This window comes from Mercenaria mercenaria, chromosome 15, assembly GCF_021730395.1.
Source record: "Mercenaria mercenaria strain notata chromosome 15, MADL_Memer_1, whole genome shotgun sequence".
Lineage (NCBI taxonomy): Eukaryota > Metazoa > Mollusca > Bivalvia > Venerida > Veneridae > Mercenaria > Mercenaria mercenaria.
Window position 1 is genome coordinate 5,563,989 of NC_069375.1, and position 63,477 is coordinate 5,627,465.

General features: G+C 35.7%; 1 protein-coding gene across 1 annotated transcript; it reads left to right on the forward strand.

The window, feature by feature from the left end:
- Positions 1-27,680: 27,680 nt before the first annotated feature.
- LOC123541366 (LIM domain transcription factor LMO4.1-like) lies at positions 27,681-60,633 on the forward strand. Its single transcript, XM_045326844.2, has 3 exons — positions 27,681-28,171; positions 33,440-33,707; positions 57,224-60,633. The coding sequence occupies exons 1-3, from the start codon at positions 28,132-28,134 to the stop codon at positions 57,492-57,494; spliced, it is 579 nt and encodes a 192-aa protein (XP_045182779.1). The 5' UTR covers positions 27,681-28,131; the 3' UTR covers positions 57,495-60,633.
- Positions 60,634-63,477: the final 2,844 nt, after the last annotated feature.

Here is a 63,477-nt window from a genome sequence, read left to right on the forward strand (position 1 = left end):
GTCTTGTATTTGTCTCAGATTATAGCCGATAAATCTATTTTTTATATATCCTTGTTGGTCAGTGTTTATTATTTTATAAATAATTTTTGAAGCCTATTTGCTAATACCCTTGCTGCAATTTTGTAATCGTTATTCAATAATGTTATCGGTCGCCAATTCTCTAGGTTTCTTGGGTCACCTTTCTTATATATTAATGATAAAATTCCTAGTCTTTGTGTATTTGAAAGTTCTGTTTTTGCAAATCCTTCATTTAGGGAGTCAGTAACTAAAGAGCATTATCTTAGTCCAGAATTTTTTATAAAATTCACAAGTAAGGCCATCTAAACCAGGGCTTTTATTTACTTTCATATCTTTTACTGCTTGCTCACATTCTTTGCATGTAATCAAACCTTCGCACAGATCAGCATCAGACTCTGTCAATTTATTTTCTAAAGATGTTTCTTCAATATATTTCGAAATACTTGCTATATTTGTTCCTTCAGATTTATATAGTGTTTTATAAAATTTTACTTCCTCTTTCAGTATGTTTGAGATACCTGTAATATTTTTATCATCTACTTTAATCCTGTTTAAAAGTTTTCGTGTTTGTCCTGATTTTTCAAGATTCAAAAAATATTTTGTATTTTGTTCGCCTTCTTCTATGTATTCTACTCTTGACCTTATTGCGCTCCCTTTGCTTTAATTTCATATAACTTTTGGATCTCCTGTTCTAGACTTTCGATTTCACATTCTGGCATTGAATTTTCATAAAAACTTTGTAGTTTATTCTCCAGTGTATTTATTTTCTCTTTTCTTTGTTTACATTTCTTTTTTGCGAACATTATGGATTCATCTTTAATTTCTAATTTACAAAGTTCCCATGATAGTTGTCGAGGTATATTACTTACATCATATTTTTCTATCACATTAGAAATAATGTTAACATACTCTTCATCATTTAAGTACATGTTATTTAATTTCCAATATCCGTTACCTCTTCTTTCGGGTTTCATTATCTTTATCGATATTGCTAGGTGGTCCGTAAACTTAATACTAGCTGGCCTTATATCTGTATGATGTACTAATGGAATTAAATTGTTTTCAATTAACCAAAAGTCTATTCTGCTTTTCTCAGTACCATTTTTCCTCCGCCATGTATATTGTCGTTTGTCTATATTTAATTCGCGCCATATGTCACTTAATTTGTGTGCTTTTATAAGTGATAAAAGGCCTTTTACTGGTGTTTTATTTATATTACTATTTCGATTTACCCTATCGATTAGCTGAAGAGTATCGTTCATGTCTCCTCCAATAATTTTCATACCCTGAGATTTTTCATTTATAAGTTTATCTATAGTTTTAAAGAAAATATTCCTACTATTTTTGTCATTATTTGCGTAAATATTTATCAAAGTATAAGTATTACCTTCTATCATCACGTTAATGAAAACAAATCTACCATTTACATCTAGTTCAAAATCAATTATGTCATACACTTGCCTATTATTAAAAAACACTGAACTCCCACTGCTGTGACTTGTCCCATATGAATTAAATACCTCCCAATCATTAAATTCAATTTGTACTTGATTTATAATATCAGGCGTGAACTGGGTTTCCTGCAAAAGCAAGATATCGACCTTTTGATTTATAACATATTGCTTTAAACGTTCACGTTTTTCACGATCTCTCAAACCTTGTGCATTCAATGACAATACATGAAAGTAATCAACCATTTACAAAACAGGTTACTAAGTAATAAATAGTAGAAAAAATAACCGTTATCTGAATGTACATATACATAAACAGTAATCAGTGTTCAATTCACACTAACAGGTATTTTCCATATAATCGCAATGTTAATTCTCTTTACAAATTGCTTAAATATTATTGTTAAGACGAGGATAAGAAAATATCAGTCATCTTTGAAATAAATCTGCACATATTCTTGATAAAAGATGAAACAGTTCATATGTTGTCTATATATTTTTTTTTGTCTTTACACTTCACTATATATTTTGCATGTATAATACATACACTCTATATATTTTGCTTGTATAATATATGTATAGTTTTATCATTTATATGTTATATTTTTTTAAAACCGTATATTATATTCTACATTAGGTACATTTTTCCTAATGAGAAAACCTAAATCGCAGTCCATTGTTCGTTTCGAGTGAATGGCCATTTTAACAAAGTATGACACTGAAAGGTCAGTCTTTATCACGATTTCTCGATTTCTTCGTGGCGTCATTCATTTCTTCGGCAGGCGTTGGGGGCGACATAGCTATTGACCCAGATTTGAACTTGTTTGGTGTGCTTTCTCCGTGCATCACGTATTTGTCCATTTGTGTTTGTCCGCTAATTTGGGCATGTTGTGATTTATTTTTATGTTTACGTCTAGGTTTCTTTTGTTGTCTATGATCATGAGGCTCCGTTAGGATTATTTCGAGTTTACCACTGTCTGTAGCCTTGTTTGACCCTTTTACTGTTTGATTTTGGTCCCCATCGGCGCCCTTCATCTCGACCGACTGTATATCGTCATCGTCGTCTGAAGTATCTGAGGAGCTCGACGGGGTATCTGACGACACTTTATCGACAGGACATTGACCTTGTTTATGTCCTGATTTTTGACAAGAAAGACATTTCCATTCGTTTTTACATTCATTGATTAGATGTCCTTCTTGGAGACATTTTGTGCATTTCAATACTTTTTTAGCCTGGCCCCTATGTATTACGCGTGCATTAAATTGTCCAAAATTCATAAACTTGTTCAGCGGGGCTTTCAGTGATGATGTTTTAATTATCACGAGACGGTCTCCAGTTTCACAGTTAGTCAATTTACCTTTTATGCGAAGTTTTTCTCTAGCAATAGAAATATGTGACTTCAAGTCCTTTCAAAATTAGAGTTCTAGAAATAACTCCGTCATCAGCAGATAAAGGGATATTTTGTATTCTTACCATTGTAGTGTTCTCATAATCAGGTCTTAATGGGTTTGTCATTAAGATTGGTAATGTTTTTCCCCTGATGGTTACCCCTTCAGATATCAATGTAGCTTTGTCCTCCAGGTTATCCAGGTAAATTCTCCACATGCCCCGAACCCGCTGAAGGCCTGTGATATGTGTTTCATCAATCACTTCAGATATACTCATGAATATTTCTTCATGCTTCAACCAATGTTCAAAATCCGGTTTCTTGTTCCCATACAGACTTTTCTCTTGGACAAAATACTAATGGGACGCCATGTTGTTTATTCAACACTTCACTGTCACTTACATTTTGGAACAAATTATCCCTTTCTGCGCTCATGGTGTCTATATATTGTCCTTTTATATGTATTTATATATACTCCAATTTATTTTCGTATGGTTTAATTGCCTAATATCACTTTTGAAATTAATGATATAGCCCAATTTATTTGTGAGTAAGAAACCACTGCCTTAGCTTATGTCGCTTACACCAAAGGACATTGATATTTACAATATACAATCTTGACCTTTCACTGTGTCATTACGGAGAACATTAATGTTCTACCACTTCCTCATTAATGTGCATAACACATGTGCATTTTATAGTAAATCACACTGCACCCTTTTTCAGTAAGATCAAATTAAAATTTTGAGCCGACACTTCGCTATTTTAATGAGTCGTGCCATTAACTTGTCGTAATTAGAAGTGTAAGACTTCTTTAAAAAACATAAATGATTGTTACTTATAATAATTAAATATCATTAACTTCGTTTTTGCGGCTTTTATCTACAATTAGTGAGTCACATTACTGGAGACAATCACATATGACAACATCATAGATTTCAACATATTATTTATTACATAGGTTTCAATAATTACGCGGCAATATATGTTTTTGAGAAAAACTTACTACCATAAGGAATTGATCATATTTCGCCAGATTAATATAAATATTGTCTTTGTATCAAATATGATTGTATTTTAGCTCGACTATTCGAAGAATAGGAAGAGCCATTGGACTCAGCCGTGCGTTGGCGTCGGCGTCCCTATTTAGTTAAGTTTTTATATGTTAGCTGGTACCTCAGTATCCACAGATTGGAATGAATTGAAACTTCACACACGTATTTACAGTGATACACTGATTTTGTGTGTAAAGTTTCAATCAATTCCCATTAGTGGGTACTTAGATACCAGCTTACATACAAACATTTAATAAAAAACTGCTAAGTCGAAAAGGGGCATAATTTTGTTAATCTGCAAAATAGAGTTATGGAATTTGTGCACTGCATGTCAGATCATCACAGTATACAAGTGTGTGAAGTTTCAATCCATTCCCTTTAGAGTGTACTGAGATATCTTAACCAAAAGAGTTTAAGTCGAAAAAGAACGGAGGGCAGTTAACCTAAGAACAGGGCGCTTCGCAAGGTTCTATTTTATTTGTTACACTTTTTAGCATCAAAATTAATAATATTGTGAAATGTTTGTTCACAGGGACATATTGCCTATGACGATTTTTTGGTATGTTTTTGTTAATAAAATATGCGTATCGAACGCCAGTTACAGCAGTGTTTGAATAAAGTTCAAACTTTGGCCATGAAAAATAGTTTTGAATTTCCCAAATCGAAAACTCAGTGTGTCCACATTTGTCAATTTCGGAAAAAACTACTGTGGCCCTGAGCTTTCGCTAAGTGGTACAAAATACCCGTTGTAGACGGAGCATATGTTTTTGGTCTTATCTTTGATAAAAAGCTTTCTTTTATACCATGATAAAATATCTGAAATCCAAATGTTTGAAGTCATTGAATCTTTTAAGGTAATTTCAAGTACTGGTTTGTGAGCCGATCGCAAGATTTTATTAAGACTTTATAGAGCTTTGATTAGATCCAAACTAGATAATGGTTGTGTTGTTTATGGTTCAGCAAGAAAATTTTATTTACAAATGTTAGATACCATCCATTATTGCTCTTGATGTATTTAGAACATCGCCTGTTGAAAGCTTGTTTGTTGAAGCAAACGAACCCTCTCTTTACACACGCCGAGAAGAACTTTCATTGCAGTATGCTTTGAGAGTGGCTGCAAACAAATCTAATCCTGCTTATAAAATCACTTTTAAACCCAAGTACTTCGATTCATATGAGAAAAAACAAAACAAATCAACCATTTGGCTTTCGCATAAAATCTTCTATGAATGATACTGACTTTGAGTTCGATGATATAATTGGAAATCTATTCCGGATACACCACCATGGAACCTTACTTCCCCTACACTTCTTTTGATAGGAAAACTGTCTTCATAATGTCTAAAACTAACTGAAATATTCAAGTCCAAATATAATAAAATCAAGCCAACTTATAAGGACTATTTCCCAGTTTACACTTATGGTTCGAAAGATGAGTTAAAGGTTGGCTGTGCTGCCGGCAGCCACCTTCATCGAACAAAATTACATTTGTCAAATAACGGAACAATATTTTCAGACGAGGCAAAAGCCATTGATTTAGTCCTAAATGTTAAATCAAAATATAGTGAAGAAAAATTTTATATGTTAAATGTTTTCAGACTTACTTTCTGTTTTACAGTCAATTCGTAACCGAAATAACAAAAATCCTTCTCAGTCAAAATATTCTTCTCAGGGTTCATGCGCTATCTCGTAGTTTGGTCGATTCCAAGTCCTGTTGGTATTTATGGAAACGAGGATGCTGATACTGCAGCAAAGAAATCCCTTTCATTGTCACGATCTAATTTGAAATTGTTATATACTGATTTTAAACCAAATATAGATAAATTCTTTTTTCTAAATTTTATTTATATGGCAATCGTCATGAAACAAAGCTTCATTTAATAAACATCATGATATAAAACCTACTTTAGGTGAGTGGCACCAAGGGAACAGGTCTGTTTGCAGGTATGAAGTTCTTTTTATTTTATGCTCTTCTGTGAAATACTGAAATTTAGCAGTGAAATAAAATTGATATTTTCACTGTTTCAAACAGTGAAAATATAGAGGATATTTGTTTGTTTTGAGTGAATATGGTGAGATATATTCCATATTCACGAAAAACAAACAAATTTTCTTTTTATTTTATGCTCAATTACGTTGAGAAATGCATTTTGCAACTGTTTTAATCTCAGCGCGGGAAACAGACGCGCGTAAACAGACATGACGTCAGACGTGATGTGACGTTATAAAGACGCATGCAACAAAGTTCCATTTTGTTTTATATTTTGCTGCATAACGGTATGAAATTCTCTTTAAGTAAAATAATTTGAATCGAGAAATATACTATAAAGAACAAAACGCGACTATAATTTTCATCCTGTTTTAAGCAAATAATTTAAAATTCATACACAATGTATGAGGGGGCGGAGCTCATATCTCTCACAGTGTGAAAATATTGATTTAATATTTTCACAGTGTGAACGATGAGATATGAAAATATTTAACTGATAGAATACAGTATTTCATTAGTTAGCATAAAATAAATCATTTTTATTTTTTCACTGGTACGGAACTACATTTGAATGCGAAATGATATGAATTATAAATGATAGAAAATTCCTTGCAAAATATTCTTCAGTAAAGGTAAAGATGTATGAAAATAATAAAAGAATCATAAATCTTTACAGTTTATCATATTGAAATGTAAAAGAAATCAGGAAATGTAATAGAATTATTTATAGTTTTTCTACAATTTTAGACATCCTGACGTCACGACATTATGACGTTATGATGCGATGCACGTGACGTTGCGCGGACAAACTGAATATAATTTGGTTAAAACCTTTTAAAATGCATAAAATAAATAGAAAACTTGTTTGTTTCAGTGTAAGATCGAAATATATTTCACTCGTGAACACCATAATTTACATTTTCACTCGTGGCTGCGCCCCTCGTGAAAATATTGCATTATAGTGTTCACTCGGTGAAATATGTTTCGATCTTACACTGAAGCAAACAAATATCCTGTATTTTATCGTTGTCGAATAGGTCATACACTTTTAACTCATTCTTATCTCCTGAAGAAGACCAACCTGAACGTGTATCATGTCAAACACCGCTTACTATGAAACATGTGTTAGTCAACTCGCTCCTCAGTGTTGTACATACTATGACGTTCGATCTTTGAAAGAGTTTCAAACAGCAATATTTTATCCGACAGAGTGATTAAAACGAAATATGGGCACAACTGTGGCGTTACAATACTTCCTTATTTTTTAATGTTGCAGTTTGAATGACTCCCCTGTATGTAATGCTGTTATTACGAATATATGAATACGATACGAGTTTTTGGAAAAATATAAAACCTCATTACTTCTAAATATCAGAAATTATTGACCGTGTTTTCCCAGCTGTTAATCTCCATACTCATTGAAACTGAAGTAACAATTATAGGCAGTTTATTACGACAACATCTTTGTTTTTTCGTCCAACTAAACATACGATGAAAGTATAGGTAGCAGGGTACACTTAGATTCGAAACTTTTGGGCACGGACAGTCTTACATGTAGCGAGTCGCAATATTGCACTTCCCTTATGAGCAGAATCATGGGGGATCCGGACATTTGCCCCCCCCCCCCCCCTCCCAATAAAAAAGTGGACTGCTGGACATTTGCCTCCTCCCCCCCCCCCCCCCCCACCCCCCCAGTTGAAATGGTAGATAGGACATTTGCCCCCCAGTGCTTATTTCTGACACGGACATTTACCCCCCAATATTCCCCTAGTGATTTTTTAGGAACTTGGTAGAAGATAATTATCATATTGTAGATAACAATGTCTTTGTTTCTTACATCTTTCTAGTAGATAATTGCCAAATTAACAAGTTTGAGTGTTAAAAACATCGCACAAATTAAAAAAATTATACCATTGTTATGAGCACTTTTATAACTCAATAATAGGCTATTATTTACCTTAACACATGAATGTAATTAACATATTCATCAAATTTGTATCAATAAAATAGATTTTTTTTACTAAAAAATTGCCTTTTAGAGTAATTTTGATAATAAAACAACATAAAACACAGTGTATCTACTGGCACATAGGACAAAAAAATTGGGGGGCAAATGTCCATTCTAAAAATAAGAAGTGGGGGCAAATGTCCTATCTGCCATTTCAACTGTGGGGCAAATGTCCGGTAGAATATTTTTTCATTGGGGGGCAAATGTCCTGGGGGACAAATGTCCTACAATCGAATCAGGGTGGCCATTTTATAAATTGCGTGCATGTTTTATGCTTTTAATTAATGGCAAGATCAGGATTCTCATACAAGAGTAAAGAAAGTTATCAAAACGAAAGTTTTCCACCATCCACGAAAAATAGCATGCCAAAATCATCAATTTTGCACTTTTTGAACAGCCTGCAATGATACCGCTGCAAGAACAATGCCCAATTTTATTGCATTTCTCAATTTAATAGTCCTGACTGAACTTCAGGATATAAACGGAGTGGGGGCCCATCCAGCTCGTTTTTTTCACAAAATAGCGTAAATGTTCCTGAGTATCAATCAACAAGCACACCTTCTTCCTAAATATGCTTCTTCCTCTTCTGTTTTTCTGTATACATTGTCTTATTTGTCTTATGTATATAACTCCTGTCCCATGTTTTCTTACCTTTGTCTCATTCGGGATTGTAAACTATAAAAGTTATCCTGATTTTAACCACATTTCAATGACGGCTTTTCTTGAATTCATACTATCCACCCTTTCAATCACATGACCACGAAATCATGGCAAAAACACGCAGTCATGTACACGTATCGATATCACGGGTTCCTACCAATTTTATCACACTTTCTTCTATTCTTAAGTATTTATAGTTGTCCGGACTACGTCTTGTCACTGCACAACTCTTTGTTAGAGAATACTCTTTTCTGTAATAAAATAAGATATCCTCGGAGAATCACCCAGCAGAATATGGATCGACTGTGTGATAATCGCCTGTTCATTTTTGCGTCTTTTGAGTTCTTTATTTGTTGTCACATTCTCATTATGGCTTGCATCCCTCTTACTTACTGCTGGAGATGTTCACAAGAATCCAGGTCCAGAATCAACTAGAGCTACTTCTTCTATATCTTCTCAGACAACCACATCACAGTATGCAGAAGCGATCTCAAATCAGCTTTCCTTTGTTCATCTAAACGTTCAGAGTATACAACACAAACTCGATATTCTGTACGCAGAACTTTCAGAATTTGATATTTTGGCCTTTTCTGAAACATGGTTAAATCGCTCAATTACTTCTGAAGACTTAGTGTTGCATTCATATCACAAACCCGAACGAAAAGATCGTATTGGTGATTCTCACGGAGGGGTTATTCTGTATGTTAGAGATAATATACATTACTTGCGCAGATCAGACCTTGAGGTCAATCGTCTTGAATGTCTATGGGTGGAAACAGTTCTTCATAACAACAAACACATTCTATTTGGAGTCTTCTATCGACCTCCTAGTTCTGACAACATATACAATAACCTAATTGAGGACTCTATTGGTCTTGCAATTGACACAAACATCTCGGACATAATTATCACTGGAGATTTCAACTACAATGCTCTATAGAAACATTCTTTCCATCACACAACAATTTAATCTAGAACAGCTTATCGGAGAACCAACCCATTTCACAGAACACTCAACATCCACATTAGATCTCATTTTCGTCTCAAATAGAAATAACATTCTTCTTTCTGGTGTTGGGGAACACTTCCTTGAACAAGACCAACGTTACCACATTCCTAGTTTTGGGCTTCTCAAATTTAGTAAATTGAAACAAAAATGCTTTGACAGACTTGTATGAGAATACGATAGAGGAGATTATAACAGCCTAAGGGCTAAAATCGACAATTTCAACTGGAATAGCTGTATTGATCCAGATATCAATATATATGCTTCCAATATAACCATAATATTCCTACTAAAAATGTCACAATTAGACCCTCAGACGTCCCTTGGATGAATAGTAATATAAGGAAGAACATACGAAAGCGTAAACGTATTTACAGAAAGGCTAAGAGAACTAACTCTCCCCAGCAATGGCAAAAATTTCGACAAGTACGAAATGAAACTGTCTTGCTCATTCGTGAAGCCAAATCACAAAACTTCATCAAACTTTCAGACAAACTTAAAAACGGATCATTCTCTTCCAAAGACTGGTGGACTACTTTAAAATCCTTCATCTCTAAAACGAACAACGATGTTATTCCTCCACTATATAATTCTAATACCCGTCAAACAACATCTTCTGATTTTGAAAAGGCTAACCTTTTGAATGATTACTTCCAAGAGCAGACATACATTGATGACGAAAATATAGAGATACCCAATCTTGGCCAATCGAATGCTACCACTCTTTTAAATGAAATTCATCTATCTCCAGCAGAAACTGAAGATGTCTTAAAGTCTCTACCAGTTCACAAGGCCGCGGGTCCTGATGGCATAAGCAACAGAATTCTACTTGAGGCTTCTCATGAACTATCTTTTCCTCTTTGTGACCTTTTCAATGCTTCATTTCAACATTCTACTGTGTCAGCCACATGGAAGGAAGCCCATGTTAGTGCAATCTTCAAGAAAGATGATGCCACTCTTCCGAAAAACTATCGTCCAATATCTCTCTTAAACACTATTGAAAAGGTTCTTGAACGCCTCATTTTCAAGCATGTTTTAACCATCTTCATGATTCCCGCTTTTTAACTCCTGTACAGTCTGGTTTCATTCCGGGTGACTCCACTGTATTTCAACTTGTCTTCATATACGATACTCTCTGTAAAGCGCTCGATAACGGTCTAGAAGTTCGTGCAGTCTTTTTCGACATAAGCAAGGCCTTTGACAAAGTCTGGCACAAAGGTTTACTACGTAAACTAGAATATGCAGGAATCACAGGTTCTCTTCACATGTGGTTTCAAGATTATCTCTCACACAGACGTCAACGTGTTGTACTGTCAGGAGTCAAATCTAACTGGGCATTTCTCAAAGCTGGTGTTTCCACAGGGCTCGATTCTCGGGCCTCTTCTTTTTCTTATCTTTATCAATGATATCATGGATGATATCAGATCATGCATCAACTTGTTTGCTGATGATACAAAAAGCAAAGAAAAATATCAAACAGGGAGTGCCACGCACCAAAAGCGCAGCCTCCTCAAAACGAACCCCCCAGCACGCAAACGCGTGCACCACACACACACTCGAAACTTACACATCAGGACAAAACGAACAACACACACACACACACTCAAAGCCAACACATAAGGACAAGACGAACAATAAGCATACAAACACGCGCGCACAAAAAGTCAACACACAAGGACAAAACGAACAAACAAAGGAACACAGTGGGGCACCGCCTTGGAACGGTCAGTGGCAAAAACACCACTGGGGAGCTTAAACCGGTTTATGGTGCGCACCCAACCTCACTCTTACCCGCACCATGTTCCAAAGACATGGGACAGTGTAAATAAAAGTAATCCCCTCCAGGTGAATCTCTAACACACGTAATGGAAACAAAAAGGCATGGAATGTAAAACACAAAAATGCTCGTGTATAAATATATAAAAAGCAAACCTTAAGAACCAAAACGTATGTACTCAATGCCTTTTCAGAAGACAGAGCAACAAGAGAAACACCCTTACAAGTCTATATATAATAGATCAGCAACCGGATATTGCGGCAAATCTTCTCCAATCTGATATACAAACAATATCATCCTGGACAGAAAAATGGCTTGTTACATTCAATCCCTCCAAATCAGAAGCTCTTTTAATTTCAAGAAAACGAAACTTTCATCAACATCCTCCTCTTCGAATGTTTAACCAGATTATTCCTGAGGTACTTGAACATAAACATCTTTGTGTTTTCCTGTCAAATGATTGTTGCTGGCATTCTTATATCAACTACATTGTAGAAAAGGCATGGAAAAGGGTATATATAATGCGGAAATTGAAATTCTCACTTGACCGTCGCTCCCTTGAAACCATATATATTTCGTTTATAAGGCCAATACTCGAATATGCAGACGTAGTGTGGGGCAATTGTACCAAGTATGAATTGGATCAACTTGACAAAATTCAAAATGAATGTGCTCGCATTGTCTCTGGAGCTACCAAACTTGTTTCCTTGGAAAACCTAAAGAGAGAAGTACCCTGGGAGTCACTTTCCGACAGACGTTACAAACATCGACTTAACATGTTTTTCAAAATGAAATCACATCTGACCCCAGCATATCTATCCTCTCTAGTTCCTGATTCTGGTGATAACCGCTACAACCTAAGAAACTCTGAAAATATACATGGTGTATCCGCTAGAACAACATTATATTTCAATTCTTTTTTGCCTTCTGTTGTACGTGATTGGAACCTACTGAGACCAGATATCCGTAATTCTGAAACACTTTCATCATTTAAAAGTAACTTAAATAAAAACAAGCAGCGCACTCCGGCCTATTATTACACCGGAAACAGGAAACTCCAGGTGCTCCATACACGGCTACGAACAAAATGCAGTGCACTGAATCAACATCTTTACCTAAAAAATATTTCTCCCACACCATTTTGCCAGTGTGGACAGATTGAAACTAATTTCCACTTCTATTTGAGTGCAGAATTTTTACTCGTTGTTCTTGATAATCTGAGGAATTTTGTAATTGACTTGGATACTGTTCTATTTGGATACCAGGACCTTTCTGATCAGGATAACATGACTATACTATGTACAGACATATATATCCGAAAGTAAAAGATTCTCTTAGCAACCCTGAGACATGCCCATACCTTGCCTCTTTCTCGTTTCTCTCCTACGCTTGACTCCTACGTTTTACATGCCATGCCTTTTTGTTTCCATTACGTGTGTTAGAGATTCGCCTGGAGGGGATTACTTTTATTTACACTGTCCCATGTCTTTGGAACATGGTGGGGGTAAGAGTGAGGTTGGGTGCGCACCATAAACCGTTTTAAGCTCCCCAGTGGTGTTTTTGCCACTGACCGTTCCAAGGCGGTGCCCCACTGTGTTCCTTTGTTTGTTCGTTTTGTCCTCATATGTTGGTTTTGTGTGTGTGCGCGTGTAGGTGTGTGTGTGTTTGTGGTGTGTGCGTATGCGTGCTGTGGGTTTCGTTTTGGGGAGGCTGCGTTTTTGGTGCGTGGCATTCCCTGTTTGATATTTGTCTTTGTTTTTCATTCTGTCATTCAATATTCACTTCCACTTTAATGTAAATATTTCTCTTCACCATACTTTGTCCCCCCTTTTTTTTTCTTTTCATAATTTTCATAATGATTCATAATTCATAAATTTTTTTCTTACACATTTTAAGACTATATTCCTAGCCCCTTTACAGATTTTAGTTCGATATGCTCATACAGTTATATTTTATCCGCTGAGGAGAAGAATTCTATAAGACTTGTCTTTCATTCTTATCCTTTCCTGTTTTGCTTCCATCACAGTATGACATTTGTATCAATATATGCATTTCATTTTGGGAATAAATATGTTTAAACTAACAAGCACAGAACCCTTCCGTGATTTGAATTTTCCGCGAAAATGTGCCTCATTGATTCATACAAAGCTACCAGCAGTTAGTTTTACAACTGACATCAGAATTTTGAAATGTGTCGGCTGTATAAATTTTCTAAAGAATTAACAATCATTATCGCTCACCTTAATTTACAGACATCCAAAATCACGAAGTTCAAATTATAACAAATATTGACGGGGGCAAAAATTCGAAGTGTACCCTGCTACCTTAAGATTTCTCAGTTAATGAACAAAAGAGGGTTTTACTAGTTCTGAACTTTTATATATCTTTCGCAAATTAAACCAAATAAAAATGTTTTCAATAGCATGAAAAGAAGTCTGTATGAGGGAGTTTAAACTTGCCAACCCCTAATGCGCAAATTTAGCCAAAATTTACAAATTGACGCCACGAGACAAAGAACGTAAAATACATCCGTTTTACCATTTTCTGGCATGATTTAACGTATTTTGTCATTAGGAATGATATAAGGGCAATGTTGCATCATTTTGCGAAAATAAAATGTCCCCACCCCCTATTTTCCTATTTCACGGGGTCCCCACCGTCCGAACATCCCCCTGATTGACGAAATGCATAGCTGGTGGGCCAAATATGCGCTGTGTGGGTTAATAATGGTAAAAATGCTGTTTTTACTGTACCAGAAACCTGTTACTTGAGCTAGAATCTAAAAAAATCGTATGCGTTTATATTGACTTTTATGCTTTTATGTGTCCTCACCGTAACATTTTTGAGCTGCTGTGCCGTCAGGTAGCGTTTTAAGTCCCCAGAAAGTTTAGAATATCGAAGAAGAGGTTCTAAACTATGTGAAACCGCACAAATTTGAGAGTTCTTTTGAAGTTTAATTTTGGCAGATTTCCCTTAAGATTTTTCAGTTAATGAACAAAAGAGGGTTTTACTAGCTCTGAACTTTTATATGCCCTTCGCAAATTAAACCAAATAAAAATGTTTTCAATAGCATGAAAAGAAGTCTGTATGAGAGAGTCTAAACTTGCCCACCCCAAATGCGCAAATTTAGCCAAAATTTACAAATTGTCGCCACGAGACAAAGAACATAAAATACATCCGTTTTTACCATTTTCTGGCATGATTTAACATATTTTGTCATTAGGAATGATATAAGGGCAATGTTGCATCATTTTGCGAAAATAAAATGTCCCCACCCCCTATTTTCCTATTCATGGGGTCCCCACCGTCCGAACATCCCCCTGATTGACGAAATGCATAGCTGGTGGGCCAAATATGCGCTGTGTGGGTTAATAATGATAAAATGCTGTTTTTACTGTACCAGAAACCTGTTACTTGAGCTAGAATCTAAAAAAATCGTATGCGTGTATATTGACTTTTATGCTTTTATGTGTCCCCACCGTAACATTTTTGAGCTGCTGTGCCATCAGGTAGCGTTTTAAGTCCCCAGAAAGTTTAGAATATCGAAGAAGAGGTTTTAAACTATGTGAAACCGCATAAATTTGAGAGTTCTTTTAAAGTTTAATTTTGGCAGATTTCCCTTAAGATTTTTCAGTTAATGAACAAAAGAGGGTTTTACTAGTTCTGAACTTTTATATGTCTTTCGCAAATTAAACCAAATAAAAATGTTTTCAATAGCATGAAAAGAAGTCTGTATGAGAGAGTCTAAACTTGCCCACCCCTAATGCGCAAATTTAGCCAAAATTTACAAATTATCGCCACGAGACAAAGAACGTCAAATACATCCGTTTTTACCATTTCTGGCATGATTTAACATATTTTGTCATTAGGAATGATATAAGGGCAATATTGCATCATTTTGCGAAAATAAAATGTCCCCACCCCCTATTTTCCTATTTCACGGGGTCCCCACCGTCCGAACATCCCCCTGATTGACGAAATGCATAGCTGGTGGGCCAAATATGCGCTGTGTGGGTTAATAATGATAAAAATGCTGTTTTTACTGTACCAGAAACCTGTTACTTGAGCTAGAATCTAAAAAAATCGTATGCGTGTATATTGACTTTTATGCTTTTATGTGTCCTCACCGTAACATTTTTGAGCTGCTGTGCCGTCAGGTAGCGTTTTAAGTCCCCAGAAAGTTTAGAATATCGAAGAAGAGGTTCTAAACTATGTGAAACCGCACAAATTTGAGAGTTCTTTTGAAGTTTAATTTTGGCAGATTTCCCTTAAGGTAGCAGGGTTCACTTAGATTCGAAAATTTTGGGCACGGACAGTCTTACGTATAGCGAGTCGCAATGTTGCACTTCCCTTATGAGCAAAATCAGGGTGGCCATTTTATAAATTGCGTGCATGTTTTGTGCTTTTAATTAATGGCAAGGTCAGGATTCTCATACAAGAATAAAGAAAGTTATCAAAACGAAAGTTTTACACCATCCATGAAAATTTTTGGAACAGCCTGCAGTGATCCCGCTGCAAGAACAATGCCCAATTTTATTGCATTTCTCAATTTAATAGTCCTTACTGAACATCAGGATATAAACGGAGTGGGGGCCATCCAGCTCGTTTTTTCACAAAATAGCGAAAATGTTCCTGAGTATCAATCAACAAGCACAGAACCCTTCCATGATTTGAATTTTCCGCGAAAATGTGCCTCATTGATTCATACAAGGCAGATGAAAGCTACCAGTAGTTAGTTTTACAACTGACATCAGAATTTTACATGTGTCGGCTGTATAAATTTTCTAAAGAATTAACAATCATTATCTCTCACCTTACAGACATCCAAAATCACGAAGTTCTAATTATAACAAATATTGACGGGGGCCAAAATTCGAAGTGTACCCTGCTACCTTATAACCCTTTGAACATGCAGACACTTTGTTCAATTATGCCCAGTTTAAGCCTGAAGATGCTCACTAGTTTATCTGCTTTCAAAACGAATTAATGTCGAATCACTCAAGTAAGGTAGATAAGAAAAGCACTTGTGGGTTTGTCTTGTATTTTTTTCCCTCCTGATTAACTGAATCAATTGTACGACATGTGTCTCTACTAATTAGTGTTCCAGTGAGTATATCAATCAATGGATTTTTCAGAATTATTCGCGTACATAGCTAAAATAAGTTGTGCGATTGGTTTAGACTGAGCGAAAAGTAATTATAATTTGACTTCATGTTTTACTATAAGCTTTCAATATCATAATAGGTTTATTATAACAGTAGCTTGATCTGGGATGCAGTATATTCGGCTCGAGTAGATTTTGCCAGATCGGATCTCACGAGGCGCGCAAGCGCCGAGTGTGATCCAGCCTTGCAAAATCCACGAGAGCCGAATACAAAGTCCCAGATCCAGCTACTGTTATAATGACCCTTTTATTATATACTTTACCATTTTGATTCTTGTTTTGTTCTTGAACGAAATCTTCAATGTTTATCGATATTACATGGAACTTAGTAAAGTTTTTATGTGCGCTATTTATAGAACTGTGTCAAGTCATGCATGTTAACGAAAATAGTCCGGCAGCATACAATACGGAAGGTATAATACGGAATTTAAAAGGTACAATACGGAATTTTTGTCTGTCTGTTCATATTTAATTGTGAAATACAAGCCGATTTTTTACAGAATTTATACAGGTATATAATAAAAAGCTAAACTGCACCTGTTTCTCGTTTCACTTACCTTGTCACTAATCTGAATTCAGTGACCATTTCTCGAGCGTAAATCTTGTCACTTAGTCATACTATTTTACATCTCATTTACGTTGGATACTGACGTGAGTTTCAAAAAATTGCCATCATTCTTAAACAGAACCTCTTTTAGTTAATCCTGTAGGAAACATGATTTAAATGTTCTTTTTATTTGCAGATAAAGCAAATTAATAAAAGAACGTGACACTTGTGTCCGGGGGGAAAATTGCTTAAGGCACGCCATGATTTGGGTTTCAAGTGGTCCAAAATACTGCAGTGTACATCATGTATAATTGCTTTCTTTTGTTACTAACAAAATCAATTTATATAAGAGCTACTACTGATCCGCCAGTTAAGTACTGATTATTGACTATTTTGCACCGAGGCTTCATTCTGAACCAAAATTACATGACCACCTTGGAGATGGCTGAGTACAGAATGAGAACTGATGTATTGACTAAACAAAACATTAAAATTAACTGGATCACGGTGCAACTATCCAAGTATATATCGAATGTAACACGAAGTTTGTTTTTAAGAAAACAAGTCATTATTGGTACACATAAGGCTTTTTTCTTAACATAGAAGGTAAGCAGTCTCAGCTCCGATAGGACATATAGCTTTATCTCCAAATGTTTTGCTTCTGACTCAAAGACTTTGACAATACAACGGGTTTAATTATGGTGAGGTTTGACGACAATAGTACAGAAGCCTGTTATCACTTTTACAATAAAATTGCTGCATTAACGGAATCAAAATTTCAATTACTTTTAGGCCAGAACTTGATAAAACCTATGAAGTTGAACTCATGATCACGTTTAAAACACCGTCAAGTTTCTTTAGAATTTCTGTCCTTTTCTCCAGAGAAAGTATTCCTAGACTTGGTTCATTAGGGTCAAATGTTCGGGCTAAGGTAAGAATTGGAACTGGTTATTCATGGTTCATTGCATCATTGACCTGTATGCAACTGTTGTTCCGATATTTTTGTTTCTAAAGCATTGGCATAAACGATTTGAAAGGACCATTTTATCAAAACCTTCATCAAATTTTAAATTTGATAATTTTGGGTATTATCAGGTCATTAAAATCGTTTCTCTTTACTTAGAAGTTAACGCTTTGGTTAACTCTTGTCTTGCAAAAGTGCTTACCAAATAAGGCTTCAATTTCAATGGCTGGTTTCAACAGAGTTTTTTTTAGTTTGGTGTTTACAGAAGTGTATTGACTCTCTTGCCCTGTCTCTTTTTCTCTGTTTCTCTTACCATTGTGTTGAATTCGTGTTCCTTTTAACACTGGGGAAGTTCACATGGAAGCTCTAGGGTAGAGTAGAGACCGACTCTATACTCCATAACCCACTTGAACGGTATAAATTAGTACACCAATCGTACCTTCCCTGTTGAAGAGCTGAACTCTGCAAACACCACGGCGAGATAGGGCTTACTGGTTCCTTGCTTTTCATCATAGCGCTCAATGTGCCGGGGAAAAACAGTTTTAGATATTTCCAGTGCCCAATTTTTAATTGGTCGGTCACTTTACTGGTGGGAGCAAGTATCATTTACACAAGAGCCTACAATTCTCTAGAGCTCCGATGTGAACTTGCCCACTGTGTTGCCCTCTCTTTTCGTCCTTTTGTTTCCACTCTGCCGTTTTGCAATTCTGTTGTCTTTCTCTATCTCGACAAAGTCAAATACATGTAGAGTAAAAGGATTACCTTGTAATTCATATAGCCCCGTGTAGTAGTAACAGTAAGGACTCTATTGCGACCAGATACCTTTGTGAACACATAGAATACTCCCATTCACTTTAAATTGTGTTCTAAAAAGAAAATTTACGAACCTTGCGCTACAAATCAATAAAGTTGCTATTCTGTATTATAAAATCGGGTATGTGTAATTTGTCGCAATTAGAAACAATATCAAGTCTAGGAAAAACATGAATATTACATTACCACTAATCATCAGAAAGCATTAAGCTTTCATTTTCAATGATCATTAGAAACGAAGAAATTATCGGAGAAAATTTTATGTGAAAACAGTTTAGCGTGACCATTTGAACAAGCGGAAATATTGTTCAGTTAGTCAGTTTCGGCACTAGTTTATTCACTGTGAACAGGACTCCATGTCGAATCAGTCAAGAAAGTTATTCACAAACGGACTTATTGTTCAATTTAATAGTTTATTTCTAGAAATCATTTCTTCTGAAATTGAAAATACTGAAATTGTTTTATTTGATTAAACGCCTATTTTTACGCAAAACATATTCAATGGCGTTTTACAAATACATAAAAATACGACAAAAATTAAGATATTTAATGACATATAACATAAATGAGCATAAATACCATTGTGAATAAACTATTTAGTAAGCATTAAAAAAAAGATCAGACATCAGATAAGATTAATAAAATATTAGAATATTAAGATACAGTAAGACAGCTGTTTGTTATTAAGTAAGAATAAGTGGGTTATTCTTCGCTTGATTAGCATTGTTTGTACGAGTAATCAGACACTGTTTACATAGAAAAGTGTTTTAAATTGAGTTCAAATATATATAATTATGATTCAACTTGATATTTTGCTGTTCCCTGAAAATTTAGCTACCTCCCCACAAGTGAAGTTTGGCATGATTATATTCACAAATCTTTTCTTTTCAGATTAAGCATGCCATCTAGTAAGAGAAACTTTATACACAACTTTTCGTATGTCGAAATTCTTGTTTAAATTTCCTTGTATAACAGGTATTTCTTCAGTAACTAGTCGTTATTTTGTAGAGAACTTCAATAATTTTTCATTATATTTCTCCAGATATAATTTCTCCAGGTATAATCTTTTGTCACGCAATTATGCTTTTTGCATGTTTAAAACCTGTCGTGTAACGCACTGCCATCATTATAAGACTGGTTTTCACATGCATGAACACGAACACTAGGAAAAAATAGCTTATAATTTCTTCTGATTCCAAATAAGCATATTTTTGCCAAGATTTCTATCTTAAAAAGTTGGTACTAAAACTCTGAAAATTAACTTTCGTTGAATCGAAACCATAATCAGTTGGTTTAAACATATTTTATTTTTGAATTATTTTCACATGAATACAATTTATAAGATTAAGGTTGCCCTCTCCCTATTACAACAATGTGCATACATAGTTCATGGCAATATAAAACTTCAATTGAATCGGAAACTATAACAAGCTTTTACTAATATTTATATAGTTATATAGTGGCTATCTATACAGATTTCCGTAGTTGGAAATATAAGAAGAAGAAAAAACAGAAATTATAACAAAACTAGCGGCAATCACATGCTTACTGCTACTATCACTTAATACAGTTAAAGGGTTTTAAGGTTTTCCTACTGGTGTGGGTGCGTTTGTAAGCTTGTGAGTCTATAACGGTGCCCTACTGTTTTCTTATGTGTTGCTTGTTCGTTTTTCTTATGTTATTCAGTTGATCGTCGTTGTGTGTTTATCTTTGGTACATGAGTGTCTGCGCTATTGTGGTTTACGTTGTAAAGCGACTGTTTGTTTTAAAGAACATGGCATTCCCTTGTATATTCGTTCTTGTTCAACTTAACCCTTCCTCCCCCATCCCCGACCCCATTTCGCCCCTTACCAATTCTTTCCCCTTTATCAATATTTAGCTTTTATTAATATGTACTTGTTGGATGTTTGAAGCAACCCGTCTAAAATATTTTTCAATTACAGCTTCTTTTTGTTGTGGGCCTACTATGTAAATGCGTGGCTCTGGGGCTGTGTTTTTGGTGCTCTGTGCTTCCGAGAGATCTACCCTTACCTATTATCTTTTGATATGCTATTTTTCACGTGAGCTATTTCTGATATGTGTACTTCTTGTAGATCAAAATCTTTTGGATCTGAACAGCAGTAAAGATTTCTACTTTGGTTTCACCTGGTAGGGCAGGATTACCTTGTAAAATAACATTTAATGTTGGAGTGCAAAACTGGGATATGATATTTAACAATTGTATTCTTAAGTAAGAATACCTCGGGCATACGAAAATAGTGATAAGGAGTTTCGACATCCCCGCAGTCACAATTTGGAGACTCAATAATGTTTTTGGCATAGAGCCCTGGAGATAGAGAGCTGCCTTGGGTACGAAGCCTTGTATGAAGTATTTGAGTTTTTCTTACTCCTTTACGAAAGTACTTTGGAACAGTAGGAATTATTATTTAAAACGCTAAAGAACAAGCATTACATATTTCATTTCATTGAAGTCCATTATGCCTGATGGAAGTGCATTGAAGTCCATTATGCCTGATGGAAGGAAAGAATTGTAATAAAATGCAGTATGTGTGAATATAGTCTGAATTTTATCTGCATTTCTAAGGTGGTACCTGTGGTCCTTTCCTACGTTAGATGGAACAAGGTCTGAAAGATAGGATGGTGTGAGGTTATTTTTCATTTTATAAAACAGTGCTAACTTATGTTTTTTCCTTCTGTTAGCAAGGGTTTGCAATCAACTTCAGATAAGAGTTTGTCAATAGAAACGAGTTTGGTTGTTCCAGTTTCTATTCTTGCTGCTTCATGTTGATTTTATTCAAGTTCTTGTTTTTCATTTTGATTGCAATTGTCAAAAAGAACGTCGCCATATTCAAGAATAGGTCTAATAAATGATTTGTAAATTACCCCAAGAGAATTTCTGTCTAATTGAAATTTTAACTTTTTTTATCACATTTATTCGCAGCCAGGCTTTCTTTGTTATGTAGTCAATTTGTGTAGTCCATCTAAGATCATTAGAAAGAAACATACCTAAGTGTTTGGAAGGTTTAAACACAGAATCTTCTTTCGGAAACCTCTCTTCGCCTTCTGAACATCAGAATATCATGCGAAAAATGAGCTATTGGCTCAATACCTGTATTTGATCCGCCTTATCCGTTACAGAAGTGAATTTCGGCTTCATTCTGCAAGATATATATATAAACTTCGTATTATTCCAGAGGTCTCAGAGGGTGGTAGTTGGTCGTTTGAATTTATAACAATCCATTAAAAATAAACTCAAATTGATTTTTGTTTAAATTTTGGTAAATGTACGATGGAAAATATACGGAAGAGCATTAGTGTCAGGTGCGATTTCGAATTACTTACTCGAAATTTCGAGTTAAGTTAAGTAACTCGAAATATCGAGTTAATATCACGAAATTTCGACTGCGTATCTTGCCTTTTATCCGCCAAATTTGAATGTCTGTCCGTCGATCAAAGGCCAACAATTTAATGGAGGATTCTTGACTCTTCTAAGTGGAATCATCCATCTCGCATCCATATATTGCACCCAACATGTAGTGACTTGAACATATACTACCATACATCAATGTATGACCTACCCGATAGCCTCTAGAGCTACTCCAGATTTCAAACTGTATCCAGGATATATACCTTCATTTACATGTATAGTATGTTCAGATGGTAGGGGCTCGAACTAGGTCGAAAACCTTCCAGATATGGTAAAATTAGTGAAATATTCAAAGTTTGAATACTTCCCGGTCACCTTCTATGACCTCTCTTCAAAATCTAGATCTATCCAGGTATCCAATCTTGGTCAGACACGTTCATGTAGGGTATGTCTATATTTCCTTGCCATATGGGTTCAAACTAGGTCGAAAACCTTCCAGACTTAAACATTGTTTAAATCATTATTGATAATATTTATTTTTATCATAGGACCCTGTAAGGCTACCCGATGGATACACCAGGTACCTAATCTTGGCCAGGACCTATACATCAACGTAAACTATTGTAGTTACTAACTTGAAATTTCGAGAAAAGTAACTCGAAATTTCGACATAGTAACTCGAAATTTCGAGATATTAACTCGAAATTTCGACTTAGTTACTCGTAACTCGAAATTTCGAGTTAATAAATAACATAAACCTGGCACTTATGCTCTTCCGTAAAAATACCCAAACAAAATTGTTGAAAATTTAAAACACTTTCCGATTCCATACAGTAAAGTATAACGTCAATGGTATGGTTTCAAATTTAATGAGTAATCAAGGAAAACCTATGTTACGGAAAAGGTAGATCACACAGTAGACCAAAAATACACCTGAAACGGGGTTACTGACCTGTCGATTTTAAATAGTAATCTATGACGTTATTACTAGGTTTTAAATGATGAGAATTGAACAGTGTGTGGTGGTGTTACAGTGTATAGTGTGAATCAGAATAATTGTATTTTGATGTAATAATAAAGTGATACATAAAAAGATTCGTACTTGTACAAATATGTACGTGCATACATATATGCATCTGCACGCATGTGTTTACCAACACTTGTAATTTAAAATGCATTTATGAATTTAAAAGTGCATAGGCCAAATATATACGTCTACGTGTACACGTAAATACAAGTGCACGTATTTACATATTTATGTGTACACGTACAAAAATATGTACATTACACTTATAAATTTACGCATGCACGCATACTTTTATACGTGCAAGTATATTTTGAGTTGTGCGCGCACAGAAAGTAGACTACAATAGAGGACTCAATTATAATTCTTGCCGTCATCATTAGTGATTTTTTGTTGTTGAAATTAGAGGAATAATCTGAGATATTTGATACCACTACACGGGTATAATTAATTTCAGAGCGGCCAATTACGGCTCGAAAACAAACGTGTTGATTAAGACACGGATTGTCTTACACGACAGCAGTTTTTTCTCTCTAATGATACGGTCTTGCTATATAAAACAAATGTTTCCTGACTAATATTCAGCAGTTGGTCGTTAAAACAGAACTTCCCAATAGCGCTTCATTGAACCTGTTTACTAGTTCATTTTGTGTAATTATTTTGAAAAAGTTCATATTAGTATAAACGTAATAAATAGTTCTGTTGTATAAAACGTTGTAGGAATAAAGCCGTGGTTTGAGTCCGATTAAGTTTTCAGCTCTCTCTCTCTCTCTCTCTCTCTCTCTCTCTCTCTCTCTCACCGTGTAACAGATGATTTCATTCTGAAAGAAGGGCGAGTGCCTGGACACTTTCATACTAAGATATGAAATATTCTTAAGCTCAAAGAAAAAGCTTTGCAGTGCCCTGACATCATATCTTTGATTTTACTGGTTTGGGAAAAGTGTATTGACAAAATCGTAGTAATCGCTTGCAGTTGTATTAGGTAGATTTGTAGGACAGGGGATAGGGACATGACATGCTGGGTGATCAATACATGAATTAAAGGATCACCTTTATTATACGTTTTCGTGTTAGCTATATATTTAATAAAACACCTGTCTAATGTCACTCTAATACCCATTACAATGTTGAATTATTGTCTGTTGGATAATTTTTGCAAACAATACTTTAGTAAATTGATGTACATATTTATATAAATAATAAAAACAAACAAACACAGCCGAAAATTTAGCACTAAGATGTGTCAAGTAGCTTGCTGTAAACGGAGGAGTTGAAGCTTTAACAACGTATCCTATGTTGGACCGATTTTATTTTCAATCAACCGTTCGATTGAAAGCTTTTTGCTTAACCACATATCATTTCAAATATATATATTTATGACAAGACTGTGTAGTTGCATGAAAAAATACGAGACACAGCCTATACATATTAAGACATGTCAAATTCGAACTTTCGCCTTTATTTGGTTTATCTTTGCCACACATGAGTTGGAATCAAAACTTGCAGTAGGATGCTTAAATGACAATAATACAGATAATCATATAGGGAAAAGACTTTTTATCTTAAACATTGTTATTTAATATTAGAGAGGAAATCTTCGCGGGCGAAGGGTTTAATGTCAACAGTTAAATTGCTATATTTTAACAAAAACAATTTAACAGCACCAAACTAATTACATTCTCACCGCTCTACTTCTTAAAATAATGAAAATCTCTATTCCGAGACCAGTTTCGAAAGGGCAATTGCTCGGAAATTACTATCCAGAAGAAAGGACAGTACTTTCCCTGCATCATTATGCTTTCCCGTCAGGTAGATAGACAGTGCCTAATTTCATATTCATAATGTCAAGGTAGACTAGATATATATTACAGTCATTGTGTGAAGAAATGTTACCGTAGTGTAGTCAAAAGAACTGCCATGGATAAATAGATACTAATGTTTTCCCTTTTCAGCACAACTGCACGTAAACGCGAAATGTACTTTTCGCCGAGAAGACACAGTTCATGGCTTTCTGTGCACCTGTACTTATTTGCAGCCTGTGTTTTTAACGCTAGAAGTAACTGGCATTTCATTGCATGGTGGCCAGCCCATTCTAAGATTTTGTTTAGCGCAAATGTATATGTGTAGATGTCTTAATATTTAAGCTATACGACTGGATAAAAACGTAGAATTTTTAAAAATCTGTTTTTAAATATAAAGAACATAATATAACCACTGTTTGTTTCAAGTTACATCAAATATAAGGTTTATACCAAGTGCAACAGAAAGCTTCGTCGGTAATCTCATTCTCGTGTGTCGGATGTTTTCTTCTTGACTTTGATATTTTAAACATATCTCTGAATTTCTATGCATCGGTGCCGTCTGGTCAATATCCATGTTGTTCCATTTCAAAGCCTATTGCAATTAGAGAAACTGTTAGCGAACAGCATGGATCCTGACCAGACTGCGCGGGTGCGCAGACTGGTCTAGATCCATGCTGGTCGAAAAGCCACTATGTTGGTTTTCTCTTGGCGCGGCTCATATTTTCATTGATTGTTTCAGGAAAATTTACTTGTATTTGAGCAATCATCTACTTGCAGAAGCGGAATATGAACGCTTCCTCAAATTTTGAAAGAGGTGTTCTTAGCAGAGTGTAAATTGAAGCGCTACATGTAATGGTCTCCTCTCGGACCAGCAGCTAAGGTCACTTTGTTGCTTTCCGGAATTCCCTATGATGGTGACTCGAGAAGCCCGTTCGGACTTTATAAAAGACCCGGGATTGGTGAGCACACGGATGAGAACACGAGTAGAGCAACCGGCTCAGAGCTGTATTATTGTGTTATATAACTTAAAGGTAGATCGTGTCGTGACACTTCACACAAACATTTTATTCAAATGGTTAAGCTACAGTTTGCATGTATTCTAGAACTTAAAAGAACAAGCTTATGACATTTTTGACTCAATAGAATGTAGTTTTAATATCGAAATCAACAAAATATATGTAATCTATTATCAAATAAAACGGGATTATCACCTACTTGTATTGTAGTCCAGGAATTATGTAATTATATATATATTATAGGCAAAATATTTAATTTCCATTGTGTGTTTATGTCGATTTCGCTTAATATATTTGTTGTCAAATGGAAAATTTATTTCTTATTGAAATTCATACAATATCCGCACACCTTTAACATTGAAAAATTAATTATTCTTTCGACAGTATATTCTATTAAATAAGACTTGTAACCAATTTATTACATTTAATTGAAATTCCTGAATGCGGTCTGATATTGAAATGGTGAAATAAACTATGATCGTTGGTCGAGCAGCTAATTAAGTCCTATAAATATTTATTCTGTCATTATTGCTAAAATGTAAGACGGAAATTTCATTTGAAATAAATAGTCCAGAACTATTTTCATAATAGAATTGATAAATTATTTACAGCTTTAATTTACTGCTAATGAAAATTTCCATTTATAAATGTATACGGAAGCGCCAAAGTTAAACCTATAGCATCCATTTATATCTGTTCATCCGAGCTAAAAGTAAAGTTGAAAGCTTAATTCTGGTTTTAAACGTATTTACGTTTGATCTAGAAGACAATTACGACTTGATACATTGTTTATAATTAAAGAGAAAAAAACACCAAAAATAAACAAACAAACAAGAATGCTTCTTGAGACTCCTGTACAGCCTAGCAACAAACAAGGCAACTGAGTAATGCGAAAGATTGCAGTGTTGATTCGTAAGTTTTATGTCTGAAATTAAATATTTTGTTCCTTATCATCGTTATTTTAGATATAGATCAAACACGAATCTTTGCATCACCACTGCAGTTGTGCGGCGCCATATGGCTTTTCATTATACCATGGCTACACCGGTTTAACTTATTCAATAGACATTTAATTAACTGTTCATTTAATCGTATTCCTATCATGTTTAATCATAATTAGAGCATATTCTAACTTGAATGATCCGGCATAATGTGTACACAAAAACACGACCGTAAATTATATATAAAGTCCATTAAGCTATCGCCTAAGTCAATCTTAAACCAGCTGTTAATTCACAGTGTTTAGTAAATTAGTTTGCTTGATAATATCGATGTTTGTATGAGATAGGGCCCATTTAATCATGTTTTATACCTCGCGCCAGGTGTCCCCAAAAAATGTGGGCTCAAATCCGCCCTTTTTCAAATAAGATAGAATATTTGTTTTCATTAACACAGTCCGACAGAAGCACTGTAATGCCCGCATTTATGATTTATTTGCCTTCGCGTTGTAAACATAATTAAATTACTTTCCAAGTTAATTTTCTGATACACAAATTCATAAAAGCTAGCTTGCTGATATGCAAAGCAATTCGATTAAACCAGCTGTGAATTTGATTAAAATATGATAAATGTCATTAGATCCACATAGCATAATGGTATAACCCGGAGATGTCCGATTTCTAGTTTTCCATTGGATAGATATTGGGAATTCCGTTCAGACGTGGATGTTTCTATTACAGAGTAGGGGAGTTTTGAAAAGTTTCACATATTGGAATATGTTTGCAGACTCACATTTGGTAAGCAGACGCCAGAGTGACAAGCAGTGCGGGTTTTTTTTTTTTGTTTTATAAAATTTCAGGTGCATCGCGATAACTTCATTCTTTTTGCTGTGTTTATTGCATTCAGTGACAAAATGTGAATGTTATTAACAGTATCATATATCAAGTTTTATTACCAGTCGTTAATCATTCTCAAAACGCTTGGCGTTCTTTATTGACAAATACTAAACATTAACTCAAAACAAATACGAGGAAATTATATTATACACAAGAAACCGGATTTTGTACATGAAGTTTTTATAAAAAGTTGACCTTTTTGTTAGCAGACGACAGGATTTATTATCTCAGTGTGTTTACCAGCCTATGGACCCAGCTCTTGCAGGGCTGGCAGCAATGACTAGTGGTAAGTACTTCAGTTTAATTTGATTATATAGTATACATCCTTTTGCTTTTAATTTGGTTATATAGTATACACTATTTTCTTCTTAATTTGATTATACAGTATACATGTATTTTTCCTTTTATCTACTTAACTTTTAGTGTTCATACCGCAAAACCTACTAAACAGAAGAGAAGAAGGCCACGTGCTTTAATGGATATACATCAAATGCACGTGTGTTACTGTAAACTGAACAAACGGTGCACGTGCAGCCATAACTAAGCTAAATTAATACTGTTCATCAAGTATAATTTGAGAGGACCTTAAATTGAAACGACCTATACAACAAATTAATGCACTGTTTAACTGACATATTCAATTGAAATTTAAGGTCTTAAATCCATAACGTTAACTGACTTTTCGTTTGTTGTAAAGTACAAAGTGAGTAACAGACATTACTATATCACCTTTAACTATCGTATTAGTGTATTGGCTAACCTTTAAGTTCTTTTTTGACAACTACTGTACGCCAGAGAATACTGGACGTAAGAACACTACATACGTGTGTAAGTAACGTTCACGTATATCAGTCCACGTCATTTGTTACGCTGTAGTGACTTTTTCTTATTTTCCACGTAAGTTGCCTCCTGGCACCTCAGCTTAGCCAAATATTACACTGTTTTTCCAGTAAAGTGTCTGTGTCCATATTTATTAACGTCTTAAAATACAGTTGCCGTTATATTACGTTTAGTATTACATCTTCGCTAGATTTTATCAACATAGACAGATTAACAGAAATGATATTAAAGAAACTTTATCATTTCTATACCTATAATACTGCAGGGATCACATACCCAGGCTAATAAGAATCCAAGCTACATGCTTCATATATGCAGATTGTCACTTGAAAATGTCGTAGAAGATACTATTGACGGTTTGCTATATTAGGGTGAAAGAACGCAATCCTCGTCATGTTTGTTTCTTTATAATGGGTCTTCAACTTAAGTTATTAAGTTATGTATATAATTTCGTGGTTGTTCTTGTATATTGGGTCTTACTCTACCAATTGAGTTATAGATTTAACTTTTTTTCTTCTTGTAATTGGTCTACAACTTAGGTTATGTGTTTAAATTCGATCTTGTTTTATAATGGGTCTACAACTCAGGTTATGTATTTAACTTCAAGGTTGTTTTTAATGGGTCTACAACTAAGGTGATGTTTTAACTTCAAGGTTGTTTCTTTATAAATGATCTTCAACTTAGTTTATGTATTTAACTTCGAGATAGTTTCTTTATAATTTGTGTACACCTTCATGACCTTGGGTTATATGTTAAACTTCGAGGTTGTTTTAATGGGTCTACAACTCAGGTTATGTATTTAACTTCGAGTTTTTTTTAATGGGTCTACAACTAAGGTTATGTATTCAACTTCGAGGTTTTTTAATGGGTCTACAACTAGGGTTATGTATTTAACTTCGAGGTTTTTTTAATGGGTCTACAACTAAGGTTATGTATTCAACTTCGAGGTTGTTTTAATGGGTCTACAACTCAGGTTATGTATTTAACTTCGAGTTTTTTTAATGGGTCTACAACTAAGGTTATGCATTTAACTTCAAGGGTTTTTTTAATGGGTCTACAACTTAGGTTATGTATTTAACGTTGAGTTTATTTCTTTATAATTGGTCTGCAACATAGAATATGTATTTTAACAGTATGGTTGTTTCTTGTAATTGTACTGCAATTTGGGTTATGTATTTGACTTCGTATAGTAAACCTTCATATGTTCAAGCTTTTCGTATTTGAAATTGGATATGAAATTCGATGAATAAATAACTGATAAAAATCTCGGTATAAATACAGGAAATTATGTTTTCTAATATTATTCATTGATCAGTAAAGTTTTGATTATTTAAATATCAAATATGCCACATTTCTAGTTCTATGTATGTTTAAACTGTTCGATGCTACAGAGTATCTTCTTTTATAGTGGAAATATATTCTATGTTTAAAGGTCCATTACTAAGAGAAAGTGAGTTGGCAATGTTTTTCATAGGCAGTGCATAGACTTCTGCAAGACACTAAATAATGAAGATTGACGAGTCAAAATTTACAGAAGGTCTTTGGATCTCAAAGAAGTGTGTGTGTATTATGTTGAAATTTCAATGAATCGACAGAATGACCCCCCAGGTCTTTTTAACTTTCTTCATACTTCATTTTCGCATTTAATGTTATTTTCGTAAAGTTCATAGAAAAATAATTGTACATATACTGCTATATATTTTAAATTTCTACATACCAACTTTCATTTTCCAATAAAATGAAATAGTTTCTGTGCTTTTTAAAAGAAATTAAAATGTTCACTTTCCTTAGTATTGGACCTTTAAGCTAATATAGAAATGTACTCTTTGATATAGAAATTGTAATCAGATAATCATAATTATGATTGTTGAAGAATAATCAGTCCATGTGTTGCTTTTTGTATTAATTTTTTTGTATATGATTCTGTGTGGGCTAATTTTGTTCGACACGTTTTTGTCTTGCACGTATGCAACGTAGTTGAAACTGTGTCAAGTTTCTTGAAAGAAGGTGATACCATGTAGGTTTATGCCCACTCCATCTTAACTGAGATTTGTTTCACTGATTTTCGCGGCAGTCTTTTTTGCGTTATAAAGAATTCGTCACTTATGGTGTTTCTGTTTTTTTTTATTTACAAGTCTCACTCTTCGCGATAATAAGCGTCAATAAAGTCATTTTGAATGGAACAGAACTGTCCAACGATAGGAGCGGCAATACCCACTTTATGATACAGAAACATTTTATTTTCAAAACAGGTTACAAAACGTTTCATTGTACACTGAAATTTTAACTCCAGTATTGTAAGTTCGATTCTGTGCTAACAGTACTGGTGAAAAGAGCCAGATACAACTATTGTATTGGAACTTATAATACTCCTGGAAATCTAACGACTTGGTGATGGGCAGGTGACAAACACGATACCTAGTGCATCAACGACGCAGTAAGCAACAGTTCTGCAGCCCGTCATAAAGCTAGGATACGTTTAGGAAGATACAACTTCCTGTATAGCGGACTCTCTGCAAACGGTTAGATAAGACAAAATGTTTTAAAAAGGGGAATTCTAACATTTGCGCTTTTTACATAAACGATGGTTCAATGTCGGTACTGGCATGTACTAATTAACAAATGATTGGTTATATGCGACCCTCGAGATGCATTTTAGATATTAATGATACAATAAAATTTACCCAAAGCAGTGTTGTCCATTACGGAGTTTAAACTCCCCTGATGAAAATAGACCTTTAATTGACTGAAAACTTTATTCTAGTTCAACGATTGTTCCATTATGAATCATACAATTGATCGAGCCGACTAGTTGACTAAAATGCATGCATTAGCGCAAATTGAAGTAATGGAATTAAAGTAAAAGCGATATCACGATGTGGTGACAAAGTAAGAGCGATGCATTATAGGTATTACTGCGAAAATGCTTTTTGTGCAATTATCACAAAGTGCTCTTTTTCTGGAAACAATGCTTTCATATATTGAAACGTTTTTGTGGAAAATGAGCACAAATGTGATTGCTTCTAAATCGTTATATAGTTGATTGTCTACCTAGTGAACAGGACTAATGGATAAGCTGTCTGTAGGTACAGTCTATTGGTTATACTTATATATAAAGTAGGGACATTCTTTTTTATTGTAGAATTGTGTGCAGTGATTACAAAAATATCATTATTATTTTTGCATATAATTGCTGAATTTTCTGGTTATGTGAATGGTAGTTTATATAAATTAGATAGAATTTAAATGAATATAAGTTCTTCGCACTACACAGTTAACCATGTCTAGGGGTAACTTCACAACCGGTAATGTACATTAGGTTTGAAAACTGATCTGGACCATTATGTGATCAGTTCTGTACATTAGCTAAATTGATATATTTAATAGGAGCGTGTGTATTTAATATGGATGTTGAAAAAAAGAAGACATTTCGTTCACACTCTTGCATCTTTTGTATCAAATTTACTTCACAACATGCTATAAAGAACATGTTTAATTTTGGTGACATAAATTACAAGTTTAATTACGTCAAACTAGCAGCTTCCAAACTGTGTCCCAATATTCGATGATTAATGCCACCAGTGAATGAAATTCGTTTGTCTTCATCATTAATTGCCACAATAAGCGCTTAATTGAGATGGATGTTAGCGATTAACACCATCTGTTTCATACAGAAGATTGAAAATTTTGTCAGGGGATTTTGAGTTCTCTGATGATTATTTTCTAGTATCGATATCTGTCAAAACAGTCGTTTATACAGAATCATTTTGCAAATGCTTTCTTATCGGATGCGTATGTTTAGATCATGAACGCGAATTGAATTTCGCTTCTGCAGCAGAAACCTTCAAAACTTCTACACAAGTTGGGAAAACTGCATTAAATTTGAAACTGTTTCAGCTAGTGTTACATAGCGAAGAAGTTGTCGGGACGGTGAATGATTATTCTGTCTTCATTTGCGCGTCATAATAGTGTTATGTGACATTAAAGAGTTTCCGGTTATTTACATTGTTTATGGACAAAATACCGAAGCGATCCGAATGGATTAATCCGTACCCGCACTAATGGGGTGGGCGGAAGTCTTTTAAGAAGATAATGGACTCGGGTTTCAACGGTCTTACATTAGCGACTTGTGAAACCCTTATTTGTTGACACTGAGCGTAAATTAAGTGTAGTGCAAATATAAACATTGGAGGAAGGAAATTATACCTTGAAAGAAAAGTTAACCCTACACGTTTTAAAAGGTATAATTGAATAGCGTCGTTGAAACGGAGGAGAAACAGTTTAATATGTTCTTTCTTTAAATCATAGTTTATAAAAAAGTAAACGTGTAATAGTTTGTAGTCGATTAACGGGTGTTGCGGCTCCTGTGATATTCTATAGGAAAGGTTCGATGACCATGGTGACCAACGGGAGCAGGATGTGATAATTGTATTCCTCGAATCTGTATATTTTCACGCCGAGTTGTGAGAATCAGTTAGCAACAGTTTCTGCTGGTTTTCTTTTACATCAATACAAGAAGTACGGACTATTTGTATTTTAGACATCTTAATATACATTTATTGAGAAACATTTCAACAATTTGAGAAGTAAATTGTGAATCCTTTATGTTTAAGTGTAACCTAACACAACAAATATTTACAGATTTCTTGCATTTCAAAGAAGCATCGCCTCCGTGATCTAGATCATTTTAATAAACGCGCTTCTTATTTTTCAGGATCTCGTGAGGTAACCAGTCACACAACAAGTGGAAGTATGCATTCAGGTGGCCAACCAGTCAATCAGAATGGTCATGTCGCTCCTCACAGTGTAAAGTCGTGTGCCGGATGTGGGGGTCGGATCAACGACAGATTTTTATTGCACGCGGTGGACCGGTATTGGCATACCGGATGTCTGAAGTGTTCGTGTTGTCAGGCACCGCTGGCAGACTTCAATTCTTGCTTTACAAAGGCTGGTATGATACTGTGTCGGAATGATTATCTCAGGTGAGACGGTTTATTGTGTTTCTTTATTTGATACGCTTGCAGACTCCTGCCATTTTAGTTTTGTACTATCGTCATCGCGAAAACAACCCAACTTCATACTGCTCTTTCTGATTCTAAAACTGCAGGGTTACATAGTGAAAGAACGACACTTACGCACACGCCTTACGCACGGCGGCAGTGTTCTAACAACACGAAATCAGAAAATGTTGAGACTGTGTATGTGTTTAGGTTTATTACAATCAAACTAAAACAAATGCAATTTTTATGTTAAGTTAAAGTCTTAACCCCCTCCCCCCACTAAAATAAACTGCACACGGAAACCGCCTAACACAGTGTTTATGTATAGGTAATATCGTGCGAAGTGGTTTTCTTTTCAGTTAGTCAGATTCTTTCGTCTAAACACTATTACTGCTATAATGGAAATACTAATTTAATACAAACATAATTAGTGTAGTCCAATCTATACGGTACGGTTCTCAATGTCAGTTTATGTGTACATTTGATATTCCATTCTAATTACCCCATTCGTCTACATAAAAATGTAATTAACGGGGAGTTGCGAGGGGGAATAAGAACATGTTGCTAATAAAAACATAAAGTAATTGGTTTTCAAATTACCGCGGAAAGTTTTAATTTTCACTATCTAAATATATATCCACTTAATATTGGGAAATTACTACAAAATCAACATCTGCAGGCGGTTTAGTTAGCCACTTTCACAAATGTCTTTTTTTCTGATTTTGGCTTTGATGTAACAAAGATAAAGAATGCATGCATTTCTCCCCATATGTTTTCAGTAGATTAAAGTCACTCCTAGATCTGAAAGATTTCAATACCACAACAAAGTAGATTTCATTTCTATTAAGAGTAAAGAAATATTGTTAACCCTAAAAATGATGGGAAATATTATGAATGGACAGAACATTTAAATCTTTATAAATATCAATGCCTTCTTTAGGAAAATATCATAAGGATATTACTTGCCTTAGGTAGATATTTTAGATATTTTATTACAGTTGTCAGATACACAGGTGATTTATTATAGTAATTATAACAACTAGAATGTGAGATATTTGTGTCCTTTAAAGTTATTGCAGCATTTTAAACATGTACCAAAATTTACATTTCTCATATAGAATTATATATGAAATAGACCGATGAGTAAATGTAAGCCTTAACAACATACACCTTAAACCAGATTGCATGTTTGGGACAACGGCTTCAATTGATGATCAAGTCTGAAGACTTTCTAATCAGCGCACAAATTACTAATCATGCTTGTTCGATATTAGACCCAATGTTGAATTAGTCCTTTAATTATTAATAAAGCAATAACCGTGTACACGCAATCCCAGTGTTGTATTAATTGCAGAACACAGGTCGCGTACCGTCGCTAATTAAAATATCTCTTTCTCGCTCATGAAATCGACAAAATTAATTACTTTGTGCTACGGGAAGATAAACCCCGCTGATAAATATGAGCATCTCTAGTAGAAGCCAGTATTAACATAGAATGTTTCAAAGTTTTTTTTGTACTATTTTTGAGTCCTTGGCGTATTTTGGGACAACCCTCATGTTAATTAACATCGCGGAATTTAAACAAAATAATGTGTGTTTTGAAAGTAAAAGGCATATAACATAAAGAGGCCTGCATGAATCAATTAACTTTTGTTCTAAAGCGAACATTTCTTAAATAGTTAAATTTTGTTAAAAACGATCAAATATCCATAGATTTCTTAGTATTGTTTTCAGTTAAGACAACATATTTAAATGCATTTTTCTCAAATCATCACGATTCTGGTCTAGCTTAATGAGAAAATGTTTAATTACTTATATCCATCTTTGTTTCTATGTATACAATACGGATTAGTCACGTATGTAACGGACGGATTAGGTTATATAGATGTTTGAACGACGAGTGCCGATTATCATACTCGTCCCAATGAAAGGGTTTCAGTTGGCGGCAACACTCTCGGGGCTTTCTTTTTTTAATATTTCAAACGAAATGCCAAAACATAATTTTTAAGCGGCTATCCATGCCACAGATACTTGTTATTTTGGATCAGCTACGACCCTTCCCAGGTAGAAGATAAGAGATCCGCGGGCATTTCTATGATTTTGAAATAGTGTGCTGTTTTTGATGAAATTGTTATTTGGGGAGCTGTTATGGTCTTGTTCAGTGGTCTTTGTTGCATTTGGCCAAATTATAGACCTGAGCAGAGTCGTAGCTGGTCCAAAACCACAAGTATCTGTGATCCATGCCGGAAATCTATGCCCCATCTTGTTGTATCTTCTATATGATATACAGAGAGGATATGACAATTGATAATAAGTGTATGTAAATGCTGCCCGCGATTATATTTCAAACTTTGTTTTTTACATACTTGAAGAAAATTGTCCGTTTATATATGTATAAAAACTGTGTGTGGCTTATAATATATTTTCCGCTAAGTTTGTTGAACTGCCATTTAAACAGATGTATCGCCGTTGAAATATGAGTTTAATATATCATAAATCTTATCTAAGTAATAAAAACAACTATAAAATCACGTAGCCGTAAATCAGTGTCTATTGACTATCATATTCTAAATTAACTGCGCTGACTTGGGTAATGCATTTAATTTAGTCACATCATATCATGTTTTAATAAAATATTTTATGTCTTTTTCATCTTCCTATCCCTTTTTCATTCATAACTCATTATAATGATATGATATTATTCGTTCTACATCTTCCTATGTCATCATTTATAGCAGCGACAGCAGACGCTCTGTCCGAAATGAATTGCCCACTTACCTTTCACGACAATGGTTCAGTGGTTGGGTAGATGTTTGTGTGTGTGTGTGTAGGGTGTAGGAGGGGGAGAGGGGGCTCACCCGGAACGCATCCCCTCTTAAATCTGGTGGGCATATACATTTAATAGTCTAGATTCGAGAGATCACTCATTCAGCAAATGAAATTTTCAACTCACTTCTTTTGAATTACATGCTGTCAGTAGCATTTATAACTGTTGTAAAGGATGCCTAAGATGACACTGAAATCAGAAACCTTCCATCTGAATCAAACTGCTTTCTTAATGTGCAGATTTAAAATATTTGAACATTTTGTATATTCCGAGAACCCCGCTAAAAATTCCACGCCTCATCTACACCAAAATCCCGGATCCACTCCTGCACGATACTTTCAAATTTTACCGAATTCACTTTGAGTAAACCCATTCATTTTCGACCTCAGTTTTATGTGAGAAAGACGTTGTAACGTTTTTGCACGTTATTCTGTGAAAAGAAACAATATTACTGTCATGGCAACTCCTTCCCAAAAGAACTACTTTTCCCGCCTTCCTTGTATACCGTTTTACCCAATCTGCCTAGCACCTCTTCTTTTCCCCTAAATATTTGTAAATATAAATTATGACGGTTTCTGTGTACACATGAGGCCGTGAGCGAACCAACACGGTAAATCATAAATTCTCATATCTCCAAGTGATATAGTATCTAAGTAGCTATCAGTCAAAGCTAGATAAGTCTACATTACATTTTTGTTATCCTGACTTGATATCTGAGATATCAAATATTTCATACCGGCCCTTCCCTATATCATAGTGTGAGAAACTGGAACAAGAGAGTTATAGAAATCCAGAGTCGTTCCACTGAGAACCGTGTGCTGCATGAAATTATACAGCCAGTTATCGTTTCTTTCAGTTACAGGGCATACATTTGATATTTTGAGACACCAGTTTCAAAGATTTCTATGGATCAATGTTCCATCTAAGTTTCCATACCCGTACGCTTCACTGAAACGTTATTATTGTGTAAATAAGCCTTCGTTAGAACACTCGCTTAGGCATGGTCTTACCTTTTTACGTCTCTCATTTCAAGCCCTTTTCATTTAAAACTTAACCATGTTATATAATTATGTTAAAGTTACGTCATGGAATGTATTTGAAAGTTAAAATTAAACAAAATGAAAAATTGTACACAAAATGTACTAGTTTATTCCGAGTCATACTTCAGATCTTCTGACCAGGCTGTTCAGACCGAAATATTCTTAAAAAAAATGACGTAACACAATAGAGAAGGGTAATGATGAGGATGATGATGATTGTTATCATTTTTATTATCATCTTTGTTCAATGTATGACAACTTTGTTCCCTAAATGGCTGACAGCTGTAAACCTCCAGTGTATATATTGTCTTTATGTGGTTAAAAGCCTGTTCCGACAGTAAGATGTGAGCTAATTACCCGTTCTCTCAGAGAACGAGCCGACGTATCATCAATCCATTATTGTTCCATGAAATCTAATTTTCACAAATAGAAGGCGTGAGTGATATATCATATCTGCTAATTGCGCCTTTCAAGTTACATAAACCATCCAATTTACAACAAGCTCATACAGAAACGGCTGCATTGTTTATTTCGGTTTTCTGCGCATTCTGTTAGTTTTTTGTGTGTTGCAGGCTGTTGGTAATTTGTTTTCTTGTGATTATGAGACGTTAGCCTGTCTCTTGTCTCTGTTAATTTTGGATAACAGTAAAACCATACATGGGCCTTCGCAATTCACCAAGTCCAGGGCCCTGCTGTCTTTGAACAAGTATTAATAACTTTTTTCCCTACGCGTGCAGTGATGTTCAGCTTTCATAATTAATTTAATTAATTTGAGAACAGATGTTATATTCAGGCATTTTTCAATATGTTAGCCAATACGTGAGAAAATTTCATAAAGACTGCAGATATCATATTTCTTTTGGTTCGAAGACATGAAGGTATATGCACGTGCACAACGCTGCACGACGTCTGTATGTTCTTCAGAAACTATGAAAAGTGAAATTTGAACCGAAATATCTGCAATATTTTTCGTCATCTTCTTAGACACACCTTCCATCCCGAATTTTTGGTATAATTTTATTAGGAGAAATCTAAATAACGACAAAATCGGGTAAGCGATAATTTGGTCATCGTGATGGGATTACAGTACAATACAAACGTCATGTAAGCCGATCATGTACAAATGAAAAAAGGGAAACAGAAGATAATTTTAAGTCATTGGCCGGCTTGTACGACTTGTCCATAACTGTTGAACGCGGATTGAGTGATTGCAGAACGTGTGTAAGGTTAAAACCAGACACCCGGACCTTTGCTTTTTTGGCAAATCGGTCAAAACAATCAAAAGCCATTAGCGAAAAAAAAAAATCAAAACGGAGGCAAAGATTTGCATGGCGCACTTTACCGTTCAGTAAAGCGTCCACTAGAAACTATCACAACAGAAAAGTTGAGACCCATTATCAGTATAACAGACAGTAGATCACATAGACAATTTAACATTGCTGCAGCTTTTGACATACCACGTTATTCTCTTCCATTTTCTCTAAAAGCTATTAGGCTTGATTATACATACCCACTCTCCAACCATACTCAACTAAATTACACGCACTAGAACGAATTCTAATAGTGAGCAAAGTGGTTTCGGGTTTTATGGGCGAGATATTGAATTGATAAGATAACCGCTATTCTGTTTTTCAATTTTGTTTAATGGGTTTTTGTTATTATATTCAGAGGAAGATGAAAATTGATGTGCCTTTATAAAAAGCAATAATTTCAATAAAGACAAGGGATCGAGTGATGAAGTCCTATTATTTGTAGAGATAAGAGGTGGAACCCGAACACTGTCTTAAAATGTTTTCTATAAAACCACAAATTGATGCCGCTCTGTCGTGCTTTTCGTATTTTCATTATCAAATAAGTGTCCCGTTTTGTAGACTTTGATTAAACCCAGCCGAAAATCAACAGAAATGCACTGACGGCTCCGAAATTGTGGTCATATGGACAGATCTATCATGGACTTAAACTAAAGATGAAAACGTTAGATTGGACCCAGCCAGATATCAATAACACAGTAATGGCTGTCAAATTATTTTCTCTAGCGAAGAAAGTGGTTGCCATTATTTCATTACGATAATGTTGTATGATTGAATATCATTATCAGGGAGATATGTTCAGGCGATAAACAGCTTTTATTTAGAGGACCTCATCAGAAAGTATTCCAGTTATGATGTCATTTCAAATCATTGCCTTAATCAATCAATTTTGTTATTCTAATTAGGGCTAAAAAGCATCGATTTTATCTTATAATTCGCCCACCACGAAAGACGAACAGCTTGGGACATTTAGTGGTATCTGTATATCTAATCGGACAATGGCTCGTTATTATTTAGTAATACACAAAATTGTCTTGTTACTTTGTGCCTGATGCATATTTCTTCAGAAATATTTTGAACATAGTGTACATGTTAAATACAAAAATGTTCAATTTGTCAGGTACAAAGTAGGAAGAGGGCAACCATTACCGTTATCTAGGTCTACCTTGCAGTACTTTTTTCATGTAAGGTTCCAGTGCCAGTTTTTGCACTTTTTATAAAACATTGTGACTCAGTTTTAGCTTTAACCATTTGTTGTAGAAATAATAGACATTTAAAAAGGTTACTCGTTTTGGAGCGATCCGCAAACAAATCACACAGAGCTGTCGCAGAAGCCTGTGGACTCATAAAAAAATGAATGTATGCTTTACGAAGTTAGTTCTGCAAAATGAAATGCATTTCAAAACTGCATGAAAATTAAGGTAGTCTCAGTCACTCAAAACATCAAATAAGCCAATGTAAACCTATTTACAGGTCTGTAACATACACCACTCTAAACAGTGGTCTACGCAGACTAGTGAATGCCGTGGACGCCGTTGTATCGTAACGTGAATGATAAATTAAACACTCTCACTCCAATCGTAAGAGGTCTTCCTCTTCGTAATTGAACAATTCTGTAAATTGTCAATTAACCAAATGCCAGAAAATAGCATCATACAATTTTAGACTTTTGGAATTCCGGAGACTTAAAAGCAAACGTCTATTTGAGTGTGATCAGGTTCGGAAGACCTCATTAACGATCCAACAAAGAGGTTTATAATGAGCGTCCTAATGATTCCGTGCAGTCCATCAATGAAATGGCGCTTAATATAACCATTAGTAGAAGAGTGAAAGAATTACCTAATGATGTTACCATTTTCTTCTCATTATCAAAACGTTTTCTTGCCGCTAACTAGCAGCGGTGTATTTACAGTACATAATCAGTATTTGGCTTGGTAATGAAGGATTGTAATTTGTAATTGCTTGGAGGGCACGAGATACTGTTTAAGACATTAGCACGAGTCCACGAATCAGGAATTTAACAATATATAGACATGTTTACATTGTGCTAATTTTATTTGCCCCCAGTCTGACGAGATTTTATAGCTTATAAGACGATTTCTGGAAAATCATTACTGGTGTCTTATGAGCAGGTGCGAGCCACGAATCACAGGAGTTGAGGGACCGACGCCACAACTTCCATTAAGATATGTTTATACTAGAATTTTTAAGTGACAATTTCTGTTTCAGCCAGATAAAGTAGAACAGTCTTAATATCTTAAAAGGTTTGTTTCAATAGTGAAACACGGACACCGGGGTATATATTCTAATTTCGTGCGCACATCCTTTGGTTTCAGATGGGCTGGGAATAGTGGAAGGGTGTCTGTCGCTTCTTTACTAAAGACGTACATCACCCTTTATGTTTTACTCCAGCATAAAAATTGGATGTAACCTCTGTCCATGTGTGTTTTCATGCGTTCATGAGTGTTCGGTCTATAATTTTATTGCCCTGTGTTGGATTTTGAAATCACTTGGCACAAAAATGACGTGTAGCATACAAAACCCAGTCCTCGGCCTTAAAGATGAATGCCGCCACACTAAGAGGTATGTCAAAGATTTAAGGTCAATGTTCCAGTCCACTTAATAACCTTTTTATGCAAGCCAGGTTATTTAAATAAATTGGCACAAACTTTCACATTAACATGATTATGTGTCTCATTCCGAGACCCATGCCCCTACTTTAAAGGTCAAGGTCACATTTAAAGGTAAAATTCATTTTACATATTATATCATGTCTAGTCTATACCTTTAGTATGAATAGATGGATATCCAAGTACATTGGCATAAACAGTAACTGGAGAATGTTTTACATGTAAGACCTACATCCGTAACTAAATGGTCAAGGTCACCCTTAAAAGTTATTACTTCATTTTTCTTGTCCAGTCTATAACTTTTGTACTTTTACATACATTGTGCTTAGTTAGTTATTTAAATAAATTGGCACAAACATTCACCATTAAAAGACGATGTGTTTCATCAAACTGAAAGGTCAAGGTCACATTTAAGGTCAAAGTTGTTATGGTATTTTTGTCAGCTAACTGGTTACTGTAATATGCATACAAACTTTCATCACTAAAGGGATGCAACATTTAATAATTTAATGATGAAATAAATATTTCCAATACTTGTTAGTATACTTTATACTTGTTCTAACATCACGTAGTGGGGATATACGTGCCCTGTGGACATGTTTCTAGTTATAGATGTGAAAGTCGCAAAGCAAGCTACAAAAATAATATGTTCGTATTAATAATGCAAAGCAGGAAAATGTGTCATTATATCGACACCTGAAGAGACATTATTATATTCTGCAGGTTTCATATTACACATGATATTTTCAGACTTATTACGCTAATGGCTTACACTGCGAGCGTAGTTTCAGGGAGTTCCCGAGCACAGCGGTGCGGTTCCAAAATACGAAATCATGTAAAAGAATTTAAAATAATATAAATTATAACACACATGTAAGATAAATGCAAAGTTTTCCTTGTATACCCATTTCTCTCTATTTGATATTTATACAAGTTCTGCGTTTGCAAAATCTTTTAACCTATGTTTTGATATTGTGGTTGTACTTTTAAACGAAACGTTACATAAATATCTTTTTCAGTTAAGTCGTAAAGAGATCTAATGCACTGATCACGTGCTAATTGCAAAATTTCAGCAGCAACAGGTAGTCCGCTTAGGTCTCAATTTTATCGGCTAGCTCTTTCTGTGTACAGTTTCCATAGACAGTTAAAGCATCCTTATGTTTTGAAAGTTTCAGCAATTTGATTAAAAAAACATATATGTGAATTGATATTTCTTACTTTTCAACGTTTTCAAAATTTCTAAATAGGTGTTAGTGCATTTTCTAAAAGTATGGAAGTAACATGAATTTATAGAATTTGTTTTTCTTGTTTTACAGAGAAGTTAAACATGGATTTCTCTACAGAAATCTTAAATTTTAGTGTGAAGTCTGTATTTTGAGGTAGATAGTTTATATAGAAACGTATCTAAGTAAAGGCTCCGAAAACAAATACCACACATTGTATGCATCTACATAAGCGAACTATTTTGTAAAATAACATTTTATTCTATCAGTAGGAGTAAATTCAGAACTGTCTGGAAAGATTTATTTTGTAATACCTATTTATGACTACTTTTTGACATTTAGCTAATGATAAACTTTTTGTTTGCTTTTCGATTGCCTATCAGGCTCGTGTTTTCCGCCTGTATCTTGCAGTCTTGTTTTCCCACACTGTATCGTATGGTCGTGTTCTCCCCGCACTTTGTAGTCTCGTTGTCTAAAATGTATCCTGTACTCTCTTTTTCTCCACTGTATCCTCAAGTCTTATTTCCCCCTCTAAATCCTAAAGACTCGTTTTCTCCACTGTATGATATAGTCTCGTTTTCCCCGTATTTATGCCTCGCTTCGATGTACATTGCTTTGCTCCTGTCGGTCGCCGATCGGCGTAGAGCAAACGGTTTTCGCCCAATAACTTGAGAACCACTTGACCCAGAACCTTCAAACTTGGAAGTGTAATTGGGCTTATAAAGTAAATGACCCCTACAGTTTTGGGGTCAATAGGCCAAAAGTCATGCACACAGAGATCCGGGACTATGAAAACGGTTTCCGCCCAGTAACTTAAGAATAACTTGACCCAGAACCTTCAAAATTGATAGCATGATTAGGTTTTTGACAAATATGACCCATTTAGTTTTAAGGGTCAGAGGTCATGGTCACATGAGCCTGAACCTTGAAAACAATTATCGCCAAATAACTTCAGAAACTACTTGACTCAGAACCTTCAAATCTAGTGCTATGATTGGGCTAATAAAGTAGATGACTCGTGTAGTGTTTTGGGTCAGTAGGTCAAAGGTCAAGGTCACTGGGCCTGAACCTTGAAAACAATTTCCGCCCAATAACTTGAGAATCACTTGACCAAGAACTTCAAACTTGACACTATGCCAAGGACAAAGGGATATGAACATTGAAAACGGTTTTACCCCTTAATAACTTGAGAAACATGACCATAGAACATTCAAACTTTAAAGTATAATTGTGATTATAAAGTAGATGACCCTTATTGTTTTTGGGGTTAATAGGTCAAAGGGCAAGGTCACAGGGACCTGAACATTGAAAACTATTTCTGCACGGTAACTTGAGAATCATTCCACAAAGAACCTTCAAACTTGAAAGCTTAATTGGGCTTAACAAAGTAGAGGGCCTGAACCTTGAAAACAGTTCCCATTCAACAAGTTTAGAGCCACTTGACCCGTATCTTCAAACTTGATAGCATGACTGGACTTATGAAGTTGATGACTGCAGTTATTTTTCGGAGGTGGTTGGAGTGGGAGGGTATTTATTAGGTCAATGTTCGAGGTCATAGTGATCACGGGACTGAAATTTGGACAATCCATTATGAGACATACATGTTTTACAAACAGCTCTTGTTTCAATAGTCACGGTTATCCAACTATGTTCTGTGGCCTCGTTTTCCCTACTGCATCCTTTTTTCTCATTGTATCCTGAAGTCTCGTTTCCTCTGCTATATTCCAAAGTCTCGTTCCCCCTGCTATCTCTTGTGTTCCACAGACTGCGTTTAACTAGAGTTTGGAAGTTTTCCTTTTATTGCCAAAAATGTTATCCTTTCAATCATAAGGTAAGTTGAATTGATTGAAGCAGGTTTTTGAAAAAGGGTTTCATTTTGTATAATCTTTTCCCAGACAAATCTGTCTTGTTTAATTCACTTTAACAAACATAGGCAGCTTTTGTTGATTCATATGTACTTAAAATAGACGAATAAAGATAGGAGGGCTACCTCGTAATTACATGACCTAAAAGCGTCATCAATATCGTGTTGCTTTTATACAAATTTTCTCCCTGCACCAGTCTTCTTCAGAGTTTTGGGAGGCAATGAGCACTGGTTAGGATCAGTTTCAAATAGAAGCTTATCATGTTTTTAGCCCACCATCATCAGATGGTGGGCTATTCAAATCACTCTGCGTCCGTAGTCCGTCGTCCTTCCGTCCGTCAGTCCGTCCGTCCGTTAACAATTTCTCGTTGTCGCATCTCCTCAGAAACTACTAAATATGGCCCCGCCCTGGGGGTCACATGGTTTATATAGACTTATATAGGGAAACACTTTGAAAATCTTCTTGTCTAAATCACAAAGCCTAGGGCTTTGATATTTGCAATGTAGCATCATCTAGTGGTTCTCTACCAAGTTTGGTCAAATTATCCCCCTAGGGTCAAATATGGCCCCGCCTCGGGGATCACATGGTTCATATAGACTTATATAGGGAAAAGCTTTTAAAATCTTCTTGTCAATAACCTACAACATTCAATTTGGACCACATATATAGTATTGAGCGGCAAGATGAACCTTGACATGAGTTGACCTTGATTCTGACCTAGTGACATACTTTCACATTTCTGTAGCTACAGGCTTCAAATTTGGACCACATGCATAGTTTTGTGTTCAGAAATGAAATTTGACCTTGATTTTGACCTAGTGACCTACTTTCACATTTCTCAAGCTACAGCCTTCAGATTTGGACCACTTGCATAGTTTTGTGCACCGAAAAAAACTTTGACCTTGACATTGACCTAGTGACCTACTTTCACATTTTTGAAGGTACAGGCTTCAAAGTTGGACCACATGCTTAGTTTTTTGTTCCGAAATGAAATTTGACCTTATTTTGACCTAGTGACCTACTTTCACATTTCTCAAGCTACAACCTTCAAATTTGGACCACATGCAGAGTTTTGTGTACCGAAATGAACTTTGATATTTAGATTGACCTAGTGACCTACTTTCACATTTCTGAAGCTACAGGCTTCAAATTTGGACCACCAGCATATTTTTGTGTTCTGAATTGAAATTTGACATTGATTTTTACCTAGTACCTACTTTCACATTTCTCAAGCTAAAGCCTCCAAATTTGAAGCACATGCATAGTTTTGTATACCGAAATGAACTTTGACCTTGAAATTGATCTAGTGACCTACTTTCAGATTTCTCAAGCAACAGCTTTCAAATTTGGACCACGTGCATGGACCACATGCACAGTTTTGTGTACCAAAATGAAATTTGACCTTGATTTTGATCTTGAGCTAGTCTTGAAATTTGGAACATTCTAAAATGGCTCAATGGTGGGCGCGAAGTTCACTCTGTGATCTCTTGTTCTAAGTTCGAATGACTTCTTAAATACAGCATCCACTTAATTCCTTATGAATATTGAGAATATCAACATAAGGTGTGTACACCGACTTACACAGTTTTACAATACCACTTGTTAGTATACACCTTTTTAGCCCACCATCATCAGATGGTGGGCTATTAAAATCACTCTGCGTCCGTGGTCCGTCCGTCCGTCATTCCGTCCGTCCGTCCGTCCGTTAACAATTTCTCGTTATCGCATCTCCTCAGAAACTACTTGGGGGATTTTGACCAAACTTTGTCAGAATGATGTATTGGTACCCTAGTTGTGTCCCCCTGAAAATCAGACTGGTTCAACAATTTATGAGTGAGTTATGGCCCTTTGTTTATTTCTATAATTTATATAGATTTATATAGGGAAAAACTTTGAAAACCTTCTTGTCCAAAACCACAGAGCCTAGGGCTTTGATATTTGGTATGAAGCATCATCTAGTGGTCCTCTACCAAGATGATTCAAATTATTTCTCTGGGGTCAAATATGGCCCCGCCCTGGGGGTCACATGGTTTATATAGACTTATATAGGGAAAAACTTTGAATAACCTCTTGTCCAAAACCACAGGGCCTAGGGCTTTGATATTTTGTATGTGACATCATCTAGTGGTCTTCAACTAAGATTGATCAAATTATACCCTAGGGTCAAATATGGCCCCGCCCTGGGGGTCATATGGTTTACATAGACTTATATAGGGAAAAACTTTGAAAATCTTCTTGTCCAAACCACAAAGCCTAGGGCTTTGATACTTGTAATGTAGCATCATCTAGTGGTTCTCTACCAAGTTTGTTCAAATTATCCTCCTAGGGTTAAATATGGCCCCGCCCCGGGGGTCAATTGGTTCATATAGACTTATATAGGGAAAAGCTTTTAAAAACGTTCTTGTCAGTAACTACAACATTCAAACTTGGACCACATGTATATTTTTGAGTGGCAAGATGAACCTTGACATGAGTTGACCTTGATTTTGACCTAGTGACCTACTTTCACATTTCTGTAGCTACAGCTTTCAAATTTGGACCACATGCATAATTTTGTGCACTGGAAAAAACTTTGACCTTTATTTTGACCTAGTGACCTACTTTCACATTTTTGAAGGTACAGGCATCAAATTTGGACCATATGTATAGTTTCGTGTTTCAAAATGAAATTTGACATTGATTTTGACCTAGTGACCTACTTTCACATTTCTCAAGCTACAGCCTTCAAATTTGGACTACATGCATAGTTTTGTGTACCAAAAAAAACTTTGACCTTGACATTGACCTAGTGACCTACTTTCACATTTTTGAAGGTACAGGCTTCAAATTTGGACCACATGCATAGTTTTGTATTCTGAAATAAAATTTGACCTTAATTTTGACCTAGTGACCTACTTTTACATTTCTCAAGCTACAGCCTTCAGATTTGGACCACTTGCATAGTTTTGTGTACTGAAATGACCTTTGACCTTTACATTGACCTAGTGACCTACTTTCACATTTTTAAGGTACAGGCTTCAAATTTGGACCACATGCATAGTTTTGTATTCCGAAATAATATTTGACCTTGATTTTGACCTAGTGACCTACTTTTACATTTCTCAAGCTACAGCCTTCAAATTTGGACCACATGCATAGTTTTGTGTACCGAAACAAACTTTGACCTTCACATTGACCTAGTGACCTACTTTCACATTTTTGAAGGTACAGACTTCAAATTTGGACCACATGCATAGTTTTGTATTCCGAAGTAAAATTTGACCTGGATTTTGACCTAGTGACCTAGTTTTACATTTCTCAAGCTACAGCCTTCAAATTTGGACCACTTGCATAGTTTTGGGTACCAAAATGAACTTTGACCTTAAGATTGACCTAGTGACCTACTTTCACATTTCTGTAGCTACAGGCTTCAAATTTAGGACCACATGCATAGTTTTGTGTACCGAAACAAACTTTGACCTTGACATTGACCTAGTGACCTACTTTCACATTTTTGAAGGTACAGGCTTCAAATTTGGACCACATGCATAGATTTGTGTTGTGTACGAAAATGAAATTTGACCTTGAGCTAGTCAGTAAGTCTTGAAATTTGGAACACTCAAAAATGGCACATTGGTGGGCGCCAAGATCACTCTGTGATCTCTTGTTTACAGTCTTTCGATTCCACTATAGCCTATATTGTGCACATACGTTATGACCCAACGTCGCTGTCATCAAATCGTCTGTAAAACTCTGTTATGGTTCAGTGTCAGTGTCATCATACATTTTTGCAGATTCAGCCATGCTGTAACTTAATGTCATTGTTAGCATACATTATACACAATCCAACTCTTTTTTTTTAACCAGTGGTTTTTGTTAGTGTAATATTTTCTTATTCCAGCCCTATTTGACGTATGGTTATTTTAAGTGTAACAGTTGTACTTACAATCATAGCCTAATATTATTGCCGACATAGGTTTAATAGCTGCATTCATTTTCCATTTTTCTTCAACAGCACAGTAGGATTTATTTTTCATGGAATCTGATGGTTATATGGTATTAAATCGTGTGAATTATACGCACCTTTCCATCCGCAAATAGCATTTCTCGACTGTTTAGTACTTTTGATACATAGGACGTTGTCGAGAATGTTATTGCTTTTAGAATGTTTTTAGCCCACCATCATCAGATGGTGGGCTATTCAAATCACTCTGCGTCCGTGGTCCGTCGTCCTTCCGTCCGTCTGTCCGTCCGTCCGTCAGTCCGTCCGTCCTTCCGTCCGTTAACAATTCTCGTTATCGCATCTCCACAGAAACTACCTGGGGGATTTTGACCAAACTTTGTCAGAATGATGTATTGGTACCCTAGTTGTGTCCCCCTGAAAATCAGACTGGTTTAACAATTTTTTAGTAAGTTATGGCCCTTTGTTTATTTCTATAATTTACATAGATTTATATAGGGAAAAACTTTGAAAATCTTCTTGTCCAAAACCACAGAGCCTAGGGCTTTGATATCTGGTATGAAGCATCATCTAGTGGTCCTCTACCAAGATGATTCAAAATATTTCCTTGGGGTCTAATAAGGCCCCGCCCCGGGGGTCACATGGTTTATATAGACTTATATAGGGAAAAACTTTGAAAAACCTCTTGTTCAAAACCACAGGGCCTAGGGCTTTGAAATTTTGTATATGACATCATCTAGTGGTCTTCTACTAAGATTGTTCAAATTATCCCCCTAGGTCAAATATGGCTCCGCCCCGGGGGTCACATGGTTTACATAGACTTACATAGGGAAAAACATTGAAAATTTTCTTGTCCAAACCACAAAGCCGAGGGCTTTGGCATTTGTAATGTAGCATCATCTAGTGGTTCTCTACCAAGTTTGTTCAAATTATCCCCCTAGAGTCAAATATGGCCCCGCCCTGGGGGGTCACATGGTTCATATAGACTTATATAGGGAAAAGATTTAAAAATCTTCTTGTCAATAACCTACAACATTCAAATTTGGACCACATGTATGGTTTTGAGTGGCAAGATGAACCTTGACATGAGTTGACCTTGATTTTGACCTAGTAACTACTTTCACATTTCTGTAGCTACAGCCTTTAAATTTGGACCACTTGCATAGTTTTGTGCACTGAAAAACTGAAAAAAACTTTGACCTTGACTTTGACCTAGTGACCTACTTTCACATTTTTGAAGGTACAGGCTTCAAATTTGGACCACATGCATAGTTTTGTGTTCCGAATTGGAATTTGACCTTGATTTTGACCTACTGACCTACTTTCACATTTCTCAAGCTACAGCCTTCAAATTTGGACCACATGCATAGTTTTGTGTACCAAAACAAACTTTGACCTTTACATTGACCTAGTGACCTACTTTCACATTTTTGAAGGTACAGGCTTCAAATTTGGAACACATGCATAGTTCTGTGTTCCGAAATAAAATTTGACCTTGATTTTGACCTAGTGACCTACTTTCACATTTCTCGAGCTACAGCCTTCAAATTTGGACCACATGCATAGTTTTGTGTACCGAAATGAACTTTGACCTTAAGATTGACCTAGTGACCTACTTTCACATTTCTGTAGCTACAGGCTTCAAATTTAGACCACATGCATAGGATTGTGTACCGAAACAAACTTTGACCTTGACATTGACCTAGTGACCTACTTTCACATTTTTGAAGGTACAGGCTTTAAATTTGGACCACATGCATAAATTTGTGTTCTGAAGTGTAATTTGACCTTGATTTTGACCTAGTGACCTACTTTCACATTTCGTTCTTGAAATTGATCTAGTGACCTACTTTCACATTTCTCAAGCTACAGCTTTCGAATTTGGACCACATGCAAAGTGTTGTGTACGGAAATGAAATTTGACCTTGAGCTAGTCAGTAAGTCTTGAAATTTGGAACACTCAAAAATGGCACATTGGTGGGCGCCAAGATCACTCTGTGATCTCTTGTTTCTTCTTATTATGTGTAACGCTTTCCACTCAGTTAACAATACTTAGTTAACTACATTCGATATTCAACATTCTACACGCGATATTCTACATTCAGAAGTCTACACACAGGTGTCCACACTGAGCATTCTACACTTAAATTTCTATACACTCAGTATTCTAAACTAAGCATTCTACTGTCATCTTTCTACACTCAGCAGTCGATACCATACATTCAGCTGTCTACACGCAGCAGTGTACGCTCGGCATTCTACATTCAACTTTCTACATCCCGCATTCTACACTCCGCATTCTACACTAAGCATTCTGCTGTCATCTTTCTACACTCAGCACTCGATACCATACATTCAGCTGTCGCTGTCTACACGCAGCAGTGTACACTCGGCATTCTACACTCGACCTTCTGCACCCCACATTCTACACTAAGTAGTCTACACTTAGCAGTATTCACTCAGTATTCAACATTCTGAGCATACAACACTTTGCAATCTACACACAACATTTTACACCCGGTTTTCTACACTCAGCAGTCTACACCCAGCATCTACATTCAGTATTCTACATTCAAAATCTTCAGGCAGCAGTGTGCACTCAGTATTTTACACTAATCAGTGTACATTCCACAGACTACGCTATTATGTTTCTAAGGTGTAAGCTGTTCTGATCTGTTGTGGAAACTTCTTTAATACCACGCACGAACTTTCCAAATTGCAAGAAACTCGCAGCAAAGAGTCACATGTGTTCATTTACTTACAAGCGTTCTTCTAAAATTGTCTTTTCGAATTAATTACGATGTGCGCGTGGAAGAAACCCAAAGTTTAATTAATCTCCGTTCGTTCTAAAAACAGTGACAACACTTTGGTCTAGACACAGGAGACAGTATGCTTGTATCGTTCTCTATAAAAGATTTTCCACACCATTTAAATTTCAAAAGGTTTATAAAGCTTTTGTTTGGTGTATATGAATCCTGCACGAACTGTGCATTATTCTCATAAGCAGACAAATTGAATTACTTTCAGTCCTTAAAAAACAATGAATACATGCAGTTGAGTTTATTAGTCCCCTGCCGGTTCTAAGACCGGTTTCCGGAAATACAGGATTACGATTCCGCCGTTCAGTCCGTCCGCATTTTTTGGTCTAGTATATTACTCTGCCATTCATCAGGAGATTTTAACATTACTTGGCACAAATATTCCCCATAATTAGACGATGTGCCATGCGCAACGCTCATACCGCTGTCTCAAAGGTTGAGGTCAAAGGTTAACAGTGTCTGTTCTGTGTTCGCTTCATAACTGTGCCATCCATCAAGGGGTTTTAGTACCAATATTACTTGGCACACACATCCCCATTATGAGGCGATATGTCTTGCATACCTCCCATACCCCTCAGCTTGAAGGTAAAGGTTACACGTAAAGGTTTTATTTTCTTGTCAAGTCTTTACCCTTTCAATGCATGCGTGGATGTTCAAATAGCTTTGCATGGACGTTCAAAATAAAAAGCTGATGTGCCAAATGAACCCAATTCAAATGTTGTATCCAGGTGTGTATTATCATTTAAAGGGACTAACCCACACATTTTAGGCGAACAATATTTTCTCTCAAAAGTCTTTAAAAAGTGAGTAGCTTTAATATGATAAAGTTTTTCATAACATTTTTTTCTCTGTTTTCCTACCAATTTAAAAACTAAATGTTATAAAAATATTTCATATTAGAATAGAATTAGAATGCTGAAAACAATAAACAACTGTAAGTTGAAATTCAAAGATTATATTCAGAAACAGTTACACATTCCTACAAAGTGTTACTTCCCCTTATCAGTACGGGAAAATTAAATCGTTCGCTGCTTTAAAAAAAGTGTAAAAAATATTGTGAAATACGTTTTCCCCCATTCTTGTTTCATATATTTGAACCAGAAATTCATCTTGTAGACTTACGTGGTATCAAGTTGTGAAAAAGACTTCGATGGTAAATGTTACGTCTATGACATAAATAAAAGCCTGAGTTCGAATCTTTTGTCCGTCACCGCCCTGTAGGTTCGAATCCTGGCTTTGGGTGTAGAGTTATTTCCTGTAAGGAAGTTGGGAAGTCCGTGGTTCTACCAAGGTGCATCATGTCACGGAATAATGCTGGAAAGTCACCATATGACCTAAATTGTGTCGGTTTAACATAAAATCCAGAAAAACAAGGACATATTTATGTGCCTATGAAGTATAATGTAGTCATATTGTACTTACTCTTATTTTCGGCCCTTCTTTTCGAAAAAAGAACTTTTCTTATACCATGAAATGGACAGTATCAGTTTACCAAACTTTTCTGTCAGATCATCTTGTTGGAAAGTGTAAAATGTTTTTGGACTGTACTGTACATGTTTTCTCCCTGCTTGGTTTTACCAATACACGTAGATATAATTCATTACAAGTCCTCATTAACGATAGTGTAATTACTGGGATGGCAATTTCCCTGTAGTCTATACTAATTTGTCTGACTAAGTCGTTCTGTCGTCCCGGCAGGTACCATACTTACCACAGTATACGTATACCACCACAACTTTAACACTTATCGAGGTTGCTGAATTTCATTTGTATGAGATTCAGCAAACCCGATGAGTGTTAAAGTTGTACGCATTTGATAAGATAAGCATGCCAGAAGCTCATATACAATGCATCGTATCGTCAGCTATCTAACATTTTGTGTTTTCGGGTCCAGTTCAATCACTCGAATCTTTTTTCATCTTGTTGAAACAATTTTAGCCCAGTCAAAAGCATATCCGGTCTGTTAGAATTCTGAGCGTTACCTTAGAGTAAAATGTAAAACATGTTTTTCTCTGTGTTGTCATGCACAGCATGTAATCAGACTTTTTTTGTAAACTATCCCTTTAACCTGATTTTTCTGCCTTTGCGACCAGTTTAGATCATGATCAGCCTGCACATCCTTGCAGTCTGATCAAGATCAGCACTGTTCGCCATTCAGTCAGTGAAGCAGAAAACTCTATACTTAATTCTTGTTCCTGTTAAATAAAAGAAACAAAAATGCATAGATGTATAATAATTACAGGCTCTGAACACTTTTCGCAGTGAGATGTGTACTGAATTAGAGTATGCTTTCAAGCAGATTGTGATAAAGCGGATACGTGGTGATATCCGGGGTGGGTAGGCGTTTGGCTATATGCAACAGATGTAAGTGCATACAGGTGCCAAAGCCTCAAGTACTTTTACCAAACATACTACCATCTTGTAGCAGTCAACCGCCACTTTGCCTTCGACTGTGTTATCACCAACTGTTTCTCTTTCTACATTTTCCATTTGACGAATATTTTGACTGCCAATGTAGCCATTTCATGTAGCCACTCCGAGAGGCGAGCATTCTGCTCAAACATTAAAATCCTGAATGTGCCTCTTAACCCTTACCCTGCTAGATTTATATAATGAACTTGTCCATCTTTCAATTTGTACAGTACCATTAACTGTTAAAAGGAGTGCTTACATTCATTTGGCCGAAGCACCTGACGCCAGTAGGCTTAGGGCTTTGAATAGGATGTGTATGGTAACTGCAGTCAACTATATGATATTGGACCCATACATTCAACTAATCAACTCTCCTCTCACAGTCTTAGATCAGTAATTAATCAAATTGAACCAATGAAATTAGCAAAGAAATATTACACCATCTGTTTGCAAAAATAGACAGGATGTAAATTAGTACTTTTAATTTTGACGACATGGGTACTTGTGAACATTAGCAGAAGATTATAAAGTGATATATTACCTTTAATTTTACAGTAGGCGTAAATACACTGTCACCGATTTTCGGAAATTTTAGAGGGTTACATTTCATACATGTATGGATATGTGTACTTATAAATGTATCGCAAACATGTGCGTTCACGTGCATTTATCGAAAGTCTAGCTCTCTGTTATCTAAATGAAAAACTTCATGCCACCAGAATTCGATCCCCAGGCAGCTGTTTGTTATTAGTCATAAAGTTACTATAACTTTTGGTCCAGCTCATTTACATCGAGAAAGTCAACATACCTTTTAACGTAGGCATGCATGAAAACAATCATACTATCGAATCGTCAAAGGTGTGGCTATACTGATAATAAAGAATTTGTCATAAAATTTCAACTTTTGTAATTTTCCCCTTATAGTGACAAATGCAAGTTAGTGATTTTCGCAGAGAACTGGCTGTATGATATTGGACATAGGATATAGACTGGCTACATTCACAATTTTGAAAATAAAAATCAAAAAAAAAAAAAAAGAATATTATAGTTTAGGAGCTAGTCTAGTGTGACGTGTACATCCACAGCTATTTACGAATCAGAGACTTCGAATGTGAAAACCACCTAGGTTCAGCCATGCAGTGTGAGGTATGAATCTCTGAAATCAGAGTGGAACGGCAGACATTTTAGATTTATTGTTAGATACATATTTTTTCATTCCATCTGTTTTATTATGTAAATTTTCACATGTGAAGGAAAGAGGATGCGGCCTTTATTTGAAAATTGTAATTGGATTGGAATACCATGGGAAATAGAGCTCATAATAAACATCCTGCCTTTACATGCTGTGTTAGATACGCCCGTCTTAGATACTTTCTCAGATTCAGAATTGTTTGTGAAGAAGTTCATTCAATTATGGTAAATTTATATACTTGTCGTCGAAAATTGGCTCCATTTCCACAAGGCAGTAATAACTAGATTACACACGCCTTGCATACTATACATTATTGGTTCCCGGCGCGTGAGCTACCCACTACATTATTAGTTTGCTTTCGTGTAATTTATGTCTTTAATGAAACTGCAAAATCGGTAGAAAAAAAAAGATATATTGTAAATTTGTTACTAATGATTTTAGAGTCAGCAGGCGTGAGGTCGGTATATATCACCACTGATATTAAGTAAGACTAATTCAGTAATTTACACCTGAAAGTAATAAATGTGCACCATTTATGTGATGGATGTGGACATTTTATATACGTAAGTGTACCTGATTTTGGAGTTTCAGAGAAACAATTACATTATAAGATATATGATGGTGACATTTAAATTGCGCAATATAAAACGCAAAGCCTTAGTTTTGAGGCGAAATATAACATAATGTCAGTCTGGAAAATGAAATATTACAATTTCATTTAGATAATTGCACACTGCTCATCAATGCACCACTTTTTCCTTAATCTAGAAAGTCCCCGAAGGACATTTTCAATTAGTGTATCGACGATTTCTGTACTGATACATGTAAGGTATAAACTGTTTAAATTGCTTCTAATTTATTAATAATATTATTTGAAATGCGACTGTCATTTATATGAAACGAAAGTTTTAATATCAAAAGGACGTCGCTCTTTCTGAAAGGAAATGAAAAAATGAAACTCATTGGTCTAATAGAATAAAGTCTTTGAACATTATTACTAAATACTTTATTGAGTATTTGATGTTATTTTCAAGATAGCTTTCATTAAATTTTAATATTGCAATAATATGAAATAAATCAACACAATGAAAACGGAAAAATTAATCTAAAAATTTAATATATCGCGTACTTTGGCTATTCATAAATAAAACACGTTTAGGATATCAAATAATATCCCGAAAAGGATTTGTAGATTTTAATTAAAACCCATTTGCCTTCTTATTGCTAGCTAAATATGCATAAATTACCAGTTTGACTTATAGCTTTTGATAAAAGCTGATATATTACTTTCCAGCAGTCACTTAAACTCAACAGCATAAGAGTTTAATTGAAAATTTCTATAGAACAGGTTTCCAAAGAGATATTTACACATTTTAATCATTTTCTAATATACATCGATTCAAATAAAGTATCTTTTCATTAGAACTCAGATTATTAGATCAGCCATTTATTATCAAATTTTCAATCGTAGAAATTAATTAGTTTTAAAAAGTTTTATCAGTTAAACTAGTCTGGGTTTTCAATGAAATTAGATTTTTAATTTGGTTTCAATGTTTATTAAGTTCACCTTTGAAATTCAAAATGCAATCTATTCCTTTCGAACCGAATTCCCTCTAGGTTAGACGATATTGCTCATTGCTACCCTCATATATATTGTCTAATCTTTGCCGAATTAACTGTATAGCGCTGTCATCACAGTTTAGTTTTCTTTTCAAAACGTGCAGAAGTGGAATGCTTATTGTGGAGCCGGTGGATGAAGGCTGATAATGATCATATAAAGTGCATTTGTAGGACCAGGCATCTATCTGACGGTACTTCGCGTAGCCATTCCTTAAAAACTCCTGCCGGCCTAGTTTTGCAAACGCGATTTAATACGAACATTGCTTGCAAACATGAGATCCTCGCATACTAACACATTTAATGCATTCAGCTATTCTGTTTGCCGAAATTGCCAAAATATGTTCTAATGACAGACGCTGCATTTTAAGACTGCATGTATCTACATTTATGCGACACTGTTCGGAAAGAAATTCGAAGACCTATTTAGAATATGTAACTATTCCTTTCTGAGGAAATTTGTAACGATTCTTTACTCTGAATTTCAGGAAATGTGGAACTGTTCTTTCCTCGCATTTCAGGAAATGTGCATCTGTTTGTTCCACTGTATTTCTTAAAATATGAAACTGACGGCTCCTCTATATCTAAGATAATGTGTAACCATTGGTTCCTCTGTATTTCAGGTTGTTTGGTAACGGTGCAGCATGTGGATCTTGTGGTCAAAATATTGGCGCTAGTGAACTTGTGATGAAGTCAACAAATTCTGTGTACCACGTGAAATGTTTTGCATGTGTCACGTGTCATAATCAGCTGGTTCCCGGTGATAGATACAGTATTGTGAACGGTTCTCTATTGTGTGAACAAGATTATCCTAAAATGCTCAAAGAGCAGGGACATGGTCAGTTGCAGGGTAGAGGGAATCAGAAAATGCAATTTTCGACGGCGATGGTTTGAGAGAACTTGCAGAATGTTCACTTTTGTCATGACCAGTTGTTGAAAAGTGTTTTTTTTCTAATTGTTACCTTTTCGATATTTTAAAAAATATACTGCAGACTTTTTTTTTCAAACACGTGATATGATTGTGACTGTCTGCTATGACATTGCATAACTGTGTTTTTGCGGAACTGGTAAAGGATGACAGAACTTCGCCCTACAATCTCACTGCGGAATCTCCAGAGAGCATATTAAAATTCTTTCAGTATAAATGGACAGTGCAAGCTTCCAAAGTAGGAAGGCATAAGACTTCAAAATATTACACATGTTTCACACAAGATTAAGGACAAGAAAGTGTTTCGTATAATATATCAATGCGCATGGCAAAATGATGTCACACATTGTGGGTGACGAAATGTTGGGAGAGCATATTGTGATATAAGCGCGTGTAAGTGGTATGATATTGCGAATTATTGGACGAACGTGCGCGGACCGACAAGATAATAGACCTCACCATCGTATGTTAGTGTGTGTTGAAATGATGTTGCATGGTACTGGATTTTAATAACATGAATATTTTGCACATGACAAGAAAATGAAGTGTATCACGTGGCGTTACTGCAGATTGTCTGATTCGGTGCGCATGACGCGATTATAGAGCGCATCATGTGATGGTAGAGCGCGTTATAAGATATAAGTGCGCATGACAAGACTTTGAAGCTTATTGTGTAATGTTTTTGAAACGCATGAAGACATAAAAGTGACCATGGGGTGGCAGAACGCGTCATGGGATATAGGAGTGACGTCAAGATTGAGGGAAGGATAAATGGATGTTTAGAACGTGCTATTAGTTATAAGTCCGCATAGCAAGATTATAGAGTTCACCATGTGATGTAAGAGATATAAGTACCTATGACAAGATTATGGCGCTCGTGCGATGATTTTGGAGCGCATTAAGACATAAAAGTGAGCGTAACAAAATTATGGAGCGCACCATGGGTGTTTTAGTGCGTAATGAGATGTAGGACTGACGACAAGATCGAGGGGAGCGCGTTATTAGATATAAGTGCGCATGACAAGACTATAGAGCACACTATCTGATCTTTGAACGTTATAAGACATATATACGCATGACAAGATATATTGACATGATAAAGGGCGATATGAGGCGATGGTGCGCACTATAATAAAGTGGTGCGCATCATTGGATGTTGTTATATACTGTGGGATGATGATATACATTATGATATTATGGTGCGTATGAAGGGATGTTGCTATGTACGGTGAGATGGCGCTGCGCGTTGTGAGTTGACAGACGCTTATGATACTAGTGTTAATGCTCAGATTTAGAAATTTCTTTTATGAAGTATTTGACTGTGGAAAAGTTTTGATTGATTTCAGTCAGACACTCACTGGATATGGCGGAGACTTTAAGGCGAAAATTTATATATGTTTTTCACAGACGAACGATTGGCACGCACGTGATGCTTTCCTTTTCTTCGATATATGATACAAAAAAGCTTTCTATATTGTTGCATTCAAATCTTAAGTAGTTTTGTATGTCTGACACGTGCAATCGCTATTTCTCTCGCTACTGAAGGCAGTAACTGAAGTGCACGTGTGCGCGTTAAAATAATATTTGTCCTATTATTCATCTTGATATATTTATTATTTTAAACTTCTTGTTATATTTAATGTTTTGCAGTTTTATGCAAGTCTAAGCGTTAGCACAATCACGAATAATTCAGAGCGTTTCTCCTTACATGTATTGTAAACTCCAGATTGGTACAAGGGGCAGTCATATTATACTCTGTTCTAAACAACACCGGAGGTGGTAATATGACTTTAAGATTTTCGAAATATCATGACTGGTTTTGAACTGATCCTGAAAACGCGAGGTAGGTCTGCATTTCAAATTTCAGTCATTATGAACACTAAAAAGGTTATGAAATAGAATTCCGACATTTTTAGCGGATTGATCAAGAACTTTAGGATATCTTATTCAAAATAAACTTTTTAGAACCATTTCTTATGGGTGAATATTTGACACTCGAAAAAAAACTTGTTTGGCAGTATAATGGACCTTATAAAAGATATATCTTAAAAATAAACTAGATGTGTGTTCATGGAACACAGGTGCCCCCACTCCTGCCACTGTATTTGGGCCTATTTTATGCATAATTTTTACTAAGTGAAGGACCATAACTCTGGTCTGACTGTGTGAGATCCAAACTAAAACCCCTGGCGCACTACTTCCCGTGCTGAATAAAAATCTTGTGAGGTTTGATGACTCCGTGTCAAATACATTTTGAGATATGAACGACACAAACTGGGACGGACGAACGGACAAGGACAGCATGTGCCCCTACCCCCCCCCCCCCCCCAAAAAAAAATGCGGGATGGGGTAAAAACATTCCTATTATAACCTCTGGAGGTTGTTTGAATGATGTGTAACTTGCAAAATTCATTAAAGTTTCTGTTTCAGACTTCATGGATCAAACAGTTACTTCTATATCGTAGTGAAAAGTTTCAGAAGGTTGTAATGACGGGTACAAAGAATACGTATGTATTGAAAAATTCCACAAGAAACGAAACTTGATATGTTTAAAATAAATTATCTGTAAATTATGTACAAGTCACTTTACAGATGATTATACATATGATATATATGAGCCGCGCCATGAGAAAACCAACATAGTGGCTTTGCGAACAGCATGGATCCAGACCAGCCTGCTCATCCGCGCTGTCTGGTCAGGATCCATGCTGTTCGCTAACGGTTTTCCTAATTGCAATAGGTTTTGAAAGCGAACAGCATGGATCCTGGCCAGACTGCGCGGATGGCACGGCTCATATATAGATGCAGTTTACAGAATTTCATCTTAAGAGAAATGTGGGTCCAAATCTTTATTCTATATTATACACGCATGTACTATTATACACACACGTACTTACCTCGTACTATGCTTTGTAACTAAGTACGATTATTTTTGTCTGAGACATAGGGAGAGCGCCTTACCTAAATCTGTTTTAGTAATGACTACTTCAGAAGCAGTCGCCATGTTTCATTTTGTTTGATTTTATTTGATATATTTCATTTCATGTTTGTATTATGTTTGAAGTTTTTGAATATTTCAGTAATTGATTAAAGTGTCTCTCAATATTGCTTGTATTAATATTAATTATTTATGAAGGATCCACGAGGTTTCATTAATTTGTTTTTCATGTCTGCATGTCTGCTAAGTAGTGTTACATTGATGTAATTTGAAAAGACTTTGCATGGTATTGCAAAAATACAATATTTCTGTTCCAGTGAGAATTTGCACAAATACACTGTTACAGTAATTGTATGTTTGAGATGCTGTTTGATACCAAACAACGAAGGGCTTAAACCCTGCCCATTTCCTGATTTCTGCTCAACCACCTCCGTCCTCCATAGTTTCACCTCTGCTGTATGTATACTGCTCCCTTCCCCTTGTTGCGTGCCTGCTGCTCTCTTCATACACTGCTTTTTTGAGTCGGCTAAAGGCTGAAAGCCTTTTGACGAGTCCTTGCTATCCAACGATTCTCTAAATGGACCGAATAACATGTGAAGGGATGTAGTTCCATAAGATTTCTCAAATTTCAAACAGTTCACTGCATGAATGAAGTTAAGTTGTGTCAATTCTCTTTGCTATGACCAATATACGATGTAATCGGTCATATTTATGACTTGTAATTGTGCAATTCTCGAATGTAACTCATTAAGCATAAATGTGCAGAATTGCGCAGGCTTACAAAGCTTTGGTAACATCCAGCGAAAGACAAAAAATAGCAGCAGGGCTCCAGATAAAATGCGTATTAGCGTAAATTACGTATAGAAATAATGCAAATACGCATGTCTAATAATTTCTAAGCGTATAAAAACGTATATAAAATTACAGAAACGCACACAATGCTTTTTTAAAAACAAAATCTGAATCGTCTGGATGCGTTAGGTAACATAGCCGATCAGCCTTAATTCTCCCACATTGAACGTAAACACGCATCGTATGATTTCTATAAACTTTGCGTGGGTTGAATTTTTCGAGTCAGTAAACGGATAAATTATCGGAAGAAGAAGCTCTTACTGGTTTGTTTAGTTACTATTGATATTAAAAATGATTTTAATTCTTATTTTTCGAGGAAATAAACAAATCGGCGAAACATTAAATTGTATTTTCTTGTAGTTTTTGAAATCGAAAGTAGATCGTCTATGTTTGGCGAAACGAAACAACTTTTTTATGAAAAGATTTAAATAAAAAGTAATTTAACCGTAAACTTCAATGTCAGATACTGCCAATTGCTGCTAAATGTCTTCGTATCATCACAATTTGTAAAATATATTGTTCAAACTGGAGAAAAGTGTAATCGTATCCGGATATAATATTTTGGGTAAATATCGAGCTGTGTTATGAAATTTTAAGAAAAAAACTAAAAACAAACTGAAACTGGTAGACTATACTGTCAGTACATCAATCATTAGCCGACTAAGGCCATTCAGGCCTTTGATTAATGCTTTCAGCCTCTCGCTTTGTGGTCCTTCTCTCTGTCCTCTATTGCTTATTTTCCTATCATCATCTCCGTCTTTCACTGTCTGCCCATTGCTGTCTGTCTTACCTTTATCACCCACCGCTCTCGGCACTCTGTTCTCCGCTCTCGGCTCTCTGTTGTCAGCTCGCTGCCTTATCCTCAAATTCCTCCGTCCTCTTTCCTGTCCATATAATCATCAGCTCTCAGTCCTCTGCTATCTGTCCTATCATCTCTGTCCTCCACATTATATCCTCTCCTCTCCGACATTTCTCGCTCTCTGTACCATTGTTGTCTGCTTTCAGGCATCACTCGCTCACTGTCTTCTGCTCTCTCTGTCTTACCATTTCCATCCCTTGCTCAATGTTCCCCGCTTTTACTATCAATCAAGACCAGAATTCATTCTTTCTTTAAATGTAAGATATAATTTATGCTAAATTATCCGTTTATATCCTTCATCTTTCTATTACAAATATGCAGCAAAATATATCTAGGCATAGTTCCCGGGGATTAGGGAAATATTGTTAGTTTTCCATACAACGAGGAATGCTGCTAATTTGTAGACAAGCACAATTTCCAACATCTCAATTTAAGATTCTGTCAAAATTGTTATGTTGCTCATTACTGAGCTAATTAAATCGTCTGCTGAAGAGATTTGCAGATGGCGCTGTAATGATACAAACACACATTGCATGGGTCACTTAGAGAAACCCTCATTATCGTCTTATTATAGAGACAATTATCCAATTCCCTCATTCATACTGGTACTGAACAGGTTAACAAATTATTTATTCTAAGAAGTCAAAGTTTTCGCAGAGTAGCAGTCTCAAGTTCGGGATTTCAGGGGATCAATGTTGTTAAAAGTCGCATCCGCACCTGAAATAGTCCGTGTGAAGTCAAGTGTGCAGATGTAGGATGTGGTCTGAATATAGTTCGAGGGTCAGTTAACGCGCATGTTCGTTTCAAGTATCATGAGTAAGCATTTTAGTCTGGACGCTGGTATCATACTAGGGTAACAAGCTTTCCGCGAGTGATTAGCTCAGTTCGCTTCGAATAGTTTCCATTTCGAAGGAAGTCACTAAAATGGTGTGCAGAATGTCAGTAGCTCAATCAAAATCTCGTCTATACCTGAATCGATACCTATACTAGTATTTGCACCCGAGGTATTCAACGCAGTTCCTGTTAATACAGCCTGAGATCTTCCGTGCTCTGCCTGATGAGACATCCCCGAGGTCCTCTGAGTACTGCCTGCTGTGACACATCCGAGGTCTTCCGCGTGTTACATCCCCGAGGTCAGGTATCCCCGTACTGCCTGGTGTGACACCCCGAGGTCAGGTATCCCCGTACTGCCTGATGTGACACCCGAGGTCAGGTATCCCCGTACTGCCTGGTGTGACACCCCGAGGTCAGGTATCCCTGTACTGCCTGGTGTGACACCCCGAGGTCTTCCGCGTGTTAC

Excerpts from the sequence above, each read along its gene's own strand:
- LOC123541366 (XM_045326844.2), top strand. The coding sequence starts at position 28,132 with ATGGACCCAGCTCTTGCAGGGCTGGCAGCAATGACTAGTG. Across the intron at positions 28,172-33,439 it reads GCTGGCAGCAATGACTAGTG|GATCTCGTGAGGTAACCAGT; the intron begins GTAAGTACTTCA and ends CTTATTTTTCAG. Across the intron at positions 33,708-57,223 it reads TGTCGGAATGATTATCTCAG|GTTGTTTGGTAACGGTGCAG; the intron begins GTGAGACGGTTT and ends TCTGTATTTCAG.